We start from the raw sequence: 54,287 nt of genomic DNA, 5'->3' as shown, positions 1-54,287 counted from the left end.
ATAGATAGATAGATAGATAGATAGATAGATAGATAGATAGATAGATAGATAGATAGATAGATAGATAGATATTGCTTTCAGAAAGCAATCTGAAAGGGCAAAGAGTAAGTTGCCTTAGCAACTGGGAGGGACCAGAAAAGGTCTCCTGCAGAAGGTGAGATTTGGACTGAGTCTTGAAGGAAGTTAAGGAACTGATGAGGTAAAGGAAAAAGGGGCTGAGAATTCAAGCATAAGGGAGAGCTAAAACACTACCCCCTATGTGAAACCTTTCTTAATTTCTCCCCAACTTCTAGTGTCCTCTCTCTCAAACTACCCAGTACACACTTTGTTTTTTCAATCATGTCTGCCTCTTTGTGACCCTATGGATCACAGCATGCCAGGTCCTTCTATTCTCCACTATCTCTCAAATGCTGTCCAAGTTCATGTTTGTCATTTCCATGACACTATTTATCCATCTCACCCTCTAACATCTTCTTTTCCTCTTGCCTTCAATCTTCCCCAACATCCCAATAATAGCACTTGATAAATTCTTATTAATTTATTAGTCATAGAGATATTCATAATTCTTTTTATACCAGCTTCCAACTATCCTGTTCCAAATACAACCAAAGAATCATTTATTCAGTGGTAGTACTTTTACCATATTTCTATAGCAATACAAATTTGATACAACAATCCACTAAGAGCCTTTGGGCAGCAAAGATCAGCTACACAATTTCTTTACTTATATTTGGCAGCACTGGAAAAATCTTCATGCCAATAACTAATTTGAGCAATGGAGCTACAGATGTGCACCTTTTTCAATTAAGACCCTTGGCTTCCTATGTTCCTATGCAATTACAGGAGGACGTTTTTCTCAATGGATCCCAGTAGTGCAAAGGTAACATCAATGTTCCAATGACAATTTATATGTAAGCATCAGGAAATATAATTGCTAAAAACAGGCAACCACAAAGAGGCTCTGTACGACTCAGGACCACATATAATAAATAAAACATCTACAAATGGGATTCCTAATGGAACAACTCAGTGAAGGAGAGCCATTTAAAATGTATTCCTAATCTCTGAAACTTAAGATTGATGGTACCTGAATGTGTTGTGTGTGTGTGTGTGTGTGTATACGTAGATATATTTATATACATCTATTTGTGTATACATTTGTAGATGCATATGTACGCATGTTTATATACATATGTAGGAATGGATATGAATAATCTTGTTCCAAATCCTGAGTCAAATTCTGGTTCTGCCACTTAGTGCCTATGAGATTTTAGACAAGTAAATTTTCTTCTCTGAGTCTCAGCTCTTCAGCTACAAAGTGAAGATGTTAAACTAGATGTCTCTAATGTTCCTTCTAGCTCTTAATCTATAATCTATAAATATATGAATCTATAATTCTGCCTATATTTGTGTATGTGTATGAATTCATATCTAAACACACATATGCATATCAGCCATAGATCTAGATCTATATATCTACATCTACATCTACATCTACGCATATATATTTAGGTGACACAGTAGACTGAGTGCTGGGCCTGGAGTCAGGAAGACCTGAGTTCAAATCTGGCCTCAGACAATTACTGTCTGAGTTGTGTGACCCTGGGCAAGTCACTTAACCCTGTTTGCCTCAGTTTCCTCATCTGGAAAATGATCTAGAGAAGGAATAGCAAACTACTCCACTATCTTTGCTAAGAAAACCCAAAAAGGGGTCACATAGAGTTGGACGTGACTGAAAATGACTAAACAACAACAAAACATCATTTATATAATTTACAGATATAATACATATGATATCTAACATACGTTCTATTTGTTAGATATATGCATATATGATATTACCTAGAATTTCACCTTCTCCCAAGTGATACACTTAGGTCAAATATAATCTACTTCCAGAGACAGCTTTCTTGCCCACTGTGATCCCAAATAAAATACTATTTACATTATTCAAGTGCATTTGGTGGTGATTCTTAGTCAGGTGATAGGGAGCTTTATTTTTGTTTTTAAAGTACCTTCTTGAGTTAGGCACAGATTTTTTTACCAGTTGTTTCTTTTTGATAGGTTTTTGTCAGGAAGTAACATATGAGCATTGAAAGCAATGCACGATTTCCCCCAATGCAATCCAAGCTGTGTTCTTCCTCCTGCTAATTCAGGGTCCATCTTACAGCACTGTAATACTGATGGACTAACTCACGCTTCCAGGCCTATGTCAGTTTTCCCTCTTTGTGGATTGTCTGGTTGACATCTTTTTATTCTATGGCCTTTACTGGGTATGCTGTGTACCATTCTGGGGCTTAACGAACTGAGCACAATATCATCCACAATATCAAGTTGCTCCCAGGCAGAAAAGTCTATCCTTTACATTTAATAGTGATATTATATGAGCAGGTAGGACATTGGAATTGGAATCAGGAAGTCCTGGGTTCCTTCTTCAATCATTTACTAGTGTCACTCTGGAGAAGTTGTTTTATTTATGACTCAGTTTCCTCATCTGTAAAGTGAGAGAGATTAGACTCCTAAGGTCCCTTCCAGCTCTAACTTTATGATCCTATAGCTCATGGACAGCTCTCAATAATTTGAACCACAGGAGACCTAAACAAGCATTTCTCTAGCATATACTATGTGTTAGGTGTCATAGATAGAGAGGGGGGTGGGAAGGAAAGGGGGGGAAGGGGGGGGAGAAGAAATGAATCAGTCTCTGTCTTCAAGAAGCTTATGGGGGAAATATGTACTATTATGTTGTTGTTCAGTTGTGTCCATTTGGGGTTTTCTGGGCAAAAATACTGGTGTGGTTTGCCATTTCCTTCTCCAGCTCATTTTACAGATGAGGAAACTGAGGCAAACAGGGTTAAGTGACTTGCTAGGGTCACACAACTAGTCAATGCTAAGGTCACATTTGAACTCAGGTTTTCCTGACTCCAGACCCAGTGCTGTATCCACTAAAGAATGAACACAAAGTAAATATAGGCACTTTAAGAGAAAAGAGGTCAGTAAATGGCCTTGTGGATAAGGTGGCACTTGAGCTCAGCTTGGAAGGAAGCTGGAGAGTCTAAGAGGCAGAGACAAGAAGAGAAAACATCCTAGATATGGGGTAGGGGACACAGCCTATGCAAAAGCAGTGAAACGGAGATGAAATCACACACACACACACACACACACACACAGACATACACACACATTTGAGGAACATTAATTAACCCAGTTTGCATGAACTTAATAGTGTATCCATGGAAAATAATATATAATAAACACGGTGATGTCAGCTAGAACTAGAATGTGAAAGCTTTAAATGCCAGAGAAATTTGTATTTGCTTTTAGGAATGGTATAAAACCATTATCTAGGTTTTCCCCTTCAGGAAGCAGTCACAATGAATACATTTTATCTTCAGAGAGACAAAAGCATACTTTTAAAAATTAATAAGAAAAAAAAACAATTCAAGGAGAGTTTATGAATCTTTCATATTTCCCAGCCCAGAGCCCTTGTTTCTAATTCTACATGTAAGCAATCTGATTAGACTCTAGTGAAAATTGCTCACACAGGATTCTTCCCAGACCTATTTACCCTCAAGGACTAATTCATACTGGTTGTGTGATCTGTAGTAGTGATTTTAAATTCAGATAGAAATAAGGGACACTAACCCATACAGAAGAATCCATGTGCATGCATATTGATTTACACAAGTACATATCAACATTATTTATTTTGTTAAGGATTTCCCAATTACATTTTAATCTGGTTTGGGCCCACTTGGGAATGTTTTAGGGGTCTATACACAATCATGTGTTTGACACCTCTGATCTAGAGTGATCTTGAGGCTACTTACAATATTAAATATGATAAAACCCTGACCTATGGAACTCCTCTGGTTTAGGAGTCCTAGAAAACAAATTCATGCCAATACAGCATAAAATTTCCTTCTTGATCTCATCCTATAAGGATGAACAAGCATCTTTCCATTTGTTTATTAATGCCTTCTGGTTCTGGCACAGAAATTGGCAACAATCTTGTCTAGGGGTCTGGAATTCTGTCAGCCCGACTTCTGAGTATAGCTTCACCACAAACTCTATGGTCCTTGACAAATGACAATTGGTTTAGATGATGTTGAAAGCTTCAACTTCTATTATTTTAAGTAACTGGCATCCCTAGAAAACGAAATACAGACTTGAAACTAGGTTTTGTAATTGTTATATTTGAGGCTCCCAAACATGTTCTGGGAGAGATAGGAGTCTTGGATTATTGCCTTAACAAAGATACAGCCTAGGATCTTTCAGAATCAACCTCTTACTACCAGGAAAGGTAGCAAGTCAATTAGTAAGTCACAAGCATTTATTAAGTGCTTACTATGTATAAGGTACCACACTAAGCACTGAGTGTACAAAGAAGAGGAAAAAAACAATACCAAGGAGTTTATATTCTAATGAGGGATAAGTAATGTATTAAAGAAAAAATTAATATGTGAACTTAGGCACAAGTCTTCCAGAAATAATTTTATTCCATTTAATATTAATCTAATGTCTAAGCCATTTCTAGCTTAGAGAGATGTCCAAACCAGCATAATCCCCTCATGCCCTTGGATATGTCACTCTAACCCAAGACAATTTTAGGTAACATTTATAGGAATCCTAAACAATGAAAATATATTAATACGTGAAAATACAGCTTGAGGTTAGCATTCCAGAAAACTATTCACTTAATCTTATATCAAATCTACTCAAACTATTGGATTTCTCTCTTGACCACTGCCCTCAAGACTTACAAGTGTATCCTACATTTGTTCAATATCTAAATACTTAAATAGAGGGGAAAAGAACACTACCCTTAGGTAAGAGATGATGTTCATCACTTGGGTGTGGGGTGCAGTTAGGCAATGTCTTATTTAGACAAGAGTTAATTTTGGTTTTCCACCTTTGATCCACTTCTTGGGAGCTTGGCCTTTGTTCTTTTCCAACTTTCCTAAAGGGGAAAATCTGGAAAGAGTGGTAGGCTGGAAAAAAATATTATTTTTAATAACTTCAGTTGAAATTAGAAAGAAGTTTTTAATCTGCTTCCATTCATGTCCCATAAGATAACCAATGGGGAAAGATAGATAAAAGACAAATAGCACATGATACTGGAAGAAAAAATATAAACACGTGTATCTAAGAAACCCTGAGGAGCCCAGGTAATGGAAATATAGCCATAGCTTTCCAGAAGCTTACATGGGCTTTGGCATCTGGTTCTACAAAACATTAACCTGCCCAAGTGCAATATGGTTATGGTTGGTCTAATTATCTTATGGCAGTAATCACTATTCTTTCTTTTCTTTATATATTACAAGTACATAACATCTCACACATACACACACACACACACACAAGTAGCAGCTTGGTGTCACTTAGTTAAATGCCAATTCAGATGCCCAACTTAGTCATAGAGCTAATAGTAATATTGCAAGAGACCATAGTAGGTGAATACAAACATTGTTCATTTGTTTCTTAATAATAGCTCACATTTTTGTGCTTTGTGACTTAAAAGTTATTGGACTACAGATTGGTCAAAAGAACAAAGGAGTAAAGAAATCTGAATTCAAATACTGAAAAATTAGCCCATATGACATTGTGAAAGAGCCTTCATCTTCCTAGGCTTCAGTTTCCCTCACCTTTACAACGAGGAGATTGGATTAGACATCTAGTATCCCATCCATCTGTAAGGCCTATGAAACACTATGAGGTAATGAATACCAATATTATGATCCAAATTCAACATAAGAAAAGTAAACCTCATAAATAAAATGACTTGTGCATGGTCTAGTGGGATAATGGGTAGAGTAAGGACCTGGGTTCAAATCCTGACTCTGACACATACTCCCTGTGTCCTCTCTGAGCCTCTTTAAGCTCTGCAGATAGAAAGAAATGTGAAATTAGGAGTCTATAAGGTTTCTTCTGGCTATAAATCTACATTTTTATAGATCTAAGGCTCTAAGTCTTGTACTATACCTACTGCATCAACTTATTGACATGACAAGCCCACATTAGGTTAAATAATAATAAGAGCTAAAAAAACCTTCATGTCTCCTCTAACAAATCCTCAGTAGAATGAATCAAATACTCTAAACCAAATTAAGTCCCCTGTTTGTCAGAGATGGTGTCTCAAGCCTTGAAATGCTGAAGAGCCTCCTAAATGAGGCTCTAAAAACATTCAAAAATATTAACCATGTACAAAAACCAAGCAGATGCAGAATGCCTGTTGGATAGATAATGACAGAAAAATTACTTAAAGCCCACAGTGCTTCTCTAACACTAGAGAAATGTGAGGCAAATTCTTCAGGTGTAAAGTGGAATGGAATAAAGAGCTGCTTGATAAGATAGGTAAAAAAAAAAAACCACCTGAGAGCTTGAATATAAATTGGCATCTCAACTTGCAGAATTAAGGATCTCATTGAACTTTGGCATCACTTTTTAATTCTTAACGTGTCTTATATGTAGGAACGGCCTCACCATTATTGAATTGAATCATTTATTGGGAATTGTGGTATCACAAATATTTAAGAAGCAGTGATGATATCCATGATTGGGAAAAGCAAAAACATATTGTGAGAATATCAATAATTACCAAGTTACATTCCTACTTTCTTAGACTTTACAAAATCTTTGAGATTCATTTTTTAGTTTTCTTTCATTGGGAACTTAAGACAAAAATTAATTTATACTCATACCCAAATGCACCTTTGATGAAAATAAGGCAACAGGTAGACTTTTGCAAGTGATGTTCTACAATGGATCACATATTTAATTCCAAGATTGGAATTTTGGATGAAAGTTACAAAGAATCCAAGATCTTACCAAGTTTATTACTTGCTGATGAAAGTTACAGAGAATCCAAGATCTTATCAAGTTTATTATTTGCTGACTTTTAAAAATGAACTTGATTTAATAAAGCAAAACTCAAGGGCTTTCCTACAACACAATATCTCCTAGCCATATACTAAGATCTCATAAAGTTTTTTGATAGATGCAGAGAACACAGAGATACACTTGGCAAAGCTACTTACCACTGTTGTGGAGGATGTCTAGCAAGAAGTTCAAATTAAAGAGAGATTTCCTTTTAATTGCTGTAGTTCTTCAGATGCTCTTCCCAGAATGTAGAGACCTCACTGGATATCTAGTCCAACCCACATACAGTTGTGTACTATAACACACCCAATAAGTGGTCATGCAGCCTCTGTTCAAAGACTCCTAACAAGAGAAAACCCACTACTGGGGAAGAATTTCCTTATATCAAAATTAAGTTTACCTCTTACTACTGCTCTTTTTTCTTACTTCCAGGGCCATTCAGAGGCTTAATGCCTCTTCTTTGTGAGAGCCCTTCAAATACTTGAAGGCAGTTATCATATCTCACCCTATCCTCACCACCAAGTCTTATCTCCTTTAGGTCCTCTTTCTTCTTCAGAATTTTGCATAAATTTTGATTTTTGAAAATTAAAAATAAATTTTTAATTATCAAGTATTTTTCTTCCCTCCCATTCCCTCTGAATTCACTGAATGGAGGGAGGGAGAGAGAGAGAGAGAGAGAGAGAGAGAGAGAGAGAGAAACAGAAACTGAGAGATAGAATGAATATGCAATCATCATATAAACTTAAGAATCAAAACAAACCCTCACATTTGCCATGTCCAAAAAAATGCTTCTTATTCTATATAGTAATACATCACCTCTCTGTCATGAGGTAGACAGCATTCTTCCAATGAACTTAGCCTAGTTGTCAATAAATCCCAAAACCTCAGCTCCTTGTATAGATGCTTCTTCAGGTGACCTCCACATGGCATGGATTCAAGGTTTTTACCACCCCTGTTGCTGTGCCCTGGATGCTCTCTAGCTTATCTGTTGCTTCTCAAAATATAATGTCCATTATCAAATACTACAAATCATGTTAGGTCTCTTGTTTTGTTGATAACTCTGAATTAATTGCATCAAGCCTTGGACTATTGAAGAGTCTTATAAATCAGATAGATAGCCATTCAAAAAAGTTCAATGTTAATATCAAAATGGGAAAAACCAGGTGGTTTAAGAATACTTATTGAATAGACTATGAAATGCAGTTGAATGGATGACCTACTCAACTCCTCTAGCAATACGTAGGATTTGGTGAAATTTTCAAATGGACAATGAATTCATTGGACCCAGAATTGAATACAAGGAAGAGCTCAGGCTGTATTACATTTGGAAAATGGTATATTACTTTCAATAACACCAAGCATTTCCTTGAAATAAAAATCTCATCTTTTTTTTTTAAATTAGCAGTCTTTGTGTGATTTAATAGAGCTACAAATACTGTAATAATACAATTTGTAAGGGAGAAAAATTGTGGTTCAGTTAAGTGCAGCAGTATGCTAGAGTCAGCTTGTAATGGCTCAAGAAAACTGATTGCTATAAATTTTCAGTGTGAACAGTTACACCTTGCAGATTGATAAGACTTAATTGATGGAGAAAAATATAAATAATCAAGATTAAATTTAAAATTATATTGTGCTTACATTTTTTCTAGAAAGCTGTTTATAAACATTTACCAAGGCACCCTAAATAATGCTTGCTGCTTGACTGAGAAACACATAGTAAATAAAGCACATATTATGAATAATGAATTATACACACATATGGTAACACAAGAATTTATATATATATACACACATATAATGTATACACATATGTGTATAAACACATGCTTACATATGCAAAACTTTTTTAAAGTTTGAGCTTACCATGTAGCAAAAGTGAAGGTTACAAGCACACTAATGCATTGTTGGTGGAGTTATGCATTGATTGGTCCAGCCATCGTGAAAAAACAATTTGGAATTAAACAAAGAAAGTGACTGACCCAATAGATAAATGATCAAAAGATATGAACAGGCAGTTTTCAGAGGAAAAAATTAAAGTTATCTATAATCATATTGAAAAATGCTCTAAATCACTATTAATTAGAGAAATGCAAATTAAAACAATTCTGAGGTACCACCTCACACCTATCAGATTAGGTAATATGACAGAAAAGGAAAATGATAAATGTTGGAGAAGATGTGGGAAAATTGGAACACTAATGCATTGTTGGTGGAGTTGTGAACTGATCCAACAATTCTGGAGAGCAATTGAAACAATGCCCAAAGGGCAACCAAACTGTGCATACCCTTTGATACAGAAATACCACTTCTAAGTCTGTATCTCAAAGAAATCACTAGAAAGGGGAAAGGACTCACATGTACAGAAATACTTACAGCAGCTCTTTTTGTGGTGGCCAAGAATTGGAAATTGAGGGGATGCCCATCAGTTGGAAAATGGTTGAACAAGTTGTGATATATGAATGTAATGGAATACTATTGTGGTATAAGAAAGGATGAGCAAGGAGGCAGAGCCAAGATGGCAGAGAGGAGTCAGGAAGTTACCTAGCTCTCCCCAATTTCCCTCAGAAATAACATTAAATCAAGCCTCTAAATGGATTCTGAAGCAACAAAACCTACAAAAACATGGTATGAAACAATTTTCCTACTTAAGATAACTTAGAAAAACTCCAGGAAAGGTCTGTCTCAGTTGGGTAAAAAGGGAGCACAGCCCAGAACAGATGGTGTCTGGGCAAGTCAGCAGGAGGCTCTTAGCCATAACACAGATCAGCAAATAAGGCCCCTCAGTCCTGGCTCAGCAGGACAGTGGCACAGCAGACCAGCTGTGAGGCCTCCTGCCCCAGTACTGAAGGCAAGTTGCCAGCCCTGGAAATCAGGCAACAGCAGGCACAACTAGGCTGGGCCACTCTAGCGCAATAAGCAAGTCTCTAGCACACAAAGCCAGTGACCAGCAGTACACGAAGCTTGGGATAGTGCCCAACGTGTCCCAGGAGGAGAATTCAACTTTAAAAGCCACAAAATAGGCAAAAAAAAAATAAGCAAGAAGCAAAAATGAATACTGACCATGGAAAGTTACAATAGTGACAGGGAAAATCAAAACACAAACTCAGAAGACAACATTGTCAATATACCCACATCCAAAACCTCAAAGGAGAATATGAATTGGTCTCAAGCCCAAAAAGCCCTCTTGGAAGAGCTCAAAAAGGATTTTAAAAGTCAAATGAGAAAGGTAGAAGAAAAATTAGAAAAAGAAATGAGAGTTATGCAAGAGAGAGTCAACAGCTTGGAAATGGAAGGACAAAAATTGACTGAAGAAAACAATTTCTTAACAAATACAATTGGTCAAATGGGAAAAAATCCACTGAAGAAAATAACTCATTCATTAAAAAGTAGAATTGGCCAAATGGAAAAGGAGGTAACAAAAGCTCAGTGCAGAAAATAATTTCTTAAAAATTAAAATTGGGCAAATGAAAGCTAATGACTCTATGAGACATCAAGACTCAGAAGATCAAAATCAAAAGAATGAAAAAATAGAAGAAAATGTAAAATACTACATTGGAAAAAACATCTGACCTGGAAAATAGACCCACGAAAGATAATTTAAGAATTATTGGACTACATGAAAGCCATGATCAAAAAAACAAAAAACAAACAAACAAACAAACAAAAACCTTGGACAGCATTCAACAAATTATCAAAGAAAACTGCTCTGATATTCTAGAACCATAGGGTAAAATAGAAATTGAAAGAATACACCAATCACCTCCTAAAAGAGATTCCAAAATGAAAACCCCAAAGAATATTGTAGCCAAATTACAGAATTATCAGGTCGAGGAGAAAACATTGCAAGCAGCCGGAAAGAAACAATTTAAATATCATGGAGCCATAAACAGGATTACACAGAACTTAGCAGCTTCTACATTAAAGTACTGGAGGGCTTGGAGTATAATATTCCACAAAGCAAAAGAGCTTGGATTTACAACCAAGAGTCAACTACCCAGCAAAATTAATCATAATCATTTGTGGAAAAGATGGACATTTAATGAAATAGAGGACTTTCAATCATTCTTTTTTCGTTGTTGTTTTAGGCAATTGGGGTTAAGTGGCTTGCCCAGGGTAACACAGCTAGTAAGTGTCAAGTGTTTGGTCTGAGGCCAGATTTGAACTCAGGTACTCCTGACTTCATGGCCGGTGCTCTATCCACTGTGCCACCTAACTGCCCCTCAACCATTCTTGATGGAAAAACCAGAGCTGAACAGAAAATTTGATTTTTAAATACAAGATTCAAGAGAAGCATAAAAAGGAAAACAGGAAAGAAAAAAACATGTTATTCAATAAAGTTAAACTGTTTACATCCCTACATACTTGTTGATACTTGTAACTCTTGAGAACTATATCTTTATTAGGTCAGTTAGAAGGGGAACACATAGACAAAGTGTATGGGCATAAATTGACTTTGATGTGATGATATAAAAATAATTAAGGGGGTGAAAAAAGGATTGTACTGGGAGAAAAAGAAAGGGGGAGGCAGAATAGGGTAAATCACATAACATGAAAAGGCACAAAAGACCTATTACAGTAGGTACTCTCATCAGATTTGGCTCAAAGAGGGAATAATATACACATTCAGTTGGGTGTGGAGCTCTATCTTATCCTATAAGGAAGTAGGAGGAGAAAGGGGAAAGAAAAGGGAAGGGGAAGAAAAAAGGGAGGGCAGATTGAGGGAGGTGGTGGCCAGAAGTAAAACACTGGTGAGGAGGGAAAGAGTGAAAGGAGAGAGAAAAGTATAAATGGGGGGGGAATAGGATGGAACAAAAGATAGTTAATAATCATAACTGTGATGTAGTCTGAATGCAAATTGAAGCATACTATTTTCTCCTTTTTTTGTTTTTGTTTTTCTTTCTTGTGGATTTTCCCTTTTGTTCTGACTCTTCTTTCATAACATGACTAATTGGAAATATGTTTAACATGACTATACATGTATAACCCATATCAGATTTCTTGCTGTCTTGGGGAGAGGAAAAGGAGGGAGAAAGGGAGAAAAATATTTGGAACTCAAAATCTTATAAAAGTAAATGTTGAAAACTATCTTCATGTAATTGAGAAAAAATATATTAGGTGCAAAAAGGAAAAGAAAAAAAATGATGAGCGGGTGGATTTCAGAAAAACCTAGAAAGATTTACATAAACTGATGCTAAGTGAAGTGAGAAGAACCAGGAGAACAGTGTACACAGTAACAGCAACATTGTGCAATGATTAATTGTGATAGACTTAGCTCTTCTCAGAATCGTGATGGAAAAATGCTAACCACATTCTGAGAAAGAACTATGGAGTCTGAATGCAGATCAAAACATACTATTTTCACCTTCTTTTCTTTCTCTTGATTTTTCCTTTTGTTCTGATTCTTTTTTAACATGACTAATGTGGAAATATCTTTAACATGATTGTGCATTTATAACCTATATCAGATTTCTTGCTGTCTTGGGGAGGGGGGAAGGGAAGGAGAAAGAGAGAAAAATTTGGAACTCAAAATTTTACGAAAATGAATATTGAAAACTATCTTTACCTGTAATTGGAAAAAAATAAATACTATTGAGAAAAAAAAAGAAATGATGAGCAGGATATTCTCAGAAAAACATGGAAAGACTTTACATGAACTGATGCAAAGTGAAAAGCAGAACCAGGAGAGCATTGTACACAGTAATAGCAATATTGTATGATGATCTACTATGAATAACTTAGCTATTCTCAGCAATACAATGATCTAAGATAATTCTGAAGGACTTATGATGAAAGGTACTGTCCATCTCCAGAGAAAGAACTGGTAGAGCCTGAATGTGGATCAAAGATACATTTTTATACTTTATTTTTCTTGGGGGGGGGGGTCTATATTTTCTTTCACGGAATGACTTACATGAAAATGTGTTTTGCATGACTGCACAGGTATAACCTGTGTCAAATTGTTTGCTTTGTCAATAAGGAGGGGAAGGACAGAATTTTGGAACTCAAAATTTGAAGAAAAAACAGGAATGTTAAAATTGTTTATGCTAACTAGTTAATTGAGAAAAAAAATTAAATAAAATTTGGTGAAAAAATCTGAAAAAAAAGTGGCTGAAATGTCCCTACCCTATGGCCCAGAGATTTTACTGCAAGGCTTATACCCCAAGAAGATCAATGACTAAAAAACAAAGGCACTATAAATGTCAGAATATGTATAGTAACACTTTTGTAGTAGCAAAGGACTGGAAACAAAGTTTATGCCCATCAATTGGAAGATGGATGAACAAGTTAAATTATATTAATGTAAAGAAATACTATTATTCTACAAGAAAAAAATTAATATGGTTTATACAGAGAAGCATGCAAAATACATAAATGAACTGATGGCAAGTAAAGAAAGTAAATTTTAAAAGTAAAGAAAGACAATTGATATACCAAGTAACTACAATGTAAATGTAAAGAAAAACAATACAATAATCTAACTGAATTCTGTGGTCTTAGTGCCCAGGCTTGGCTCCAAGGGAAATAAGAAAAGGCATCTCCCTCCCTGTCTTTGCTGAGGTAGGGACTATGGATATGCAACATATGGTAGCAAACTTTCTATCTAGCTATTAAACTGAATTAGTCCTATAACTTATACATCTCCCAAACACTGTCGTGGTCTATTACAAAGTTATTCACTATGAGGCAGTCTTCTGTAGGGACAGGAGAATGGGCTTAGTCATGAGGGATCAGATGTACTGCTCAGATATCAAATTATCACCACCCAAATCCTCCCTGGATGTACACTGTCTAGACTCCTGGTCAGTGAAGGATTCAGCCATAGACAGATCACAACTACCAATCTTTCAAAAGGCACAATAATCAGAACTGTACACATGTACATACACCCACAACACACACACAAATACCACCACCCCCTCCCCCACACCACCACCACCACCACTACCAGGAAGGCCAGCAGCAGAAGTTCTAGACCACCATAGTTGAGCTATTATGGCTTCTGAGAGCCTTATCTTTCACTGTCCTCTCTGTGTTACAGGAGCCCCTATCACAGGGAGCTGACCAGTTTGGTCAACACAAACCAACTCTGAAGTAAGAGCAACCCTAATTTCAATTAACTCTGATTCTCTGTGTAGTTCCCCAGGTTACTTTCCAGAGCATAGCAGAACTCTTGTACTTCTATTTAAGTATCCTCCCAAACTTTTTTTTGTGTTCTCCCAATCCTACCTCTAAGTATTTTATGACCTATCTAATATGTTTGATATTTTAATGAATAATATAGGAAATGTTCGTTAAACAGACCATCTCTTTCTCTACATTCTCCATTGACCCACATTAAGATTTATTTCTTAGGATCATGGACTCTTCTCACAGTCCAGTGAAATCTACAGATTCTTTCAGAATAATATTTTTTCAAATGCTTAAAATAAAATAGGCAATCAGCTAAATTGAAATAATTATCAATGATATTGAAATAAGTTATCAAAATATTTTTAAAGTTCATGGAAACCAGGTTAAGAATCCTTTTTCTAATTGGTGTCACACAGCTTTTTAAGTCAGACCACATGGGGAGTTGCTTCTGTCAAAATGCTTTATCTTTCCAGCTACTAACTAGCCTTCCATTGGTGCTATTTTTAGGTCATAGCTAGACCTGTGCTTGTCATATAAAGTGGATGGCTGAAGCAAGGATCTCCTTGATTTTTGCCCAGATTGCTCAAACCAGTTATATAAGTAAAAAAGAGATGGTCTGTTGTACAAATATTTCCTATATTACTCATTAAATATCAAGCATATTGGGTAGGTCATAAAATTCTGGAGATAGAATTGGGAGAATTCAAAAACTAAGACCTTCAAGTGAAACTTGGAAACATCTCTCTCAGCTTCTTCTCCATGTCAAAGTAACTTTTCCTTTCATGTTAAGGACCAAATGCGGTGTCTTGGAATGACTAAGTCTGGCTCTACCCCTGTTGGGATCTTTTATTCACCATCTCTGTACCGCCTTCTTAACTGTTAAGCTCCTTTCTTTCCCATTCTATCTCTTGCCTATATCATAGGAGCTATTTGAGGAATAGTTATATCACCAATCCAAATGCGTACAATTGTATGAATGTTCCATTTTACTTTGCTTGTAGACTATAAGTGGCCTATCATGTTTGACAAATAACAACACCAGACACTATTACATTCTACTACAAAGTAATTGGCAATCTCCTATAGAAATGACATATTGAGCTCGGTTATGAGGGATCAAATACATATCAAATCATCACTACTCTAATCTACTCTGGAAGGACAGATCCCTGGCCAGTGAAGGACTCAGCCATGGATGCCACTGAACCCCAGCCCTACAAGATAGAAGCTAGCTACTAACCTTTCAAAAGACGCAGCACTTCAATGCAAATATTATACCAATGGAGAGAGTTTCCACACCAGACATTCCCCACATTGATGAAATCACAGGTCTGGACCACATATAATTGTATCTGTGCACACACACACACACACACACATATACATAAACATGTATGTATACATAGGTATGTACAAATCATAATAATTTGAAAGATCTCTGATGTCATCAATGTCTATGCCCCATACAATGGCATATACCATGCAACTTATTCAAAGAATCTTTTCCCATGCCCATACCCTTTCATATATCTTCTACAGGGGTTCCACTCAATATGTGAGGGGCTTTCCTCTATATCTCTTGGTGTTTTGTGGATACCAATGGAAAATGCTGGCTGAATCCATCAGTTTCCCCTCGCTTGTAATATATAGCTGATTCACCTTCTTTTCTGATCATATATCACAGAGATATGTAATAATAATAATAATAATAATTTGTATTTATATAGTATTTCAAGATTTGTGAAATGCTTTACCTGCATTGCCTCATTTAGTTTTAGCAACACACTCTTATTATTATTACTATATTATTAGTCCCATTTTGCAGATGAGGAAAATAAAGCTCAGAGAAGATAAATAAGTTGCTCAGGTCATACAGCTGGTAATTGTCTGAGGCAGAATTCAAACCTAGATCTTCTTGAATCTGGGTTTAGTGTGCAATGCACTACCAAATATTGTGTTTGTGGTATATACAAATATACAACATATGTAAGTGCATATATTTCCAAAGGTGTGAATAATGAAAAGTAGAGAGTTTCAACTAACAAAAATAAGAATAGGAAAAGTAGTCATCTGAAACACAGCATGATTACACTTCACTGGATAAATTTACTTCAGTTTCAAAAGTGTAAATGGCTAAGAGCTGTAGAAAATAAGGAGCTTAATGCCTGCCTACTATTCCTGGTTGCTGTTAGCTCCAGTAATTGAAAAGGGCTACTTTCTGGTTGTTTGTCTTTCAATGCCCTTGAAAAAGCTGTCTTTTTGAAATGCGCTTCATCTTTTTTTTTTTCCAAACCTTTACCATCCTTTCCATACAGGATGATTCAGTAAACAAAACAGAATCAACTATTAAGCTAAATCTTTCCAATTCAGTAAACCATTTGAAAGCAATTTAAACACAATTACAGCTAACTCTGGTTAATTCAAAATTCAGGGGACCCACAAAAAGCAAGTTTCAAATATATGCCATATCTAATCTTAACTGCAAATGAGCAGGGAGTGGTGTTTGTCAAATTGATTTCTTCAAGTTCAATTTGACTGGCCCTGATTACTTGATAACAAGAGGGAAACAAATCATTAAAATTTCCATTTATTGATGGATTTTTCTCCAGACAGAAGATTGGGAAGATTCTAAGGTTACTAACTCTGTGCTGATATGGGCAATGAGGTTGGAGCTGCTGAGTGGGCCTTATCTAGACTGTTTCCTACTCAAAACAGTGAAATTTGTTCTTTAGTTGCCACAGACACCTCTGACTTTTTGTGACTCCATTTGAGGTTCTGTTGGCAGATACTGGAGTGGTTTGCCATTTCCATATCCAGTTCATTTTACAGATGAAGAAACTGAGGTAAACAGGGTGAAGTGATTTGCCCAGGGTTACACAATTAGTATCAGAGACCGAATTTGAACTCATGTCTTCTTGACTCCAGGCCCAGAACTCTACCAACTATTCCACCGTGAATTACATCCAGTTTTACTCAACTAATTTCAATCAACTCTTGATTGGGCTTATAGCAAAGAAACCTGGAATATAGCACTAGAACATACTTAAAGTTCTCTGAGAAGCATCCTTCTTTGTTATTAATACATTTTGCTTTGATGGCTAAGTCATTTCCCAGTGAACAATTTAGTTTCCACTTTCCCCTTCTGATAATATCTTCCCATGTTCATGTAAAAGCAATTAAACAAAATAGTCTAATACGTAGATTGTAGCTGAAATCATGTTCATGTTTCCACTATAGTAACCTGCCATTTTGTAGGAGAAAGAAAGGCTGCATATTTTTACTTCATTCTTCTTTGTATTTGATCTGAGTTGTGTTACCTTTCAGCATTGTCTTTGTTTAGACTATTGTAGTTATTAGAGGGAAGGAGGAATTAATATTTATTAAGTGCTTACTATACACCAAGTACTGTGCTAACTGCCATAGAAATACTATCTCATCTGATCTGCACAGCAACTCTGTGAGGTAAATGCTATTATCATGCTCATTTGAGGAAACTGAGGGAAACAGAAGTTAAGTGACTTGCCCAGGTTCACACAGCTGGTAATGTCATATTTGAACTGAGTTCTTCTTGACCCCAGGCCTAGTGCGCTATTCACTGCACCACCTGGCTGCCTCTACAATATTATTCTCCTGTTGCTGCTTTCTTTGCCCTGGGCCAGTTCATACAAGTCTTCCTCTGGGAAAGTTTCCAGTTCAACACAGTTGTCTTTATAGTGGCACAAAGATTTCCTTCTGGATTTATGCTGGTTGCTATATTCTCGAACCACACACAGAACAAAAACAAGGCATTTTATGGCATTTTTTTAAGACTGACGCATAATTAACATGATATAGGAATAACCTCATAATAATAAAATATACCAGCTTCTATCCACCCAAAGATTTTAATCAGCACCATAGTCCTGTCATTTCTACCCTTGTACCATTTCTTTCTCTCCTCTCCTCTCCTCTCCTCTCCTCCCCTCCCCTATGTCTCCTCCTCTCTCCTCCTCTCTCTCTCTGTCTCTCTCTCTCCTTCTTCCGCCTTCCGTCTTATACACACACATTCATATACACATACGTGTGTATATATAGAAAATGCCTTTATGTGTAAATGGTATGGTATGCATACATATAAAACATATATATACATGTATATATGCGTATGTATATGAGTTTATATCATACCTATACATACGCACATACGCATGTATGCATAGACTTTTTGAGACATCCTGAATTTTGTTTCCAGCATCGCTCTCTCTTCCTCCTGTTGATAAATATTAAGAATAGGTCCAGAATTATTTTTCTGCCTCTGGGAAGCTTCGTTATATAATCATTAAATCGCAAGACCATAGGTTTAGAAATGGAAGGGACCTTAAAGACTATCAAGTCCAATTCCCTCATTTCACAGAATAAGGAAACTGAGGACCAAAATAATGAAGTGCCTCACTCAGAATCATGCAGTTAGCAAGCATCCAAGGTAGGATTCAAACCCAGGTGTTTCCGACTCCAGGTCCAGCATTCTTTCCACGACGCCGTGCTCTTTCTCGATGATCCTTACATCAGCAGAGGTGGAAGGTTTCAGTGTTTTGTATTCATATTCCCCAAACTTTACCAGACCTTATACTCCTAAGATTTCTCCCACTACCATTATTTAGCTTGACTGACTTTCTGAAAACTAGCTAAGTTATTGTCTGTCTCCCAGTACATTTAAGTGCTGTGTGCCCTTATGTTCACCATATGGATACAGATAAGAATATGGAAATGAACAGGTGGGCACCATGGCCAGTGGTCATGGCAGAGTAGCTGGCTGGCTCAGCACTCGGGCAAAGAGCAGCAGACAGGCCACAGGTGGGCTGCCCTGCCCCATCATTTTAGGGGAGAATGTGGCTGGTGCTTCTGAAGATATTTAAGGATGAATAAGCCTTGCTACCGGTGCTGCTGGGTTTAACTAAGTTTTCCAACTTTTGGACCACAAGGCAGCTTAAATGATTCAAAGTTAAAATAAGTCCCAGGTAGACCTCTGAAACATGGTAGGAGAGCACCAGAATTCTCTAGGTCTCTGGAGGAGAAATGTCCCTAATGTAGGAGCGTCTTTATATGTCTTCCTAAGAGTACTAACCAGAAGGTAAATGTATATATGCACATGTAGCAAGGGGTTAGTGTTTGGGTAAGGGATCTGTTTGTGATGAGAAGACTTTTCATAGAAAGTTTCAGTTGAATTTCTTATATAAGACATCACCCTAAAGGTGTTTTGGGAGTCCAGAGGTAACACACATATACATATATATATATATGTGTGTTTGTGTATGTATGTGTGTCTGTGTGTATATATATATATATGTCTATATACACATATATACATGTGCATATATATGTCTATATACACATATATACATGTGCATATATACACACATACATATATGTATACATGTATATATAAACTCATTGGTGTGGGTAATCAATCAGATGGTGAATATCACACCATAGATCTCCTGACTCCAAATCCCATATTCTATCTGATGCAGCATGCTTATCCTGGTGGTTGACTTTTCAGAGGTCCCTCCATCACATTCCATTCTTAAATGAAATCTTGGGTCTTTAAGTATTACTTGATATAACTAGGAGGCTTTCTGAAAAGATGCAGAACTAATTTTAGGCATCTCTAAAGACAAGAAAGAACTCCAAGACAGTGACCTCTCCCATATATACCGATGCTTACTTATTTTAACTTTTGTGAAAGACCACATTGGTTTGTTTTTTTGTGTTTTTGTTTTTTGGTTCCCATATGATTCCATTGATTCATTTGGAGCTTGCAATCTTTAAAATGCTCATTTTTTCAGATAAACTGCTACATAGCAACATCTTTTCCATCTTATACTTATCAAATAGATTTTAAAACCTCATTCAAGAATTTACATGTATCCCTATTAATTAGCCTACCAAACATCAACTTCAAAAGTATAAGGTGAGGGAGGAATTATTAGACAATAATTTGCCGAAAAAATATGTAAAGGTTGCTAATGGACTGCAAACTCAATATGAGATAGCAGGGTGATGTGGCAACCAAAAAAAAAAACCTCCTTGGGCTACATTAAGAGAGGTAGAGTTTCTAGGAAGAAGAAGGTAATAGTTCCACTGTCTTCTGCCCTCATCAGACCTCATCTGGAGTAGTGTGTTCAGTCCTGAGTACAACATTTTAAGAGTGAAGCAACCAGGATGGTAAAGGACCTTGAGTCAATGCCATATAAGAAATGACTGAAGGAACTGAGGATGATTAGCCTGGAGAAGAGATTTGTTGGGGGCCTAGGAGTGGAAAGAGGGTGACATAAAACCAGTATTCAAGTATTTGAGAATTCCCCAGATCATTTAGCCTAGGAAATAAGTTTAAATTAGCATTACCTGTTCTTGATGAAGTTATGTTTTTTTTTAAACAATCACTACTTTCTTTTTTAGATGTTTATTAACTCATCCTTTTAAAAAGTCATTCTTGAATTTTGCTAGGAATATAAAACAAGTTTACTGGCATATAGCCTTTCTGAATATTAGGACATTTTCCATCATCCATTCCTACATTACCTTTCAAGTTTTCCATGATCTTTTAGAGATTGTCGGCAGTGGTTCAGCAGTGACATACTATCCTGAGATGTAAGGTATCTGGGCTAAGTGACTGGAACTCATCAAAGGCAGGGAGGGATGTACCCTCTCCAGGGGTATACTGGTAAATGTTTAATGACCAGCTTTCCAGAGTTGTGAGAATTATGAGCTTAACATACTTTTAAAATTTAATCTGCATTATTAACATTTACTCAATCACTTTCTTGAGTCTCAAAATCAACAAGACAATAAATCAAGCACTGATTTACAGTGTTTGCCAATTTCTAAATTATAAATACACTGAAAATTTAACAACTGGTTCTGAGCCAGGTTGAGCTGGCTGCAGCACAGTCCAGTCTTTTACTCTCTGTTTACTTTTCTTTGAATACAGAGGGAAATTAGAACCCAGGCCTTTTGACACTACACTAAAACTCATATATTTTTACTACACCATGTCATCAAAACCAAACTTCATGAACCTTTCTCGTTTTCTCCAATAAAGAAGAAACCCTCACTCTCACATGTCTTTCTTTTTCTTACCCAAAGCCAAATTTTACTTGCAGGTTTTTGCCCTGTGTTTCTGGGGAGGGCTGTATGAGCCAGATTTGGGTCTGCTTCTCTGCCATCTGTGGTTACCCAATCTCCATCTCTAATGCTGAGATTCATCTTTTAAAAAAAACCCTCCCCCTTACTCACTACCACATGAGCCTTCTGAATGAATTCTCCTTTCTGAACTTCTCTCAGCAATGGCCCAGATTAAGTCATTTGCGGAAGCTTCTTTTTAATTGTGTCATTCGCAGAAGCATTAGGCTCTTTTCAGAGGGAAGCATGAAGCTCTTTTCCAAACATGGGGCCCCATATTATGTCAAAAGGCTCTAAAATGATCTGCTTTCTTTCCCACCAACATGTGCAGCTTGAAGCTGCCTCCAAAAGTACTTGGCTCCTGAATATGGAGAAACCTGTTTAACAATAGTCTCCTCCTACCTACCCCCATTTCACATTTTATAGCAGGAAATATTTTTGGTTCTTTATCCACATAAGCAGCTTTTCTCCCACTGCTAGTTTGTGATCTTTTTTTTTTTTGTTTTTGTTTTAATGGGGCAAGGAAGCTCAGGAATATATGGGAAAAAAAACTAGGCAAAAGGAGAAGAAATTTGTTCAAGGTCATGCAATATATCAGTTAGGAGGAGAACTCTGTCTTCTGACTCCCATTCCAGTTTTTTTCCCGTTAGACCCTTAGAAATGCATGAGACCCTCCATACCCTGTAGGGTAATTGACATGCTGTCATTATTAAATGAAAGGCAAGGCATGAAAGTTTCCAAATTGTACACCATGAGAGGGATATTCTGTAATTAGGATGGAATGTTTTTTTCATTGCCTGAGCAAGGAATAAAGTGACTTCCAAATGAATGAAGTCAACCTCTAATGGATCCCTAAAATTATGGATAGACTCATGGGAGGGAAGAAAGCATTGAAAGATGTTCTAGGACACTGACTCACTTTCAAGCAACATCATTTAGGTGCAATAACCTTGACCAATTGGGTGACAGAACATTATGATTTCAAGAATTTTATTTATGAATTTAAAAAATTATAATGTAATAACACTTACCCTTCGGGATATAGCCTCTGTGGAAAAGGGACTCAATCATATCTGTGATTCATTACCCTGGAAAGAGAATAGTGATTGAAAAAGTAAGAGGTGTCCACCCAGAAGATTCTGTTGGCCCATGGATGTATCTGTTAGCTGGATGGGACAATGGTACAAAATCACAGGGGATTCCACTTAGAAGAAGAAAGTCAGAACTAATAAGTTAGACAGTCTAGGGGAAGAAACAATGTAGTGAGGAGTTTCAATCATCAATCTATTTATTAATCTGTCATAAACTTAACAAGCAACACCTAGAACAATTTAATGCTTACAAAACAGTTTATTTCCAACAAAACAGCAATGTAGGAAGCATGCATTATTTTCCCCATTTCACAGATGAGGAAACTGAGGCAAAGAGACTGGAGGAAGGGGTGACTTGCCCAGGGTTACACAGCTAGTTAATGTTGAAACTGTTATTCAAACCCAGGTCATTTTCTGATACCAAACCCAGTGCTCTTTTTCACTATTCCATGATACTTACAAGAAGACAATCATAAAATACATAATCATCCTTTTCTACCCTAGATTTAAATCACAGTTCCTTTATCCTTTCTTCAGGAGATCTAATTTTAACCCTTTAATTTTATGTACCTAGCTACTTTTTTAAAACTCTCATCAGCCTCTTCACTTTCCTACTTAAATGATGGATCATGTACTAGGTTCTTCTTTGAAAACACAATTTGAGTGTACACTTCAACACTTTTCCATGTCTCAATCCTGAGAGTATTGATTTATAGTCCTTCAGACAGGGCTATTATTCTCCTGACCTACCATAAGTGGGTATCAGGTTTGGGCTGATACAGCCAATGTGCTTTGACTCCAAATGTTTTGTCTGTGGGCATGGAATAGAGCCAAGCCCCACATGAAGCCACATGGGCCTCAAGCCTCAGACTTCAGAACTTTGGACTCACTTGCACTGGGCTTTAACCAGGAACTTGTGACCTGTCATGGCATGTTCTCCAAGCCCCGAACACCTTTCTTGGCAAGCCTCCCAAATTGTCGATACCCTTCCTAAAATACTACTTCACAATCGTTTTACATTCATTCTGCATTCAATCAGAAATTGCTTTGGGATTGCTTTTGTACCATTGTTTTGTTTCTGTGTTTTCCTTCAGGTATGTCCTAGCTTCCCAGCTAAAAGATAACTTCTTTTAAAGTCAGGAACTAAATAGTATACTTCTTTGTATCCCTCACACATAACAGAAATTCAAAAAGTACTTTTAAAAGTCATAGGACATTCAGGCAAGAAGAATCTTTAGAAATTATCAATCCCTTCATTTTCTAAATCCTTCCAAATCTAAATGCGCGATCCTGTGACTTGATGTAGATCACTGAGATAATTGGTGGCAGAGTTTATTCCAAATCCAATGGAGTCCTTTCATTATACCACAATAGTTGTGAAGGAATGAATGACTAAAATTGGTGAACTCTCTTTACTTATTCATTTTACTTTATTTTTCAATTAACAAGGATTTTTCTCTCCCTCTCAACTCAGCTTTTGTATTAAATATCCATAGTTAAGCGAAACAAATTCCAACATCATCCATGTTCAACTCTTACATTAATAAAATGTTTTTTTTTTTAAGTCAAGACCTAAGATTTCATGTGTTAACTTCCAAAATGCAAAGTCCTTCCACTAATGGAGATCATCAACTCATCTGGAGCTTTTGGTCTTAAAGAGGAAGTTTGAGAACTGTGAAGGTATGTCACTTACCAGAAAGGCCAAATAGCCAATATGTGTCAGAGACAGGATTTGACCTATGGTCCCTGCCTTCTGAACTCCAGGGCTAGCCTTCTCTACTATACCATACTCTTTCTCATAGAAGCTCTCTGCAAATAAATAAGATCTGGACTTTGTGGCTTTATTGTTGCTCCTGTTCAGTTGTTACCCCATTTTGGCTTTTCTTGGCAAAGATCCTGGAGTAGTTTGCCGTTTCCTTCTCCAGCTCACTTTACAGATGAGGAAACTGAGGCAAACAGATTTAAGTAACTTGCTCAGGATCACATAGCTAGAAAATTTCTGAAGCCAGATTTGTACTCAGGAAGATAAGTCTTCCTGACCACAGGCCCAGTACTCTATCCATTGTCCCATCTAGCTGCTGCCTAGGACCAAAAAGAGTATGTCAAGCAGGGAGGAGGCAGAATTGTTTTTTTTTTCCTTTTCAATCATGTAAAGGTTAAAATAAGTTATTTAGTCTAGAAGCTTGACACTATATCTTAAAAGTAATTCTCAAAAATTATTCTGAGAATCTCCATTTCTTTTCCACATCAAAATAAAAAGCTAAACAACTAAAAAGTTAAAGCTCCTAAATCTAAACAAATGTTTCATTAGTGCATTCAGTACCTAAATTCCACAGCTAAGAAAGTTTTCTTGAGAGCTTTCTCTAAGTCTTCAAAATTCCATTTGGGATGTTGACTTGAAGACAACGGCCAAATATCTAAAGTGACGCAATGGAAAATACCACCAATATCACTCCTACACTGTCATTTCAACTTAGAAGCAAAACTAAATCCTTTTTCCTTTTCCTATTTCAAGAAGTACATCCCATATTGTCAAAGGATGAAACTTTATCTTCATAAAAAAGTATGTTGTTTCTTTCAGTCCCCTCTCCTACTATAATTTGAAGGAAGCCATCAAGATAAGTGAATTTCTCTGAACCCTTTCACCCAAACAGCTGCTGTTGTCAAGCTCACTGAATTGGAAGAGTAGAGAGGAGATTTGACATCTCTATTAGTGATTTACCCTCCAGGTTAAAAACTGCATTCCTTGATTTGGACTAATATGACATCTCTGAGATGTCATCTTTCAAATAGCCTATAGACTGACAAGCACAAATTAGGTAAACCCCAACTTGGTCATTATATGAGGTTTTTTTTTAATTAACTCTCCAAGTTAATTCATCACTGATAAAATAAATCTAGCTATATTTTCTATTGTTATTGAATATATAAATTGCTAAATTATAAGGGGCTATATACTAAAACTGAAATGATTTAGAGAAAATTAGTGGAGGACCTAAACAAAGATGACGTGCAAATTTGTGAAGCATTTCATTTTTTTCTCAGAATAGGGTTGAAGTAAGATAAACTATTGGCTGACAAATAGCTATATTGAAATGTTAACTATGGAATTTGGGGGGAGGCAGGGTTCTGGACTTATGACTTTATTAGCATAGACAAATCCCTGTGAAGAAACTCAATCTACAAATAGCAATAAGTTGAGAAATAGAAATTAAGGGAATAATTATAGGTGAAATAAAGCCCAATTTATCTCTATGTGGGGATAATATAATGATTTACTTAGAAAACACCAGAGAGTCAGCAAACAAGTTGAGACTACAGATTCATTAAAGTAGAAGAAATAAAATAGATCCACAAAACGTCTGTATATTTTTAACAAAACCAGAAGGAAGAGATAGAAAGAAAATATCCAGAAGTCAAACTACAAGACATGCAAAATATTTATACAAATACAACTATGAACAATTATGTATAATATATGTTGTGTAATATATTATAAATGTTTATAATATATGATATGATATGATACAATATAATGTATTATATAAATGTCTTATATGTATATCCATATATGGGTTTTCTGTGTGTACGTATGTAGATAGATATAGGTGTATGTTACCAGCCATAGAAGTTCATATATGTTGGAAGGTATGCAGGTAGGTATTAAAGATAGAATCTCTGCAAGCAAGGAGAGACTTTGAGACTTAGTTGTATGAATTCTGGGAAATATAGTCTCAAGAAGATGTATTGCACCTCTCATCAGAAGAGAAATTATTGAGAGAAAGAGGGAGAGAAAGATGATTGAAAATAACTTGGTAGGATCAGAGCTGATAAAGGAGTGAGTGATGGAAGAGACAGTTTGAGGTGCACATTTTAAATAAGGACTAAAACTGGGGTATTAGGGCATCTGGCAAAAGACTCAATCTGCCTTAGAATATTCAGATCCCTAAGAAGGGGTGTGACTAGAGCAGAGTGAAGGCTGCTAGAGTGTTTGTGATTCCAGATCTGCTGAAGCAGGTAATGTGTTTTAACTTCTCACCTCCTTCTGCCTGCCTAAGGGGCTTTATTCAAGATTTATCTATTTTTTTAAGTTGCTCATAATTTCTGATTAAGTAGTACCTTTAAATGTCATAATGTAAGAACAACAGATATCAATGAAATTTTATTTAAGAAAGGAAGGTCTTTTTTATGTTGATTTAAACACTGATATCCTGTAACTTTCGCCCAGTGGTTCTACTTCTTTCTTGTTCTACACAGAATGTGTCATCCTTCCACAGGCTAGGGCTTGGAACACTTAAATGCATTTGATGTTCCTTCCTCATCTTCTTCTTGCCAGGCTAAACCATCGATTTCTAATTTGGCATAGGTTGCAGATCCTTCATTTTGGTCATTCTCTTCCTACTGCATTTCATTTTGTCAGTGTCACTTTTAAAATATGGAATCAAGAATTGAGCTTAGTGCTCCAGATGTGATCTGACTAGAAAAGAGTACAACAGGACTATTAGCTCTTTTGTTGTGTTCTTTTGTGTGCTTTTATTCATTTAGCCCAGGTTTGTATTTGCTCTTTGGGCTGCTACCTTACTTGGGGTCTCCTGCTGAGTTTTCACTAAGTTAATGGTACACTCACTCTCACGTCCATTTCATATAAACTGATGTCAAGCCACGTTCCCCCACCTCCATCCTGTACTTATTCAGTTGATTTGTTTTGAACTTAAACATAGGACTTCAAAAAACATAGGACTATAAAATTGTATATTGTAAGTTTTGGTTCCATCTTTCCAGTCTGTTCAGACTTTTTTTTTTTTCAATTTTATTCTACTATCCTATCTCATAGCTCTCCCTCCAGCTTTGTGTCATGGCCATTAGGTGGCATATTTGATAGAGTGCTGGACCTGGAGTCATGAAAACCTGAGTTCAAATCCTGCCTCAGACACTTATTAACTGTGTCCTTAGGCAAGTCACTTAATCTGTCTCCTTGGCCTCATCTGTAAAATGCAGATAATAATAGCATCTATCTTAAAGGGTTGTTATGAGAATAAAATGAGATATCTGAAAAGCACTTTGTAAACCTTAAAGCACTATATAACTTCCATCTATTATTATATCTTAATGATAGGTTTTAATTTCATTTTTAATGTTAGGTTAGATCCAAGCATAGAACTCTCTAACAAGCCATAATAGATCCCCTCTCCATTTTAAAATCCATCAATTAATCTTTTAGAAAGTTCTTCAACCAATTATTTATTCACCTAATTATATTATGATCTAGACCACATTTATCTCTTTTTGGGGGGGGGGCTAGGCAATGGAGTTAAGTGATTTGCCCAGGGTCACACAGCTAGGAATCCTCAAGTGTCTGAGGCCAGATTTGAACTCAGATCCTCCCAAATCCAGGGCCATTGCTCTATCCACTGCACCACCTAGCTGCCTCCACATTTATCTCTTAAACATAAGAATATCATGTGACACTTTGTCAACTGCCTTGCTGAAATGAAGAAATATTATGTGTCCGATATATCAGTCAAGTAACTGTCCCAAAAAATAGTTAGTATGTCATGATTTGTTCTTTTTTCCACCTTTTTGTCATTTTTTTAAAAAAATATGAGCCCATCAGGGAGTCTTTTGTGAAGCTTTATGTGACTCTCACATTTTAAATTTTTTTTTGCTTTAAATGGTATTTCATTTTTCCCCACAATCACATATCAAGAAAATTTTTAGCATTCATTTTTTACAAGAGTTTGAATTCCAAATTTTTCTCCCTCCCTTTCTCCCCTCCCCTCTTCTGAAAATGGTAGGCAGTTTTATATAATTTATACAGATGCTATCATGTAAAACATATTTCCATATTCATCTAAGTTAGGGAAGAAGAAATAGATAAAAAGAAAAAAACACAAAAAAAGAATAAAGTGAAAAAGTATACTTTGATCTGCATTCAGAGTCCATCAGTACTTTATCTGGAAATGGATAGCATTTTCCTTCGTGAGTCTTTTGTATTTGTCTTGGATCATTGTGTTGCTGAAAAGAGCTGAGTCATTCATAGTTGATCATCACATGATGTTACTGTGTTTTCCTGGTTCCGCTCATTTTACTTTGCATCGGTTCATACAAATTTTTCCAGGTTTTTCTGAAATCTGCCTGTTCATCATTTCTTATTGCACAGTAGTATTATATTACATTCATATAGCACTGCTTGTTCAACCATTCCCCAATTGATGAGCATCTCCACAATTTCTAATATTTTGCCACCATAAATAGGGCTGCTATAAATATGTAGCTCCTTTTCTCATTTTTATGATCTTTTTGGGATACAGACCTAGTAGTGGTATTGCTGGATCAAAGGGTATGCACAGTTTTGTAGTCCTATGAATATAGTTCCAAATTGCTCTCCAGAATGGTTGGATCAGTTCTCAACTCCACCAACAGTGCATTAGTGTCACAATTTTCCCACATTCTCTCCAACATTTATCATTTTCCTTTTTTTTTGTCATATTAGGCAATCTGATAGGTGTGAGGTGGGACCTCAGAGTTGTTTTAATTTGCATTTCTCTAATCAAACATGATTTAGAGCACTTCTTTATATGCCTATATATAGCTTTGATTTCTTCATTTGAAAACTGCCTGTTCATATCCTTTGACCATTTATGGAATGACTTGTATTGTCATAAATTTGACTCAGTTCTCTATATATTTAAGAAATGAAGACTTTATCAAAGACACTTGCTATAAAGATTGTTCCCCAGCTTTCTGCTTTCCTTCTAATCTTGGTTGTATTGGTTTTGTTTGTACAAAAGCTTTTCAATTTAAAATGATCAAAAGCATTCATTCTATACTTTGTAATGTTCTCTATCTCATTTGGTCATGAATTCTTCCGCTCCCCATAGATCTTTCAGGTAGACTATTCCTTGCTCTTCTAATCTGATTGCTTCATTGTCTATGGTACCTTTTAGCAAGTCTATTTTTGCTTTTACTTTGTCTGAGATCAGGATTACTACTCCCACTATTTTTTACTTCAGCTCAAGCATAATACATATTGCTCTAGTCCCTTACCTTTATTCTGTGTGTGTCTCTCTGCTTTAAGTGTGTTTCTTGTAAGCAACGTATTGCAGGATTCTGGTTTTTGATCCACTCTGCTATCTGCTTCCATTTTATAGGAGAGTTCATCCCAGTCATATTCACAGTTATGATTACTACCTGTGTATTTCCCTCCATCATTTTCTTCCTCCTGTTTGTACTCTCTCTCCTTTCACCCTTTCCCACATCACCAGTTTTTTCTTCTATCACCTCCCTTGATCTGCCATCCCTTCTGTCAGTCCCTACTCACCCTCTTTACTTAATCTCCTCCCCTCTTACTTCCCAGTCTGGTAAGACAGATTTCTATATTCAACTGATTCTGTATATCATTCCCTCTTTGAGTCAATACTGATAAGAGTAAGGTTTAAACAATACCCATTGCCCCCCCATCTTTCTCTCCACTGTAATAATTCCTTCTTGCCTCTTCATGTGACATAATTTACCCTATTCTACCTCTCCCTTGCTTCTGCATCCATTGTACTCTTCTGTCTCATCCTTTAATTTTTTTAATGTCATTCCCTCAAATTCACCTTATACCCACACCCTCTGTCTGTGTATATTCCTTCTATCTGTACTGTCAGTGATACAAATTATAAGTATCATCTTCCCATGCAAAGATGTAAACAGTTTAGCTTTATTGAATACCTTATATTTTCTTTTCCCTTTTTACCTATTTATGCTTCTCTTGGGTCTTGATAATGGATGTCAAATTTTTAGTTTAGTTCTGGTCTTCTCCTTACGAAAGCTTGAAATCCTTCTGTTTTGTTGAATGACTATTTTTTGTGTGATGTAATATACTTAATTTTTGCCAGGTAAGTGATTCTTCGTTGTAGTCCTAGCTCCTTTGCCCTACGTGTTCCATGATGTCTAATCCTTTAATGTTGCAGTTGCCAAGTCCTGTGTGATACTGATTGTGACTCCCTAATACTTGAATTGTTTCTTTCTGGCCACTTGTAGTATTTTTCCTTGGCCTAATAGTTCTCATATTTGGCTATAATGTTCTTTGGGGTTTTTTATTTTGGGATATCTTTCCTGAGGTGATCAGGGATTATTTCAGTGCCCATTTTGCTCTCTGGTTCCAAGAAATCATAACCGGTTTCATTGATAATTTCTTGAAAGATGCTGTCCAGGTCCTTCTTTTGATTATGGCTTTCAAGTAGTCCAATAATTGTGATATTGTCTCTCCTGGATCTATTTTTCAGGTCAGTTGTTTTTCCCACAAGGAATTTTATACTTTCTTTCATTTTTTTCATTCTTTTGAATTTGTTTGACTGATTCGTGATGTGTCATAGAGTCATTAGCTTCCACTTGCCTAATTCTAACTTTTAAGGTGTTGTTTTCCTCAATTAGCTTTTGTATTTTCTTTTCCATTTAGCTAATTCTACTTTTTAAGGAGTTGTTTTCTTCAGTGGATTTTGTATCTCCTATTCCATTTGGCCAATTCTATTTTTTAAGGAGTTGTTTTCTTTTTCCAAGCTGTTGATTCTTTTTTTCATAATTCTCTTGCATCAATCTCATTTCTTTTCCAATTTTTCTTCTACCTCTCCTTTTTGAGCTCTTCCATGAGTCTTTCTGGGCTTGAGACCACTTCCCATTTTTCTTTTCAGTTCTGCCCATAGGTATTTTGACATTGTTGTCCTCTTCTGAGTTTGTGTCTTGGTCTTCCCTGTCATCATAATAACTTTCTATGGTCAGGGTTTTTGTTGTTTTTTGTTCATCTTTTTTTGGAGGGAACAGGGGGTGAGATGTTTCTTTTTTTTTAAATCTGATCTCTGCTCCCAGAGTGGAAGGGGCTCTCCCTCAGGTTTGTTGTGCCAGAGGTTGCAGGCCCTAGCTGTTTACCTGATGCTGCACTGAGGTTGCCCTAAGGTCCATGGGGACCTTCATGTCTGGTGCTATGCTGGGGGGTGGAGGTTGGCTGGTGCTGCTGGATGCCATAGGGGTCTGGCAGCCTACCTGGTGCTGAGCTGGGGTCCTAGCGGTGGTGTCTGGCATGTCCTTCATTTTTTAATTAAAATAATCTATCCCTTTTTTATTATAATTTTATTATGAGACTGTTTCTTTCCTTTTAAGTCATCTAAGAAGGTCACATATATCCTCTTTTGAAACATGCTTGTTCTTTATAATGTTACAATATATACTTTTGGTTTTTTGTTGTTGTTCTTTCCATTTACATTGGTATATTTGTTGTATATATTGTTTGCTTTGCTATGCTTACTTCATTCTGCATAACTCCGTACAGGTTTTTCCATGCTTCTCTGAACTCATCACATCAGGTATTTCTTAAAGCATAGTAATATTCAGTTACATTCACTAACTATAATTTCTTTAGCCATTCCCCCAATCAATGGTATCTACTTTCTGTCCAATCTTTTGTTGTTAGAAAAAGTCTTGCTGTAAATATTTTGTCATGTATGGGGATCTTATTTGTGGTTTCCTTGCAGTAGAAGTAATGGGTCAAAATGGGCATTTTAATCAATTTATTTGCATACAAATTTCTTTACAAAATGATCATAATGATTCACAGCTCTAACAACAATGTGCTGGTGTGTTAATTTTCCCCAAACCTTTCCAGCATTGACTACTCCCATCTTTTGTCATCTTTGACAACTTTTACAGTGTGAGGTGAAACCTTTGGATTGTTTTGATTTGCATTTCTTTTTTAGTGATTTCAAACATTCTTTAATATGGTTGTTACTAATTTGTAAGTCTTCTTAACAACTGTTTGTTCATATTATTTAACCACTTATCTATTGGGGAATGTGTGTATATATGTATGTATGTATATGTATATAAATGTATATGTATGTGTATATGTACACATACACACATAATACAAATATGTGTATATGTATATACCAAATGTGCACATACATATATATTAACTTTATATATCATGGATGCCAAACACTTTTCAGAAAAATTTGACACAAAGATTCCCCAACACACCACTCAACCACTATCTTTCTTCAAGGTACATTAATTTTTTTTAACAAGCCACAAGGTTTATTGCAATGTGGCCAACTTTGTGTGAGTGTGGAGTTTGATCTCAAAAACGATATTCTACTTAAGGCTCTTTTCATACAAAAACTGCCATTATAACAACATCATTCAAAATATCTTTAGTGCTGCAAGACTCAAATGGTAAACACATAACTCCTACTTCTGTTCTGCAGTGTACATTCAATGGAAAATATAAAGGCATTAACAACTACTTCATTTAGTAAGATACATAGATAACAGGAATGAACACTGAGGTACTGCAATAATTTTATGACAGTCATGACAACTTAATTGATATCCCTTTATGAAGGGGACAACATTATTACATAAAAGTGCTTTCAATGAACAGTTACACATATAAATACATGTAAATATGTATATATACATATATGTATGTGTATATATAGTACATTAATTTTTAGTACGTGCAGAAGCTTTTCAGTTTCATGTAATCAAAGTTATCTATTTTATCTTCTCTAACTGCCTCTATCCCTTGTTTGGTTAAGAATGCCTCTCCTAGAAGAGTCACTTCCGGGAGCCAAGATGGTGGAGTAAGCAGTTAGGAACCATAACTCTCCTATATTCACCTCCAAACAACCATAAAATAGCACTCCAAATTAAATTCTGGAACAGTAGAAAAAAAACAGTGAAACAATCTTTAAGCCCAAGAAACCTGAAGATCAGCAAGAAAGGTCTGTCTTACTCAGATAAAGGAGGAACACAGTCCAGGACAGGAAGTATCCCAGCAATCCAGCAGCAAGCCTCACCCCAGCAAATCAGTGGTAGATCCTGAGCCGCAGTGCAGTGGAGCAAGCAAATGCCAACACTAGGACCCCCCACATGCCTCAGCATAGCCAGGGGAATGAACAGACTCTATACCTGAGAAGCACCATGTGCTTCAGCATAGCCCTGGGCAAACAGAGAGTCACCAACTGCCAGCCACATGCTTCAGTGTAGCCCTGGGGAAATGTAGAAACACCCCACCCACATCAACACACAACAGACATCAGCACTAAGCCCCTGGCTCAGCATCAGCTAAACTGCTAGACTGCTATGGGATCCAGCAACACCAGCCAACCCCCATAGTACCCCATCAATGCAGCACCAGACACAAGGGTCCTCCATGGGACTTAGGGCAACATCAGTGCAGCACCAGGTAAACAGCTAGAACCTGTAGCCTCTGGCACAGCAAGCCTGAGACAGAGCCCCTTCCACCCTGGGAGCAGAGAACAAATTTAAAAGAAAGGAAAAAAACACCTCCCAAAAATGAGCAATAAATAAAACAAAACAAAAAAAAAACAAACAAAAAAAAGAAACTGACCATAGAAAGCTATTTTGGTGACAGGGAAGACCAAGACACAAACTCAGAAGAGGACAACAATGTCAAAATGCCTATGGGCAGAACCACAAAGAAAAATGGGAAGTGGTCTTAAGCCCAGAAACACTCATGGAAGAGCTCAAAAAGGAACTTAAAATTCATATAAGAAAGGTAGAAGAAAAATTGGGAAAAGAAATGAGAGTGACGCAAGAGAATTATGAAAAAAAAGGTCAACAGCTTGGAAAAAGAAAACAACTCCTTAAAAAGTAGAATTAGCCAAATGGAAAAGGAGATACAAAAATCCACTGAAGATAATAACTCCTTAAAAAGTAGAATTGGTCAAATGGAAAAGAAAGTAACAAAAGCTAACTGAGGAAAACAACTCCTTAACAGGTAGAATCGGGCAACTAGAAGCTAATGACTCTACAAGATATCAAGAATCAATCAAACATGGAGCCAAGATAGTGGAGTAAAGGCAGTGACTTGCCTGAGTTCTCGCCCAAAACCCTCCAAATACCTTTAAAAATGACTCTAAAGAAATTCTAGAGAAGCAGAACCTACAAAAAGACAGAGTGAAACAAATTTCCATCCCAAGACAATTTGGAAGATCATCGGGAAAAGTCTGTTGCACGAGGATGAGAGAGGAGAGCAGTCCAGAACAGGCCAGGTCAGAGTAGACCGGGCCATAGCAAACATGGAGCAGGCATTGAGGTGACTGAATAACTGGGAGCAGTTTCTGTTTCCAGACCTCTCAGTCCACAGAAGCCAAAGACATCTTAGGTCTGCAGGAAAAGTCTGTCACACCTGGGTGAGAAGAGAGTGCAATTTAGCACAAGCTGAATCAGCACAGCCCCGGGGCCATGCAACAAGGAGGAGGCCTTGGGAGTGACTGAATCAGCAGCAGCAACAGTTGCTTCCAGAGCTCTCAGCCCACATACAATAAGGGGGTTGAATAGCTGGTCAAAAGGAGATTACAGGGGTCTTTTGCTAGCACTGAGACAGGACTTGGTTTCTTTGCCCATATATGGATCTGCAGTCTCAGGGAGAAGAGGAGCATTAGCATAGTGTTTGTGTGTTTGTGGCCACAATGGAGGGAGGACCCTCCTCACAGTTCCAGGGCAGAAAAGAGTGCTTGTGGTCATTTACAAACCAGAACATCATCCAGGAAAGTAGTAAACACCTTTCCTTAGACCATACCCTAGAAGTGTCTCCAAAAACAACTGCACAAACAGTACACCCTCCAACCTGGAATCAGAGCCCTACTTGAACAAAGAATTAAAAGACAAGAAATAGGCTGGGAATATGAGCAAACAACAGAAAAAAAATTACAATAGAAAGTTACCATGGTGACAAGGAAGATCAAAACATACATTCAGAAGAAGACAACAAAGTCAAAGCCCCTATATCCAAAACCTCTAAGAAAAATATGAATTAGTCTCAGGCCATGAAGAGCTCAAAAGGGATTTTGAAAATTAAGTAAGAGAGGTAGAGGAAAAGTGGGAAGAGAAATGAGAGTGATTCAAGAAAATAATGAAAAATGAGTCAACAGTTTGCTAAATGAGACACAAAAAAATACTGAAGAAAATAATACCTTAAAAATAGACTAGGACAAATGGTAAAAGAGGTCCAATAAAACAATGAGGAGAAGAATTCCTTAAAAAGCAGAATTGGCCAAAAGGAAAAGGAGGTCCAAAAACTCACCAGAGAAAATAATTCCTTGAAAATTAGAATGGAGAAAACGGAAACTAATGACTTTACGAGAAATCAAGAAACAATAAAACAAAACCAAAAGATTAAAACAAATAGAAGACAATTGAAATATCTCATTGGAAAAACAACTGATTTGGAAAATAGATCAGGAGAGAGAATTTAAAAATTATTGGACTACCTGAAAACCATGATCAAAAAAAGAGCTCAGACATCATCTTTCTAGACATCATCAAGGAAAACTGCTCTGATATTCTAGAACCAGAAGGAAAAATAGAAATTAAAAGAATCCATCAATCACCTCCTGAAAGAGATTCCAATGTGAAAACTTCCAGGAATATTATAGGCAAATTCCTAAGTTCCCAGGTCAAGGAGAAAATGTTGCAAGCAGTCAGAAAGAAACAATTCAAGTATGGTGGAGTCACAGTCAGGATAACACAGGATTGAGCAGCTTCTACATTAAAGGATCAGAGGGCTTGGAATATGATATTCCAGAGGGAAAAGGAGCCAGGATTAAAGCCAAGAATCACCTACCCCAGAAAACTGAGTATAATCCTTTAGCAGGGGAAATGGATATTCAATGAGACAGAGGACTTTCAAGCATTCTTGATGAAAAGACCCGAGCTGAATAGAAAATTTGACTTTCAAATACAAGATTCAAAAGAAGCATAAAAAGATAAATAGGAAATGGAAATCATAAGTGACTTAAAGGGTTAAAGTGTTTGCATTCATACAGCAGAAGATGGAATTTGTAACTCATAAGACCTTTCTCATTATTGGGATAGTTAGAAGGAGTATATATAGACAGAGAGTATATGTGTGAGTTGAACGTGAAGGGATGATATCTAAAATAAAAAATTAAGGGGTAAAAGAGGAATGTACTGAAAGAAAGAGAAAGGGAGAGGTAGAATGCAATATATTATCTCTCATAAAGGCAAGAAAAAGCTTTTACAGTGGAGGGGAAGAGGGGGGAAGTGAGTGGGATTGAGTGAATCTTACTGTCATCAAAATTTGCTCAAAGAGGGAATAACATAGACACTCAATTGGGCATATAAATCTATCTTTTGCTACAAGAAAGTAGGAGGGGAAGTGGATAAGAGAAGGAGGTGGTGATAAAAGGGTAAGCATATTGTGAGATGGGGTAGTCAGAAGCAAAACCTTTTTGAGAAGGAATTGAGTGAAAGAATACAGAGAATAGAATAAACGGGGCAGGCAGATAGAATGGAGGGAAATACAGTTAGCAATAGTAACTATGAAAAAAGTTTTGAAGCCAATTTCTCTTATAATGGTCTCATTTCTCAAACATATAGAGAATTAAATCAAATTTATAAAAATAAGAGCCATTCTCCAAATGATGAATGATCAAAAGATGTGATCAGTTTACAGATGAAGTAATCAAAGCTATTTATAGTCAAATGGAAAAAATACTCTAACTCACTATTGATTTGAGACCTGTAAATTAAAACAATTCTGAGGTACTACTTCATACCTATTAGATTGGCTAATAGGACAAAAAAGGTAAATGACAAATGTTGGAGGGGATGTGGGAAAAATGAGACATTAATGCACTGTTGGTGGAGTTGTGAACTGATTCAACCATTCTATAGAGCAATTTGGAACTATGCTCAAAGGGCTATAAAACCATTCATACCCTTTGACCTAGAAATACCACTACTAAGTCTGTATCCCAAAAGAGATTTAAAAAAAGGAAAAGGACCTATATGTACAAAAAGATTTATAGCAGTTCATTTCTGGGGGCAAAGAATTAGAAATTGAGGGGATGCCTATCAATTGGGTAATGGCTGAACAAGTTATGGTATGTGATTATGGTGGTATACTATTGTACTATAAGAAATGATGAGCAGGATGGTCTCAGAAAAACCTGGAAAGACTTTCATGGACTGATGTAAAGTGAAATGTACTGTGTACAAATAATAGCATTATTGTAAGATGATCAGCTGTAAATGACTTAGCTATTCTCATCAATACAACGATCCAAGACAACTTTGAAGGACTTATGATGAAAAATGTTATCCATTCCCAGAGAAAGAACTAATGGTGTCTGAGTACAGAATGAAGTATACTTTTTTTCACTTTATTTTTCTTGAGTTTATTTTTGTCTGTTTTCTTTCACAACATGATTAGCATGGATATGTTTTGCATGACTACACATGTATAACCTATATCAAGCTGCTTGCCTTCTCAATGGTGGCGGGGGGGAATGGAGAGGGAGGAAGGTAGAGAATTCGAAACTCAAAGTTTTAAAAAATGAACGTTAAAATTTGATTTTATAAGTAGCTGGGCAAAAATTTAAAAATAAATAAATAAATGTGAAAAAAGAATCAATCAAACAAATTAAAAGAATGAAAAAAATAGAAGAATAAAATACCTCACTGAAAAAAAAACTGACCCAGAAAATATATCCAGGAGAAGTGATATCAGTATCATTGGACTACCAGAAAGCCATAATCAAAAGGCAGACCTGGACAGCATCTTTCAAGAAATTATCAATGAAAACTGCTTTGATATTCTGGAACTAGAGGGCAAAATAGGCATTGAAAGAATCCACCAGTCACCTCAGGAAAGAAATACCTAAATAAAAACTCCAAGGAACATCATAGCCAAATTACAGAACTATCAGGTCAAGGAAAATAATACTGCAAATGGACAGAAAGAAACAATTCAAATATTGGGGAGCCACAATCTGGATTACACAGGACTTAACAGCTGCAACACTAAAGGATCAGAGGTCATGCAACATGATATTCCAGAAGGTAAAGGAGTTATGACTACAACCCATCTACTCAGTGAAATTAAGCATAATACTTCAAGGGGAAAAGATGTCAAATAGATAGATTCCAAGCTTTCATAAGGAGAAGACCAGATATCAAGACACAAGAAAAGCCTAAAAAGGGAAAATAAAATATAAGGGATTCAATGAAGCTTAAGTCTTTAAATCCATACATAGGAAGATCATTCTTGTAATTCTTAAAAATCATACTACTACTAACACAGCTAGAAGAATTATACATAGACAGAGGGCACCAGTATGAGGTGAATTGGAGGGAATAACAAAAAAAAAATAAGGGATGAGAAAGGGAAGTACACTGGGTGCAGAAGAAAGAGAGAGGTAGAATGGGGTAAATTATTTGACATAAAGAGATGCAAAAACCAAATACAATGGAGGGAAAGATGGGAGAGTAAGTGACTGGCATCACTTGAACTTTACACTCATCAGTATTGGGTCATAGAGGGAATAATGTACATAATAGGTTAATTATAGAAATCTATCTTACCCAACAGGAAAGTAGGAGGGGAGGAGATTAAGTGAAAGGGGTGGGTAAGACCTGACAGAAGAGAAGGCAGACTGGAGAAGGCAGTAGACAGAAGCTAAACAATGTCAAGGAGGGAAAGGGTAAAGAGAGAGAGTACAAACAGGAGGGGAAATAGGATGGAGGGAAATGCACAGTTAGTAATCATAGCTGTGAATGTGAATGGGATAAACTCACCCATAAAATGGAAGTGGATAGCAGAGTAGATCAAAAATCAGAATCCTACAATGTGTTGTTTACAAGAAACACACTTGAAGCAGAGAGACACACACAGAGTAAAGGTAAGGGGCTGGAGCAGAATATATTATGCTCCAGTTGAAGTAAAAAAAAAAGTAGGGGTAGCAATCCTGATCTCAGACAAAGCAAAAGCAAAACTAGACCTAATTGAAAGAGGTAAGGAAGGAAACTAAAGGTATCATAGACAATGAAGTAATATCAATACTAAACATACATGCACCAAGTGGTATAGCATCCAAATTCTTAAAGAAGGTGAGTTACAGGTTATGACCAAATGAGAGATAGAGAGTAATACAAAATGTAAAATAGATCATTTTGATTTTATTAAAATAAAAAGCTTTTGCACTAACAAAACCAATGCAACCAAGATTAGAAGGGAAGCAGAAAGCTGGAAAATAATCTTTATAGCAAGTGTCTCTGATAAAGTCCTCATTTCTCAAATATACAGAGAACTGAGTCAAATTTATAAGAATACAAGCCATTCCCCAGATGATAAATGGTCAAAGGAGGTGAACAGGTAGTTTTCAGGTAAAGAAATCAAAACTATATATAGGCACATGAAGAAATGTTCTAAATCACTCTTGATTAGAAAAATGTAAATTAAAACCACTCTAAGGTACTACCTCACACCTATCAGATTGGCTAATATGAAAAAAAAAAGGAAAATGATAAATGTTGGAGAGAATGTGGGAAAATTGGGACACTAATGCACTGTTAGTGGAGTTGAGACCTGATCTAGCCATTCTGGAAAGCAATTTGGAGCTATACCCAAAGGGCAACCAAACTGTGCATATCCTTTGAGATCCAGCAATACCCCTGCTAGGTCTGTATCTCAAAGAGATCATAAAAATTGGAAAAACACCTACACGTCCAAAAATATTTATAGCAGCCCCATTTGTGGTGGCAAAATATTAGAAATTGAGGAAGTGCCCATCAATAGGGGAATGGCTAAAAAAGCTGTGCTATATGAATGCAATGGAATATTATTGTGTAATAAGAAATGCTGAACAGGGAGACTTCAGAAAAGCCTGGAAAGACTTGTATGAACTGATGCAAAGTGAAATCAACAGAACCAAAGAAACATTATACACAGTTCCAGCAACATTGTGTGATGATCAACTATGAATTACTCAGCTCTTCTCAGCAATACAATGATCCAAGACAAGTACAAAGGATTCATGAGGAAAAATACTATCCACATCCAGAAAAAGAATTGATGGACTCTGAATACAGATCAAAGCATATTTTTTTCATTTTATTTTTTCATGGTTTTTTTTCCTTTTGATCTCTTTCTTCTTTCATAACTGTGACTAATATGGAAATGTTTTACATGATAGCACATATATAACCTATATCAAATTGCCTGCCACTTTAAAAAGAGGGGAGGAGAAAGAGGGAAGGAGAAAAAATTGGAACTCAAAATCTTATAAATATGAATGTTAAAAATTGTCTTGATATATAATTAGGAAAAATTAAAATACTATAAAAAAGAATACCTCTCCTAAAGCAATTTGGAACTGTGCCCCAAAAACTATAAGTTTTGTATGCCCTTTGATCCAGAGATACCACAAGTAGATCAAAGAAAGAGGAAAAGGACCCACATCTATATCCCAAGTACCAAATAATATACCAAGGAAGAATCACAAACTTAACTATAAATTTATCCTTTAGAATTCAAGACAGTAACTGCACCAAGTGGTCTTATCTCTTTGAGTCTTATTTTTATTTAATAAACAAAAGAAACAAACTAAATGTACAAAAATTTAACAGCCTAGTTGAATCTAGTGTCAATGACTAATAACCCTTCCTCTTCCTTAAATAAGCAGGATGTTACTGTCCTCCACAATAGTAAGGCATAGTGGAGAGTTAGGACAGTAGGAAAAACTGGAATCAAGTCCCACATCCAACACATACTGGCTGTTTGATCATGGATAAGTTACCTGATTCCTCTGTCTCCTGTTAAATCCCTAAGACTATCAGTTGCAGAGAAGGCATTGTTCTGTATTGGTACAAGAAGTTTCTTCATTGGGTGTTCCCTATACCAATGAAATTGCAGGTCCCATCCCCATGTTCACCCAGCTTTGCAGCAGTGTAACTATTGATCTCATGAACTACCCTCAGCCTGATGATGTCCCAGCCTAATCACTCTAGCTGCTACCTCTGGCCATGGTACTGATCTCTTCTCTAATAACAGTTCTAACCAGTACATATTTTTCTAAAGTGCTTATCATTTCTGTCTGTTTTCTCCTCTGCTTGAGTCTCAGGAGATCTTAGATAATAGTCATTTTATTCCCTAGAGGAGCTTGTTTCAAGACATGGATAAAGAAAAGATGACAGCGAACTGAACCAGACAACCACACAGCTGCCAATATATGTCAGTATCTGTCATCAGTCTATGGCCCTGTCAAACAAGGGGCACAAAGATTCTCACCAAACAGGTACATGTGATGTGGCAATAGAAGGAAAGATTTCAAAAGTGTTAGCGTTAAGTAAATTACCACATATTGCCTCCTTAGCAATCTCATTATAATATTAATTCGGAATTTTCTTCTGTCTTCTTTCTGTATAGGTCTGCTAGTAATATTTGTCTGTCTCTTTGATGAATTAAATTATTTCTATGAAGTACTTAGTCCTTTTTGAGGAAAGTGCTGGGGTAACATGTCTTTATTTATCCTAAGTAACAAAAGAGGGAAATTTCTTCCAATATAGTGAACTATCATTTAAGAATACATCTCTCCCCCAATAAGCAACAAACACAACTTCCACCCTGCCAAAGGCACCTGCTGTGCATCTAAACATTTTAAAAGGGCAGGATTATATGTGCTATTTTTTATTTAAAGACTGGTATTCTCCCAAAGGGCATACAAAAATACTTTTACAGTAATCTTCCCTTTATTCTCTTAAAAAATAGCCTCAAAATAATCTTAGTTGCATAGTTAATCATTAAAATACCTCCCAATCCCCATTTTTATAGGTCATCTATCAGGGGCCTGGAAAAGAATATTTTAGAAATGTTATAAGCAAAAAATTGTTAACAATAAAAGCTCACATTTATATAGTGCAATACGAGGTAAGTAATATATAATCATTCCCATTTTGCAGATGATGAAACTGAGGCTCTTAGGTGGGGGATGTATATATGGTCACCCAGTTAGCATTTGTCAGAGCCAGGATTTGAATGAAGATCATCATGTTTCTAGGTCCAAGGAAATTTACACAATATTATACTACTTGCCCATGAAATATTGAGTTTCAACCCACCATCTCATTCTGTGGCTCCCCAAATGTTCTTTAAACTTTTTGCACATTAATTCATGCACAATGAAAAATAAAGTTTTCTTAGCCTCCCTCAACATCCCCCAAACATTAAATAAAACTGCCCAGCTGTTTCACGATTTTTCCCTTCATTGCTTTGGTGAATCTCATTGCCAAAGTAAAAGCAGTATCTCCTTGCACAAGTTAATTCTCTAAAATGTTATATTTTACAAAAGGTACATATCCCCTGGGCATCACCATTGTAGCTTTGATTGGATTTCAGGTGACAGCTTTTCAATTTTGTATAATTACATTGAGCATAGTGAATATTGTGTGCTAAATAAACAATGGGTCACCACAGCATCTCTTCTTTAAAATGAGGATCAAGAAAGCAGAGAGGGGAAACAGTCCATATCAGATACAGTTGTCAGAATGAGCACTGGGATTTGAGCTTCTCCTTGAACCAAGACCTTTAACTTATATTGCTTAACATCTAACCTCCCTTTAATCAAAGAAGACTTACAAAGTGCCTACTATGTACCCTGCCCTGTGTTGAAATTCACAAGAAAAAAAGATGAGGGATACAAATGTTCTCCAATAAAGCTTACAAACTAAATGGGGACACATAAGTAACACATGTAAAACAAGTGAAATACTACAGCTAAGTGCCAAAGAAACAGAAGAATTGAGAATAGGCTACAATGGTCATCAGGAAAGGTATCACTGAGGAGTTGAGTCTTGATCTGGATATTAAGGGATATGAAGGATCTAATTAGGGATAAAAAGATAAATTATTTCTTTTACAGAGAACATTATGATCAATGGCAAGAGTTGGAATTAGCACAGTCATGGTGGCCAATGGTGAGATTTGCCTGACTAAAGAAAGCTGTGCTTTCTGGAGAGTTCAGGCTAAAAAGATAGAGCAGGAGCAATTAATGAAAGACCTTGAATGTTAGACAAGAGAGCCTTGATTTTATGTAACAGGGATGAACTATGGGTTATAGAGAAGGCATGAAAATGGTGTTTTAAGAATATAACAGTACTGATAAAAGAATAAGGAAAAAATCATTGCCATAAACTCCTTGTAAGATTACTTCTATGGAATTCTCCTTCTAAGCCCTCCAGCCTTTCGTCACTCTTTAATAGTATAGGAAATTCATTCACTCACTCACCCATTTGTTCAATGAACACTGATTAGGTGCCTACTATGTTCCAAGCATTGCCATTGCTCAAGATACAAAGATGAATTAGAATCGGTCTCTGTATTCAAGTAATTTGCAATCAGGTAGGGATATGAATCACACTCTCATGACTGTAATAGAACTTATATGAAATGCAAGAGGTCTATAATTCAATCATGGTAGAAAAATCCAAATGTAGGAAATACCCTTCATTATTGCAAACCACAACTTGTTGGTAACTTAGTAGATAAATAATTTTCCCAGCATCACACAACTAGTAAATGCCAGAAGCAGGATTCAAATTCAGGTCTTCCTGTATATAAGCCCAGCAGTGAAGGTGCTATATAATACTGCCTCTACATAATGAAAATTAGAATATGATATTTGAAGTAGAATAAATATAAAAAAGTTACCTCTGACTGGGGCTTCACAAACAATGAGAATGTTTCACAAAGAAAGTAATTTTTTAGCCTTGAAGGAGTAACATTTCAGCAGGCCAGAATGAAGGAAAGGAATTCCAGGTGTCAAAAGTAGAAAGTGCAAAGATGTGGAGGAAGGAAGTACAAAATATATTTGGTGCAGATCACGTAACACAAACTCTCTGAAGTGGAGGAGGAGTGCAAGATAAGGCTAGAAAGGGAGAATGGAGCCAAGTTGTGAAGGACCTTGAATGCCAGGCTAGGGAACCTGGATTTTCTGCAGTAATAGGGAGCTACAGGAGGTTTTTGAGCAATGGAATGATGTGATTAGAATTGTGCTTTAGGAAGATTAATCTGAGAGTAATTAATAGGATTAATTTTAAAAGGGAGTAATTAAAGCCTACCAGGGTGACTGGTTAGCAGGTTATTGTAATATTCTAAGAAAAAACATAATGAAGGCATGAACTAGAATTAAAAAGGAAACATCTAGAGGACATGGAGTTGATAGGCAATGGTGATAATGAAAGTCTTAAGAGGGCATTTAAGAGGGGGGGAAAGCTTAGTGCTATATTATCTAATGCTTCTGCTGCCACCACACATCCCTAGTACTTACCTCTTTTTTTCCTTAAACAAAAACACAGAGGTGAGTATAGGTGACCATGATTTAGATGAATTGGATCTTCCAGCTTTTGTCATTGTTTTCTCCATATCTTCAAACACCTCCTGGGCATGAGGGAGCACTAGCAACCAGACAGAAAGAGAAGGCATTCCATGGCAAGCCTGGATCCCCAAGGGCTTCCAGTCTTACACTCAACAGTGGAAGGCTCTCTTCAAGGAACTGCTCAAATATACACTCAGTAAAGCCATTCTCTCTCCCTCTGATTTTCCACTGAACATATATAATACAAATTCACAATTACCACCTCTACTTCCACACTACTATACCTATAGCACCAAGTGTAGCTTCCAAGGTCATCTCACACCAGCACACTACCTATCTCCTATCTCCTCCTACATACTTGCACAGAAACTACACTCAAGACAAGAAGTCTCCCTTATATTCCTCCTTGAAAGAATGAAAGGGGAAGGAAGAGGAGGAAGAGTAGGAAGAACAAGAAGAGGAGGCCAGAAGGAAGAATAAGGAGAAGAAAGTGGAGGAGGAGGAAGGAAGAGGCAGAAAAGGAGAAGAGGGAGGAGAAGGAAGGAGAAGAAAGAGAAGAGGAGGAAAATGAAGCCTTGCCACACAAGTGGCAGCATCTTCATTGTCTTCCCCTCAATCCCAGAGTACACCAACCTCTGCCTCTTAAGAGCCTCATGAAACCAGGAAGGGAAGAAAGGAAATTGTTTTTAATCAATAGAAGCTAAAAGACTACAACTTGATGGTGGGGAAGAAATAAGTTGTGAATTTTAACCTCCTCAGATAGAACAAGGGAAGAACCTGAAATAAGAAAGTGGCTACAACACTGATATGCCTACAAGGGTGTCAGACACACCTCAGCAGGTGCATTGTAGCCATCAACACTTCCATGTGCTGCCCAAATCAGATTAAAATGCAAGTGGAAACATTTAACTTTTTAAAAAAAATACAATAGAGCATAGGTAACATCAATAGGTGGTTTTCTAAGTCAATATGAGGCAAACAGGGATCCTTTTGTATAGTTTAGTGGCCACAGCTTCTAATTCAGTGGGCAATACTGGTATGTAGATAGTAGTAAACAGACCTTAGAAGCTGGGTTCAAGTGCAGCCTCTGACACATATTGGCCATGTGACCCTAGGGAACCCTCGAAGACTCTAAGTCAATGCTTATGCGCACTGGGAGTAGGAATGTTCTCATCTGGAAATTCCCTATATCAATCAAACCACAGATCCACTCCCTATCCCTAAATTTGGGTTATGACTCACAATTCCAAAAATTGTAGGAGGTTTTTGTGCTTTATGATATAATTTCTCAGGGAGACTTTCTAACTGGAACATCTCCCCTTCTCTATCTAAACATGAGATTGCTTTATCTTATTCAAAAAAAGCTACTCAATAAAATTCTTCTGGCCAAACAAAATAGCAAATGAGTATGACCTGTCCCTGAAGTTGTTTACGATATTCTCCATGATTAGCTAGGGCAGGAGATGAGGGAAGTACAACAACAGAGCAACATGATGGTAGTTTACCTCCTACCCACCATCTGAGTCCACCTCTTGCTGGTCCTTATATTATGGTACAGGTTGGCAGAAGCCTGCAGGCTCCATATAAATTGGAGATCTAGGGAACTAGGTTAGTGGCCAGGCCAGTCACAGGCTGAAGGACCCCAGAAATGCAAGGTAACCCTTGAGATTTTGTTCATTTTGATTCCTGAGTTTCTCCAGGATGGCAATGGGACCCCAGAGTCTCCACTTGAACGGTAACAAATTTCTGGATCAACCTTCAAACAGATTGGCTCTATGTCCATTAAATTAGGGATATTCCAGCACCTATACAGATTCTGGTCTAGAGTGTCTGCCTTAAGACTATAAACATGCATAAAATATGACCCTAAGACCATTTTTTTCTAGTGTTTGATTGGAATTAAGCAAGTCTTTAAAGACCTAAGACAAACTCCCATTCCCTTTATCCATTTCTTTTCAATTTTTGCCTTTTCAAGTCTTCTTACCCACACACCCCCACCACATAATTCTACCCAGTGATACTGGCCTCCTTGCTGTTCCTTGAACAAGGGACTTGCTCTCCTGACTCCAGGTATTTTCACCTGCTGTCTCTAATGTATAGAATACTCTCCCTCCCCGTTTTCACCTCATGGCTTCCTTCAACTCGCAGCTAAAATTCTACCATGTACATAAAGCCTTTTCTAATGTCTCTTAATTCTGTTGACTTTCCTCTGTTGCTTATATCCTATTTAACCCATACATAGCTTGTCTGTACATAGTTATCTGCTTATTGTTTACCCAGTCCACAGGGACTATCTTAGCCTTTCTTCAGACCTCCAGTGGTTTAGCACAGTGCCTGGCACATGATAAGTATTTATTGCCTACTCAATCAGATCATCCCTTATGTACATTATTGTTTTAGAGAGCCGAATGGACTCATGATGGCCCTGGAGAGATTGTGTGACTGCCTAAGTTTCTAAATTATCACCATACAGGGATGGTGGAATTGCCTGGTTATCCCCAACAAAATAGAGAAGTGTTGGTTTCCTCTAAATCCAAAAGCTCTCTTTTTGAACTATGCGTGCTTGTTTCCCCTAAAAACAAATAGGTGGTATGACATCACTCCATCTCTGTTAACAAAGCATCATTTGGGAATGGCAGTAATCATCTCTCTGACAAAGACTTAGGCAGCCTCAAAAACAGAATTAAAGATGGTCACACATGAGTGGTAAAGATTGGCAGTGCTTACTCTTTGCTTCTCTTTGGCTGACAGTATTCTCTTAATCTGGGATCTTAACCCAACTTTAGTATCAGTCCATGGCGTTGAGTTCCCAAATAAGTGCACAGAGCAGCCGGTGATTAGCCCAGAGATAGCAAACCCATTATCTATCTGCAGCAAGTAGCCAGTGTCATACTCCAGGGAGGTTAATAGTCCTCTAGAATTCCATCACAACCAAAGGAAGACATTGCAGGCATATTTAGATATTCAACACAGTACAAATCAGACAAGCTTTCAAAATGTGAAGTATCTTTCCCCCTCATTACACAAGTGGTTGGAGTGTCATTTTAAAACTGTCATGGACCCTGCAAGATCTTCAACATTACATAATGAATTATTAATAAATCAGGGTGAGATGCTAGATATAAAGAGAATAATAGTCTTCAACCAAATTGAAGACATGATGGTAAACTTCTCTTGCTCCTAGCCCTCAGAGGGCAAGAGTCATAAATTTTCTTGTGAAATGTATGGTAACTAAAGGAACACAGTAGGATAAGAACAATTACAGCTTTCTGAATATGGAGGTGATGCAATTGAATCATTGTCAGAAATGTTTGCCCTTTGAATTTTGTTTCCAATAAAAGTGGTGGATTGACCCCAAACTGCCCATGCTCTCTCCCTCTGACCCTTCCTGACTAACGGCATGCATTTGCGAAATGAACAGTTGAAATGAACAATTTGAATCTGCAAAATAGCTCAAAAAATCATGGAGCTGTAGGATGTCTTACAGGCCATCAATTGCCCCGTTTGCAGATGAAGAAAATGAGACACGTGGAAGGTTAGAGGTGGTATGGTGTCATTGGTAGACTCTTGGCCTTGGACTCAGACCTTGTCTGTGTACCAGCTGTGTAACTATGGACAAGACATTTAACTTCTTTCTGTCTCAGTTACCTCATCTGTGAAATGGATTAATAACTTGAAGTGAGGGTAACCTAGAAATGTTAGTGAATATGGAATGGGAATAGTAATGCAAAGTTGGAGTAATCTAGAAGTGTTAATAACTTGACTATGTACCTCACAGGGTTGTTTTCAGGCTCAATTGAGATAATATATGCGAATCACTTTACAAATTTCAGAGTACTATCTAGATGTTAATGGTGACATTGATGATGATAATGGTACAATTATGATGTAATTTGGCCCAAGATCACATAGGTAACAAATAAGAGAAGCAGGATAAGAGCTAACTGGACCAAATAGAGGGAGAATCCACACAAGTTAGTAGAATAACAGGAGTGACTAGGGTCAGATGAAGTTAGTCTGGAAATGTTGAGAAGAAAAGTGAGAACCTGAAAAGACTTTAGCTTAAGAGGGCCAGGATCTCCCATTGCATCTTGAGCTATCTCCAGTCATCCTGATGAACATCTGGCCACTGGATACAGATGGCTCTGGAGGAGAAAGTGAGGCTGGTGATCTTGCACAACCCTCCCTCACCCAAAACAAAGTCAACTGCAAGTCATGTCATCATCTCCCTGGTGTCATAGTCCTCTTTAAGAATGAAGGACAAACACACTAGAGGAAAGCCTATGGGCCAATTGAAAATTCCTTCAACTATGTGTCTTCAGATGGCTTTGGAAGAAATTGCATGAAAAATGTTAATTAAAATCATTCTTTCACTTGACAGAGGAATGCACTTGATGCTATTGGACATATGGTGTTCAACATGCCTAAGGGCTCAGTGACAATGTTGTGACTGAGTGTTGCCACAATAGGAATGTCCATGAACTATCCAAAAGAGCTGGTTTCACAGTCATTCCTTCACCTGATGACAAAGCTGTGGTTGTTCTTTCCAACAATAGCCCTACATCCCCTAGCACAACCACAGGGTCTCAGAGCCTGGAAATGGGTAGCTGGGTTTGAGTATCCTTGCTTTCATTAGCAAAGCACAGGATTCTGAGGGTTACAGGACCTTGATCAGTCATTAGTAGGTGATTGTGGGTTATTTCTGGTTTTGTTTTTGAATTTTTGTTGATGATTTGTTTTTACATTGCTAACATCTCCAGATTACCATACTCCATGAAAGCCCTCTTTTAACTAAGTAAAACAATTAAGCAAAAATAGCAATATAGTGACTTCATTTGAAAGTAAATGAAACATTCAACATGTGTAGCATTCCTCTCCACAACTTTTCTATTTTAAAGTGTTTTTAATGAAAAGAAATCTATTTTCTCTCCCTTCCACTCCTCATCTCAGTTTTTTAGAAAAGAGAAAAGAAAAACATTTATTCTAACAAATATGCAGTCAAAGAAAACAAATTCCCTCATTGGCTGTATTCTTGTTGCTGTTGAGTCATTTCAGTCATGTTTGAATCTTCATGACCCCATTTGGAATTTTCTTGGCACTATTGGAGTCTAGATTTGAGCCCATGAAGAGGAGTCTTCTTGATTCCAAGCTCAGTATTCTATCCACTGCAGCACCTAGCTGCCCAAAGTAATAGCTTTAAAGCATTTTTATTGTTATTGAATTGTTTCCAACTCTTTGTGGCCCCATTTGGGGTTTTCTTGGCAAAGATACTGGAGTGGTTTGCCATTCCCTTCTTCAGATCATTTTATAGATGAGAAAACTAAGGCAAACAGGGTTAAATGACTTACCCAGGGTCACATACGTAGTAAGTGGCTGAGACCAGATTTGAACTCACAAGGAAGAGTCTTCCTGATTGCAAGCCCAGTCTTCTATCCACTGTACCACCTAGTTGCCCCATAAATGCCTTTGTTGTTGAGTCATATAAATCATGTCCAACTCTTTGTGACCCCCTTTTGGGGTTTTCTTAGCAAAGATTATTAGAGTGGTTTGCCATTTCTTTCTCCAGCTCATTTTTCAGATGAGGAACTGAGGTAAATTGGGTTAAGTGACCTGCCCAGGGTGACACAGTCAGTAAGTACCTGAGGTTGGATTTTAAATCAAGAAGATGAGTCTTCCTGACTCCAGACCCAATGATCTATCCACTGTACCATCTAGCTACCCATCACTCGCTGTACGCAAAATATAAATACATCATTCTATACCCTACATTCATCATTGTTCTGTAAGAAGATGGATAGTATGTTTCATCATTCATTCTCTAGAATCATGGATGGTCATTGTGTTGATAATAGTTCTTAGGGTTTTCAAAGTTATTTGTTTTTATAACGTTGTTATTATAGAAATTGTTCTGCAAGCTCTGCTCACTTCATTCTTTATCATTTTTATCATATCATTGTTATAGTTTAAATTGTTCTGGATCTGCTCACTCCACTCTGCATTTGTTCATATGAGTGCTTCAATGACTTTTTGAAATAACTTGTTTTCTCATTTCTTCAGCAAAATATTATCCCACCATATTCATATACCACAACTTATTCAGACACTCTTCAATTGATGAGTATCCCCTTAGTTTCCAGTTTTTTTGGGGGGAGGGGGGTTGCCACCATAAAAAAAGTTGTTATATTTTTGTATACATAGGAGCTTTTCCTCTTTCTTCGACTTCTTTTGGGCCTAGTAGCAGTATAGCTGATTCAAAGATCATATTTAGTGATTTTTGTGAATAGTTCCAAATTCCCTTTCAGAATAGTTGTACCCATTCACAGGTCCATCAATAGTCCATCAAACAGACAATGAGTCAGTTTCCCCATAGCCTTTCCAACATTTATCTCTTTCCTTTTTTCTCATCTTTGTCATTCTGATGGGTTGGAGCTAGAATCTCAAAAGCGTTTTTATTTATGATTCTTTAATTGTAAGTGATTTTGGAACATCTTTTCATATAGCTATATGGCCTGGGTTTCTTCACCTGAGAACTGCCTCATCATACCTTTAGCCCATTTATCAATCTGATTTTTCTGACTGTATCTCTGACTTTCCATTTATTTAAAAAAAAAACCCTCTCCATTTCTTCAAGACCCAACTCAGGGGTCACCATTTCCATGATGCCTTCCCTGGCCCCAGCCCTCCAGCTGGAAGTGATCTTTCTCCCCCAAAATTCTCCCAGCACTTCTGTGGGACCTATCATTTGCATTTCTCACTTTAGGCATATTATAATTCATTGTAAATATGTCTCACCATTTCTACCACATCCGTTAGATTTTAAGTTCCCTGGGGACAAGAACTGTCATTTCTCCTCTTTCTGTCCCTAGTGCCTAACATTGCGTTTTCATAGTATGTGTTCAATCAATGTTTGTTGAATCATACTAAGCAAATTGTTCCAAGAAGCATACGCAAGGTAGAATTAAATGCAATGCATGTATTATTTTACATGTAAGGTTGCAAATATTTTCTCTGTGTTCTTGAAACCAATAATACTCTCTGGATACATAAAAACAATAATTTGCATTTATAGAGTGCTTCCTCATGCAAATCCTATGAGACAGGTAATGTAAGCATTTTAACATTTGCACTCAAAATCATAATTAGAAATTCTGGCATGTGGGGTCCATTAAGTGGAGATTGGGAAATGGGTAGTTCTAAAGTATGATCACTTCTATGTGTAGTTAAGGTAGGCTAGATACAGTCATTATGAAGTTTAGGATACTAAGGAATTAGAGGCCAAAACAGAAAATTGCTATGACATGTGCAGGGTTTTTGTCTAATTTTTTGTCTTCAATTTTTTTTTCCTTTTTAGGAAATAATCCCAAGTGTTTGAAGCCAGTAAAGGTTAAGGTAGAGAAGAAGACTTGAGCCAGGTAAACTTACTGAGGAGAAGGAAGTTCTCTGGAAATCCAGAGATGACAGCAACAAGGTTTTGGAAAGGAGAGAGTGGATTTTAGTATTACTCCATCATCTTCCTCCCTCAATTCTCATCTAGTTTTCTCTTTTCCTCATTTTTATATCCTCCCAGTTTAACACTCCCCTTCTTTCCTCAGTTTCAAATTCCTCTTCTTTCCTTAGTCCTTCATTTCCCTTCTCATTGCCCCCAACAATTTGTCACACTTTGTTAATATATAGAATTACCCCCTTCCCTTTCCATAACATCTGACCTCAAATGTTATCATATTTAACCTTAGATTGTACTGGATTGTGTAGCAATAAGAATAAGTTGCTAAGGGAGACTGTGTAGTCATTTTCCCTTGGGACTAAAGCTAAAATAGATGTCTTAGGCATTTGTTTTCATCATCACCAAGTCCATCCTTAAAGCATTTCCCATGTGGTAAGACCTGGCAGAGCTTACACTCTGCTGGCAAAGCCTTGGAGAGAGTAAATCAGCAATATAATTAGACATCAGAATAGCACTTTACTATAAGCGCCCCGTGATTTACTATATATTTGTTGTCCAAGAACCAGAACATTTTGAAGACATTTATCACCAGGGTTGTTGCAAGGGGAACTGTCAAAGGTCATCTTGTACATCATAAGATCATGTGCTTAGAGAAGTAAAGGACCTTAGTGGTCAAAGAAACACCTCTTTTTTACATATGAGGAAAATGAGGCTCAGAAATGTAAGTGACTTGCCCAAGGTTACACAAGTGGTAGGATAAGAAGTCAGGATTTTCACTCAGCTAGTGCTTGAGATGATACTCAAACCTAAATTTTCCTGACTCCAAGCCCAGAACTCTATTTATTATAATACCCTGCCTCTGAAAGTTATAGGAAAAAAGAAACAAATCATGTTGGTAGATGGGATTGAATTTCATAGATGAAATCACAAATTCTTAAAATACTGAGTAAATGTTCCTCCTAATAAAATTGTGATAATTTCCTATTATTTATTTGCATGGTAATTTCCTGTTCTCATGTCCCCAGTGCCTTAGTGATGAACACAATTTTAAGCACATTGAAAGAACAAAAAAAAAAGGAAACAGCCTTAGATCAAAAGAGTCTCTGATCAGGTCTAGAACTAAAATGGAAAGCATCTCCCCTTTTAATGAATGCTTTCTGATGATATGAATAAGAGATGCAGTCAAGAGTCACCAGTTTCATTCTGTACTCTATCACAATGAGCTTGTCAATTCTCTGTCAACTTCAATTTCTCTCTTGGTAATAGTAGGAGGAGAGCCTTTATTTGTCACTTTACAAACATTGTTAGAAATAAATATTTGCTTGCAGAATACCTCATCATTCATTCACTTTTGTTCATCAAACAATATTTGTTGAGCATCTGCTATCTATGAGGCCATCTACTTCCTGATCTGTAGGAGAAATGTCAGAAACCAAAGTAAAAAAAAAGGTCAAGGAAGCTTAGGATAAGAGTCTCACCTAGTGAGGAGTATTAAGAAGGATAACATCAGGCAGCAGAACTCGTGTGCCACATCTACCTTCAATACCTTAACTAGCTCTATTATATATTAAGTCAAATCACCCTCCTTGGTCTCAGTTTCCTTATTTCTTCAAATAGATGGGTTAAACTTGAAGACTTTTGAGGTTCACCTATAAACTATAGGGACACTTATGGTGATTCATGAAACTGGGCAATTGAGTCTCCAAGTAAATAAAGAATGCTTACTGTCCAGACTATATGTTCATTTATTCATTCAACAAGTATTAATTACCTACTGTTTGCCAGGCAGTGTGCCAGGAATTAAGGATACAAAGACAAAAACAAAATAGCCATTTCCCTCAAGGAGCTTCTACTCTAATTGAGGAAAACAATATGAATAGAAGTAAATACAAATGTAATTAATTACTAAGTAATACACTAGCAACTTAGGAACAGGTGGAATCAACAAATGTCTCTGATATAAGTTGAAACCTAAGATGAGCTTTGGTAGAAGCTAGGAATTCTTAAAAGCAGGGGTGAGAAAAGAAGCACCTCCCAGGAAAGGGGAAGGAGAAAAATCTGCAAATACTTGGAGGAGGAAGATATAATGTTGGTTATGGGAATCACCAAGTAAGCTAGTAAGGATGGAACATGAAGGAGACAATTGTGGTACAAACCTGAAATGAGCAAGTCGTGGTATAATTGTGATGGAATGCTACTATGCTATAAGAAATGATGAGCTTTATGATCTTAGAACAACATGAATAGGTTTGCACAAAATAATGAAGAGTGAAATGAGTAGAACCAAGAGAATAGTGTATACAGTAACAGCAATACAGTTTTAAGAACAACTCTGAGTGGCTAAGTCATTTTGACTATTATAAATATCCTAATTAACTACAAACAATATATGAAAGAAGA

The 54,287-nt window shown here is 36.8% G+C and overlaps 1 non-coding gene across 1 annotated transcript; it reads left to right on the top strand.

The window, feature by feature from the left end:
• The first annotated feature begins 25,192 nt into the window (after positions 1 to 25,192).
• Positions 25,193 to 25,299, top strand: LOC114046630. Its single transcript, XR_003569534.1, has one exon. It is a non-coding gene; the product is annotated as a U6 spliceosomal RNA (small nuclear RNA).
• Positions 25,300 to 54,287: the final 28,988 nt, after the last annotated feature.

Source organism: Vombatus ursinus, unplaced genomic scaffold, assembly GCF_900497805.2.
Source record: "Vombatus ursinus unplaced genomic scaffold, bare-nosed wombat genome assembly UNPS02014784.1, whole genome shotgun sequence".
NCBI lineage: Eukaryota > Metazoa > Chordata > Mammalia > Diprotodontia > Vombatidae > Vombatus > Vombatus ursinus.
This window is presented reverse-complemented; position numbering and strand designations above follow the sequence as displayed.